The sequence below is a fragment of the Musca autumnalis genome, unplaced genomic scaffold (assembly GCF_047663935.1).
Source record: "Musca autumnalis isolate F117 unplaced genomic scaffold, ASM4766393v1 scaffold_1, whole genome shotgun sequence".
Lineage (NCBI taxonomy): Eukaryota > Metazoa > Arthropoda > Insecta > Diptera > Muscidae > Musca > Musca autumnalis.
Window position 1 is genome coordinate 78,883,760 of NW_027411644.1, and position 72,089 is coordinate 78,955,848.

General features: G+C 32.4%; 1 protein-coding gene across 1 annotated transcript; it reads left to right on the forward strand.

Annotated features, from left to right (window-relative positions):
* Positions 1-13,604: 13,604 nt before the first annotated feature.
* Delta (neurogenic locus protein delta) lies at positions 13,605-45,662 on the forward strand. The gene is made up of 6 exons (XM_073982466.1): positions 13,605-14,758; positions 25,290-25,601; positions 31,185-31,251; positions 35,206-35,454; positions 39,151-39,205; positions 43,449-45,662. The coding sequence occupies exons 1-6, from the start codon at positions 14,699-14,701 to the stop codon at positions 45,265-45,267; spliced, it is 2,562 nt and encodes an 853-aa protein (XP_073838567.1). The 5' UTR covers positions 13,605-14,698; the 3' UTR covers positions 45,268-45,662.
* The last annotated feature ends 26,427 nt before the right edge of the window (positions 45,663-72,089 follow it).

The window sequence follows — 72,089 nt, forward strand, 5'->3', positions numbered from 1 at the left end:
GTCTCAAGAGGTCTTCTTATGTCTATATAAGGCCTGAGGAGGTATTCTTCTGTCTATAGAAAATTTCAAGAGATCTTATTCTGTCTATAAAAGTCCTCAAGAGGTCTTCTTCTGTCTATAGAAGATTTCAAGAGGTCTTCTTCTGTCTATAGAAGACCTCAAGAAGTCTTCTTCTGCCTATGGAAAACCTCAAGAAGTCTTATTCTGTCTATAGAAGGCCTCAATAGGTCTTCTTCTGTCTATAGAAGGCCTCAAGAGGTCTTCTTATGTCTATATAAGGCCTCAAGAGGCCTTCTTCTCTCTGAAGAAGGCCTCAATAGGTCTTCTCTCTGTAGAAGGCCCCAAGAGGTATTCTTCTGTCTGCAGAAGGCCTCAAAAAGCCTTTTTCTGTCTATAGTAGACTTCAAAAGGTATGCTTCTGTCTCCAGAGCCTTTAGAAAAAATTCCTTCAACGGTACCTCACTCGCAAAAATTCAAAATGTTCCCTTGAAATCAGTTTAAGGGTTGTTATGTTCCCGTTGAAATTTTCATAGAAGACCTCAATAGGCCTTATTCTGTTCATAGAAGGCCTCAATAGGCCTTATTCTGTCTGTAGAAGACATGAAGAGTTCTTCTTCTCTCTTTAGAAGGCCTCAAGAGGTTTTCTTCTCTCTGTAGAAGGCCTCAAGAAGCATTATTCTGTCTGCAGAAGGCCTCAAGAAGTATTCTTCTGTCTGCAGAAGGCCTCAAAAGGCCTTTTCTGTCTATAGAAGACTTCAAATGTATGCTTCTGTCTCCAAAGCCTTCAGGAAAACTTCTTCAACGGTACCTCCCTCGCAAAAATTCAAAATGTTCCCTTGAAATCAGTTTAAGGGCTGTTTGATGTTTGTGTTGAAATTTTCATCGAAGTTAGTCATTGTGGTCCTGATTACAACGATATATTTTTTGGAAGCAAGCCTATGGGCTTGCTCACATTGACCAACTAAAATGGCTGATTGGCACGATAACTATCGAAACTGCGTCGGTCCATATCCTCAGGTACCTCCTTCACAAAAAAAATCACTTCTGCGCTTAAATCCTGTTTAAGATCTCTTCTTGTTGAAATTTTAATAATCGGTCCATAAAAAAAGTGATCGACATAAAAAAGTTCGTAGTTAATATGCTTTAGTCCAGATACCTTATTCGGAATATTCAAGGTTCCTGATTTATGTCATCAATGCGGTCTCTATACCAATGGTGGGCAAATTGCGAGAGACTCATGTATTTTTTACACTTTTGTGTATGAGGCCGAGCATTTCTGCCCAACAGTGCTCTATACGATAGAGGTTTGTGATCTCATCTCAGGCATCTTTGTAGTGACTGATTTCCATTTCAGCTCCCTCCCTGTTTTTCTTGATTTTTCTCCACGCTGTTATTGTTGCCTTCCTTTTCCACGCCAATTCTCGGTTTTCACTTTGCTTTGCCCTTGGTTTTTGACAGAATGGCCGTGGAAAGATTTGAGAATACCATCCTTTTGCTCCTCACTGTTGAAGACTTCCTTTCTTCTTGTTCACATTCAGAGTCTTGTTTCGGCGACCAAAGTCTTGTTTTGCCATGTCTTGTGACTCGAACACGGATATTTTTATACGTTCAGAAAACTGGTCTTTCCTCACCAGCTCAAGTTTGCCAAATTCATGGCAGTTACTGATTTTAATCTCGGCTTCGTAGTTTTTGTTGTTTGGATGTTATATTTCCTCGCCGTTTTTGTTGGCTTCCTCGTATATGCCGAACCACACCTTTCCCTATTTTAAGAGGACGGCATTTGAGACTTGTCCTCCAAAAATAAGGAAGAAGGCCTTAAAGTAAAAATCAAAAATAGTTGGCATGCGAGTACTACTATTAAATGTCGGATGCCTTATTAAAAGAAATACTGTGCCCGTCCACCAAAAGTTCGCATAGTAAAACTAATTCTGCTCACTAGGAGCCCTTTCGTTTTGGTTGTGATCAGTGAAAAACTCTTTAATCTGAGTCAAATGGAAATGCATGGCTACAATTCTGACTAGATAGCTAGGGATATATCACTCTATTTTAATGTCTGCATTATAACGTTTTTTGTTCTAACATGTAGATTTAAATTTAGAAGAGATGCTATCCCAAATCGGTATCAAAGTATAAAGTTCTATTTTTTAGGCATCTGCCAATAATTTTTCATTTATGGGTAACATTTTGGCGTTATCGGTCGTGGGTTGTTGATAATTCTTTTCTTCTTTGTGAATTCGCGAATCATTTATTGTATTTGGTAACCAGGAGGGATTTGCTTTTGGGACCTAGTCTGGTGATAGGTCTGCTATTTTGTAGATTTCTTTCTACTGGCCGTCGGACTCATTATTCAGCCGCTTGTTTTAAGACAGAAACTGTTTGCAGCCGTCACTGCAGTGACGTGGTTTGCTATATCACCATTGACTTATGCCTTTTTAAGAGATGCTCCTGCAGGGCATAAATAAATAAAATTCGGCGTTAGTGAAAAGCTCCACGTTTTCTATTGTCGCAGAAGGCAATTCCTTCTTCCTTCCTCTCAGTAATCTCAGGGAATAACATACGAACGATTTTTTGAGTCCATTCAGGATTTCTTTATTCCCGTAATGTCATTTCTGTTTCCAACGTTTTTCATTATACATATTTTTATTGCAGTGCACTGTTCGGCCCGGCCGAACTTAACGTTTTTACAGCGTTTTATTTAAGTTGCTTTTTCATTACATATTTTTTACAATGTTTTATTTAACTTGCTTTGTTGTCTGTTTAGTTCAAATCTAGTAACTCATTTTTCACACAGTTGCGGTTGACCAATTGGATGACAATACATGAATATGAAACCAAAACCAATATGGGTCCATTATTTCCTATAGCCCCCATTAGGGGCACCACCCGACTTCAGGTATTTTGGGGATTTTATCTTCATTTTTAGTCCGAATTGGCGGTACTTTGGCATTTGGAGTTTCCAATGGTACAGAAACTTCCCACCAAAAATTTTGGACATAGGTCAAGGTTTTGGTATATCCCCCATATAGCGGTACCACCCGATTTCAGGCATTTTAAATTTTGTATCTAAATTTTCGGCCTAAATTGGCTGTAATTTGGTCAAAAAAAATAATTTAAAAAAAATTAAGATACAATGTTTTATCTATTAATGCGCTAGAAACTAGAAAATAATTTTTCGCTTAGCCCCAATTATTATATTCTTCTTCATGATGGAATCTTTTAAATAAAACGCTTGCCGTTTTATTTTGCATTTAATGCATTTATTTAAAAGATTCCATCATGAAGAAGAACATAATTATTGAGGCTAAGCGAAAAATTATTTTCTAGTTTTAAGCGAATTTATAAATAAAACACTGAAACTCATTTTTTAATTATTTTTTATTTTTATGTTTTTTAGTAAATATTTTTTTGACCACTGAGATGTCCGTCCGTCTGTCCATTAGGCGTTGGGAATTTATAATCCGGTTATACATACATGTAAACGTACCATAAAACTCTAATTTATTCGGCTGTGTTGTTTCGAGTTTGAATATGTTTCTTGAATACCAAATTTGATGTTAGTTACATTCCAAGGTATTGCCATTTTTCATTTCGTGATAACTTTCCTCCTTTTAGGAGCACCATTATCTTAGACCTACCCAAATTAAGACTTATGTATGTCCATATGTAGTAATTACTAAACTTCAGCTGATACCATCAAATTCGGGTTTTATGTCCACGAAAAATACATATGTATGTACATACGAGTATATTTTAAAATATAATAATTCCTCCTGAAACCAGCCTAAAATTAGGGTAAAATTATTTAATTTTATCCTCATTGTATGATAAAAAAAAACTTATGCATATTTGTGAATTTTTTGACGTACATACATAGGTATTTTGTAATTCAAATTTTTGATTTTAATGGCAATTAAAAAATAAACGAGTTTTAATCCAATTCTCCATAGCTGCTAAAAATTTCCATAATTATGTTTATTTTTATTTCCGAGAATTAATATTTTTCAAAACAATCATTCGCATTAATTTTTTTCTGTATCACAAAAATCACCGAAAACACTATCCAATCATCATTCATCCATCCGTTTGGTCCTGTTGCAATGAACAGAAACTAGAAATGCATCATGAAAATTCCAACAATTGTCATGTTAAAATTAAAAACACTCCAACCTCTCCCTCAACATGCAACAAGACAACAAATCCCTTTTTGAGTGAATTTTCAAAATTTCCCCTTCTATGCAATGCACAATTGTTTTCCAAATGCTCAAATGCAATTGTTTGCATTGCATTGAAAACATCCTTTAAGGAGAAATGTGTTCAGTTTTCTTTTTTGAACAATAGAAAGGAGAAATTTCCCAAAAACCTAAAGTACTGTTGCTAAATAGGGAAAAATCCACTCAATATCATCAAACAACAACAATTTTGTAGGATAAAAAATTACTATTTAAAAAAAACTACCTGGCAAGTAGACAACAACAAGAAATACAAAGTAGTACCGGCTTTATTTCATTTCTTCCATCCACAAACAACAATTCATTTCCTCCTCTAGCAGGCAAAGGCAACAAACAAAATGAATAGCATCCACAAATACAATTGTTGCAGGAGAGGGGGAACAACTATTGAGAAAAATAGGTGGTGAAAGAGAAGGGGGGAGTAACAATGAAATTAGAAGAGAGGAAAGATGTTGCCACATGTTAGACTTTTGGGAATCCCATTTTTTTTGTAAAATTCGAGTTATGGGGAAATTTATGTACATAAGTATGTAAAAACGACCTGTTTTTATCCTCAGCATTTATGCTAACGAGTGTATATACACTTTCATACGTGCAAACTGTGCCTCATCGAAATAATGGTTTTAGATCCCAAGTACGTTTGGAGGAAATACGTTTCAGAAAATTTGGAGTCCAATTTGCAATGTCCGTCTGTCTGTTTGGCTGGCTGGAGCGCACGATAACTATCGAACGGAATAACCAATTACCAATTTAATAATATTTTGTCCAAACTTAGTTTAAGTTCGAAGGTGGGCCACATCGGTCCAACCCTCGAGTATCCCCCACAAATGTTCAAAATTTTCTGCAAAAATTATGCGCATGATAACTTTCGAAGGGACCAACCGATTTGATCCATACTTTGCACATCGTAATATTTCTACCAGACATGGTTCAAGTTCGAATATAGACTATATCGATCCACTCGGTCCAACCCTCGAGTATCCCCCACAAATGTTCAAAATTTTCTGCAAAAATTATGCGCATGATAACTTTCGAAGGGACCAACCGATTTGATACATACTTTGCACATCGTAATATTTCTACCAGACATGGTTCAAGTTCGAATATAGACTATATCGATCCACCTCCCACACAAAATTTCGGAAAAGTGCAATTTAAGAGCTCTTCTCGGAATCGTTTTTTGTTGTAACAACTTGAATTCACTGGAACCATAACTACGGTACAATTTTCGCATTTTTTTAATTTTTTCAGGGGCAAGCCCATATTTCCTGACAAAATAACCCGAAAGTTGTATTAAACCCGCAATGGCAGCAAGTGTAGTGGATGGAGCGCACGATAACTCTCGAAGGAATAAACTGATTCGACACAAAATTTGGCACTCGTAATATTTTGCCCAAAGTAAAATCAAGTCCTAAGATGGGCCTTATCGGTCCAATCCTTTGGGTACATCCCCCCCAAAAGTTCAAAACTTTTCGCTTAAATGGTGCACACGATAACTGTCGTAGGCAGTAATCGATTTGATCTATACTTTGGGCATCGTAATATTTCTACGAGACATATATCAGGTTACAATATGGACAATGGATTCGCAGGTAAGGTCCTCGAATCGTTTTGATTTTTCTTGCTACAGGTTGCACTTAAGGCCCCTATTACGATGGTACAAGTTTTATCAGTGGTAAGTCCATACTTCTTCAGAAAATGACCCGAAAACTGTAAAAAAAAACCCTACGGCTGGTGCGTACGACAACTTCCGAACCGAATATTGTGTTGGTGCACACTTTGATATAGTAATATTTTTTCAAATATTAGATGAAATTCAAAGATGGTGCTTATAGGTCCACTACTTCCGGTACCTCCCCCACAGAAATATCCCTTTGGATTATTGAGATAGGGAAAACATTTAACTACACTGTACAACACGAAAATTGATAAGAGACAAAAAATAAAAGACAAGTCTCGCCGTTTTCCCCTACTTCATAAACTTTTGTTATGTGCCGCCAAAAGTTTGGGGTCTTGACGTCCAAGGAAATCATTTTATGAGGCTCATATCTTGAAAACTGTTTAGAATTTTTATTTTTATCAAAACTCTCGTAAATCCAACACTTTCCTAATAACTGTTCAAAGCATTCTATTGCCTCCTAGCATATTTTTATACCCTAAGCCTTTAGGCTAAAGAGGGTATTTACACTTTGATACGGCCAAAAATGTGCCTCATCGAAATAATGGTTTTAGACCCCAAGTATGTTTGTACGATATCCGTTTCAGACAATTTTGAGTCGATCTAGCAATGTCCGTCCGTCTGTCTGTCTGTCCGTCTGTCTGGCTGGTGCGCACGATAACTCTCGAACGGATCAATCGATTCGGTTCAAATTTTGGGTATCGAAATATTTTGTCCAGATTTAAGTTCGAAGATGGACCATATCGGTCCACTCCTTCAGGTACCTCCCCCACAAAAGTTCAAAAATGTTCGGAAAAATTGTCCGCACGATAACTCTTGAAGGGAGTAACCGAATTAGTCCATAATTTGCACATCGTGACATTTCTACCAGACATAGATGAGGTTCCAATATGTACCCTATTGGTTCATTCTTTCGGATACCTCCCACACAAAATTTTGCTTAAGTGCAGTTTAAGGCCTGCCCTCGAATAGCTTTGATTTTTGTTGCAGCCACTTGTATTCACTACCCCCATTACGACGATATAATTTTTTTCAGGAGCAAGTCCATATATCCTCAGAAATCAGCACGAAAACTGCAAACAACCCATATAATACCTTGTGTCGTAGTTGGAGTGCACGATAACTCTCGAACGGATCAACATATTTGGTTAAAATTTTGGGTCTTTCAATATTTTGTCCAAACTTAGTTTAAATTCGAAGATAGACCATATCGGTCCACTCCTTCCGGTACCTCCCCCACAAAGGTTCAAAATTTTTCGCCAAGATTGTGGGCATGATAACTCTAGGAGGGAATAACCGAATTGAGCCAAACTTTGCTATTGGTAATATTACTTTCAGGCATAGATCGAGTTCTAATATGAACTATATCGGTCCACTCGTTTGAGTACCTCCCACACAAAATTTGGAAAAAGTATAGTTTAACAACTCCTCTCTGATCTTATTAATTTGTGACGCAGCAGGCTGCAATTGAGGCCCCTGTTACGACGTTGCAATTTTTTTTTCGTGGGAAAGTCCATACTTCCTGAGATAATGACCCAAAAAGGTCCAGAAAATGCTACCGGCACCACCTAAACTGGCTAATGGGTAAAATAACCCTTTAAGAGAGAAATCGATTTAGTTCAAACTTTATAAATTGAAAAGTAAAATTTTAATATATTTAAATTCAGAAAATTAAGTACAACATATTTAATTATATAGTCTGTAAGGAAAATATCCATAGACTAATAAAGAAAAAAATATTTCCTACAGATTTGTATTAGGTCCGAATATGTACTACATCGGATCACTCCTATGGGTACACCCTACCCAAAGTTTAGAAAAAATGCACTCGTCTTGGATCATTCTGAATTTTGTTGCAACATGTAGTTTTTTGCGGCCCTTTCCATCCTGGAAAATTTTCCCAACAGCTAAAAAACCTATTTGTATTGTGTCAACTTTTTTCTTCGGGTACGTGGCTGAGGGTATATCTCTGTCGGCTCAGCTGACTGATACTTTCTTACTTGTTCGACGACAGTTTGATAAATATTTCAACAATATAGTGAAATCCCAAATATGAGAATAAACTGACTGTGCGAACAGGGTTTGAAATATGTTGGATGGAGAAGGTATGATATGAAATGCCGTGAAATAAGTTCTATAGAGTTTCAGAATGTTGTGAAGAATTGCCGGACACACTGTTTGGAAAAATTTGCGAAAGGTTACATGGTTCAACTTCCATCAGATTCCAGATATTATGTAAACTTTTCTATATTTTAACGACTTTGATGCGCTAGATGCAGTTTTTCCTAGTTAATCTATTTGAGACGTAAGTTATACTACTTTATGGTTCCAATATTGCTGAATACTGCAAAGTTAAATTCTTATTGTGGACAAAAGGGTCGTTTTAGCCCGGCCTAAATGAGGCTACAAAATCCAAACCTGATCTAAGTTTCAATATGTAGACGGCCATTTCACACCAAACTATTGAATATTTTTCAACGAAACATTACTGAATTTCGACCAATATCAGTTCTGTGTTTTTCTCTCCAAGATCTTTAAAAAATCCTACATATGACATGCAATCTGGTTTCCGCGCTGACCATAGTTGTACTAATGTTATCTTTGAAGTATCTAAATCTATCAGGAGTGAGATCGATGAAAATAAAGTTTGTTTCCTCGTTTTACTCGACCACTGCAAAGCTTTTGATACTGTCGACCACCAAAACCTATGTTTCAAACTTCGCAGATTTTTCAACTTTTCAACAACCTCAAGGAAACTTTTATTTTCTTACCTCTCCATCCAACAGAACTCAGTCCGTGTACTGCGGGAGATCTACATCTATGCCACTGGCCGTAAGAAAGGGGTCCCACAATGGTCCATCACCGGTCCACTCTTTCTTTCTTTATACTCCAATGATATTCATGTTCAATTATACCACAGCCTAGTGCATATGTACTCGTATGCAGATGACGTACAGGTATTTCTAAACAGGCCTCTAAACAACATTAATCGTTGTGTTCAACAACTCAACAGTGACCTCTCACGCGTATGCGAATGGGCTAAGGCAAATGGCTTATTATTAAATACTTTAAAATCTAAATGTCTTGTCATACACAACAATAAGAAGTTTTCAGGCACAACATTAATATATTGGTTTATATTGGTCAACAGCCAAAAAATTGAGATTGTATCCAGTGTCAAAAATCTAGGTGTTACTTTTAATGATTCCCTTAGCTGGACAAACCACATTAACGCTGTTGTTGGGAAAACTTATTTCAAACTTCGTGCTTTATGGATTACTCAATTACATACCCCCTCTATATTCGCTGTCTGTTGACAAAAACTTATCTGGTGCCCTTTTTATTGTATGGTTGTGAACTTTTTGCTAACTGAGCCGTCGTAAATTGAATGTGAAATTTAATAGCATCACAAGTTATGTATATGGACTAAGAAAGAGGCAGTATGTTACTCAGTTCTCAAAATTCCTATATGGTGTCTGTTTTGATTCTCTATAAAAATGAAAGTCTTACGACTTATTCACAAAGTGATTATTACAGGGAAACCAAAATATCTTTTTGATAGAATTAAATTCACAAGATCCAATGGAGAAAGAAGGATAAATCCTTCTAGGGGGAGCCTGGTGTCAATGCAATTTTAAGAAGAGACTTATAAACTATTTTTCATAGTTCACTGTTCTTCTCATTTTAATGATGATAGTACACTGTCTTTCATGAAATTCCAAAAAGTTTATTCAGTTATGTGGGAAAGGCAGGTATAAAAATCAGTTACAAAAATCACATCTCAACCTTACAAAAAATGACAATTAGAACATAATCGTCAAAAAACAAAACGGAGTATAGTGGAATAATTAATTTCAGGCCTAAAACATATAAGTTATATTATATAATCAATAAGAAATTTAGTAATCAGTGAGCATAACACCATAACATAACACTGGACATCTTCATCACAATTTATGTAGTCATCGAAATAGATTGTCTCAGAAATACACCATTGCGGGTAATAAACCGAGAAATGTATTATTAAATGTTCTTTTTGGGGAAAATATTTGATGGACAAATACCCGAATTGGGTACTTATAGAAAAGTAGTTCACCGGGACAGTTTGAACTCATTTATATTGTAAAAGTTAGGGGATTTAGATTGTGAGACAATTAAACGAAAAGGTAGTTAAGCGGAGAGGTAGGTAACCGGGGAGCAGTGTATTCTTTTTTCTTGCCACTAATGATTTGTTATTATTTAATTTTTTCCCCTAATTTTTGATCTGTTTTTTTTTCCTAATATGATTTACAAGTATTCAATATTTATAATGTACTTTTATGTCAATCATAATTTTTTTACAATATATAAAGTAGGATATGTGTCTGTATTCATAATCCTGCACTGTCATTTATAAGACTTTTGTCTTGTTGCGCTGGAGAAACATAATAAATAAATAAATTACACTGTACAACAAAATTGAACTTTCCTTAAAATTACAAGAAACCCTGCATAGATTTTGAAAGAAGACCGAAAAAAAGAATGCACGTGTATCGGCGTTTTGAAAGTTTACGTTGGAAAGTAACCTAAATAGGCGTTGCAATTTCCGCCCATTTCTACAGGTTTTGAAATATTCGACATCAGATTCCTTGGAATCCTTGCATTTTAGGTATAAAGTGTCTTTGGCAATATTACTGACAACAATGTGGGGTATCTTTTTATGAAAAAATTAACCCTCATGCGAGTCACTAAACGGGTCTTTATTGGTCTCTTTTTTCAAAAACTTTTAAAAACTTTTTAAAATGTGATCGTATCAGATCAAAATATTCTACAAAATTATTTGTCGTATAATTTTACTATAGGCCCCCGAATACACCAAAACTCTAAATCGTACCTAAACGCCAGGAATCTGCAAAAAATAAAATCACGTTTTAGGGTTAATGTTGTAAATACTTTATCTGAGTTTACTAAGTTTTGTCCCACAAAACTTCATTCTAGATAGAAGACGTCAAAGACAAAAATGTTCTCCATTAAATTTCAATATAAGTCGCCGAATAAATGAAATATGTATTTACAATATATGTATATCAAGAAAATATATATCAAATTTGTCAAGAAAACACCCAAATATTTTTTGAATAAATTTGTTTTGTTCTTTTTCGAGTTGATGCATGAAAGTAACATGAAATTTAGTTTTAGACGAAAGATGTTAAAAAAAGAAATATTCTACACAATTTCACTGTAAGTCCCAGAACAAACCAGATATCTAAGTAAAATACTTCGTTAAGAGAATGACGTTACAAAATTAGATATTATAGGTAGAAATTATTTGTTAAACTTTTAGACTTTTAATTAAAATTTATTCCATACTGAGTCAAAATATCCTAAAATATTTCACTTTTTAGGGATTGTGTCAAAAGAAGAAATGTTCCAAATCAGATTTCATTATGAGTTTCTGAACAAAATAAATTTGTAGCTATAATGTTTAACATCTCCAGAAGCTTTCGCTTTTTATATATGATTTAGGACCATACTCTACCGTTTTTATTCACATTTTTATCGTTATCTGCGGTCACAATATATATTTTATTGATGTTTTTCATAATAAATTCTTTCAGAAGATTATGTGTGCTCGATCCAAACTGTTTTTGAAATATATAGAGAAAATATTGATAACCTAGATCGGACTTTGTAAAATTACGTATTTTAGTACTATAAAGTAAAATAACGTCATCAGGATAAGTCATAGGTTCCTGATATTGATATTGCATTGTCTTAATTTTAACTTCTATATCTCAAAAACGGTAAAACCTACGAATATATCATAAAGGTCAATTTGTTGAGAATTTTCACAGCTACAACATTTTCTTTAGGCCCATTTACATAGGACTCGCGATTTCCAAGCAAAATTATGAAAACCTAAAGAACCGCTAAAAATGTGAACATAAATCGCGATTTATTTCAAAATCCCTCCGGCGATTTTTTTGTTTCTTGATATTTCTCATCTATGAGCATTGTAGTTCCAGGTGTAAGCGCCTTTCATTAAAAATTAGTTAAGGCGCACCGTGACTAGACTCAACGATCTAACTACACAAAAACCAAATAGAGTTTTTAGCGATTGCGTCTGTACTTTCATAAAATCTCCAGTAGAAGTTGTTTGTACAAAATTAACTTGAAAATGTTGCACAGTGTTATCAAAAGGTCTTTGGAAATCACATTCAGTGCGGAACTTTTTTCATCGAATCAATATTAAAAAGGCGTTTTCGTTATCAGTACAATATTCCCCACATGGTACCGGTGTGGTACTTTTTGATTATAGCCCCAATGATATAATGCATTTTTTAAGAATTAATTTTTCTAAGAAGTAAACTTTTATTAATAGAGTTTAGAGATTATTTGAAGTAAATAAATCACAAATTAGTAACAGTGTTCATGCTTACTACGCAGTTTTCAGTGATAACTAAGTGTGAAAAATCTTTTACTAAATAAATCCAAATAAAATTTCCCACTACAACAGGTGCCTTGAGTAAGGTAATTCCACAGCATCTGTAGGTAGCAGGATATTAGTTACAGTTTTTTTTTCTATATTTTCGGTTCTTCATCATTATAAATCATTTTCTAAGACCTTATCTTTGGCTCCATAAAACCTAATATTAAATCTCAAGAGTACAGGTGCCTTGAGCTATCACAGAAGTATCAGAATTTGCATCCAGTATCATTTTGTTACTATTGTTAAAAATATCAAGTAAAAAGACAAAGCTACTACTTTCTTTAATTTAAGAAAACATAGTTTTCATCATACCTTATTAGGAAATTATTTTCTTAGGGTGTAATCCTTTAGTAAAGGAGGTTAGAGGGGTTTTTAAGTGAATAAATCACCATTTAGTTACAGTATTCATGCTTATAATTCTGTTTTCAGTGATATCTAGGTATGAAAAATCTTTAGCTAAATAAATCCTAATAAATTTTTTTCGACAGCAGGTGTCTTGAATAAAGTACACTGTAGGGGTGGTCGGTTTAGTAAGTAAACAAATCAGAAATTAGTTACAGGTTTTTTATATGTATGTATGTTTGGTTTTTCATAATTTTTCAAAGATCTTATATTTAACTTTGTATTAAATCTCAACATTACAGGTGCCTTCAGCTATTTTCTTCCATTCTAATACAACAGAATTTACTCAAACTCAGTGTCTTTCAATATCCTTTGTAAATTTTCGTACCTACAAAATTCCCTTTTGAAATAAAATTCCCCTTAAAATGGCAACGCCATTACCAGCATACAATTCAAATCTCATTGAGAAAGTCCGCGAGGCAAGAGATGAATAGAGAACAGAAATAACATTTGAGAACAGTACTTTACACTCAGTGGAGGGAAGATTACCTCAACAGAAAACAAAATAGGAAAACATCTGCTCCCAACACTAATGCACATTTGCTTAACTCAACGAAACACACGCACGCACACAGAGCACAGTTAACAGTGAGTGCTCTTGCTTTCTCTCCTGCTCTTTCTGTGGACGTCGTCGTCATTATGAGTAAGGGTGGGTGTGTGTGTTGTGCATAAGGCTGGATGGCTGGTTGGTTTGTTTGACGAAGAAGAATGAATGAATGAGCGCATCATTGTGTGTGGTGTTGTTGTTGTTAAATGCATTCATGAGCGGGTCGGGCAAGGGAGGAAGAAGAAGAACAAACCACCAAAAAAACATGTTTAACATTTTATTACGGCCGAGCAGCGTTCGCAGAACTTCAATAAGCGGCAGTTTCAAATTGTAGCTTGAGTGGTAAACGTCGTCGGGTCGTGAAGCCACCGTGAAGCAAACCAAGTACTACATTACTTGAAATTTTTAAAGTTAATATCAAACAAGAAATATAGCAAAGAGAAAGAATTGTTGTAATTTACACAATTTTCAAAATAAATTGATTGATTCAAAATAAAAAACATCAACACGAAGAATAAAGTGCAAGTTTTAAAAGAAGAGAAGAAAAATAATTTTTTAAAAAAGAAATGAATGAAAGTTTATAAAGAACTAAAGTTTGAAAAAAAAACGAACTGTTAAAAAATTATTTTAAAAATTAAAACACATTCCTTAATGAAAATAAAAAAGTATTGAAAACAAGTTTTAAGAAAATAAACATTTTCTTTTTTTAATTGAGAAAAAAAGAAGAAAACGTGCTTTGACAATTTTTTTGAAAAAAAATAGAAGTTTGGTGTTGTGTTGATTTTTTTGCAATACCGTTACTCTCCTCCCTCTTTCCACCACCAACAACAACTAGTAAAAAATAACAAAATAAATGTCAAAAAACATGTGCCGCCTGAAATAATAACGTGACAATTTTCCTTGCGTACGATTGTTTTACGTCGTCGTTAATTATTTTTACGCTACAATTTGTTTATAAAAACGCTGAGAGAGTTACACGAACGAAAAATGAGGAATTTTAAAGAAATTTTATAAAACAAAAAGAAATAATTATTTTATTAATTAAATAAATAAAATTCTTTTAACGACGGACGGAGTGCTAAAGCGAAACGAATTCTTGAATCAGAAAAAAGAATTAAAACGAAACGAAAAAAACCTACCTCCCCCTCAAAACACCTAACACCGAAAAATAGGTAAATCTTGGGCGTTTGTGTTTGCTTTGAGCGGTTCGGATCTAGTAGCAGCAGTCTTAGAAAAACAAGGATTACCAAAGTTTTTCTAAACATCATCACCAAGCAAAAGCAAACTTCATACGCTTACCACCACGATCATCATTATCGTCTTCAGTGATATATCATCATCCTAACCACCTCCAAACCAACAAAAACTTCACCATGCATTGGATTAAATTATTATTAGCAGCCTTTTTGGTGCTTTCCCTTATTATTGAAGAGGTATGTTGATTTCAAAACCCCCACAATTTTAGGAATTTTAACCTCTTTCTATGGCAAAATTTGATATTCAAAACTGCAATGAGTGGTGATACATCATTCATTCATTGTATTCACCAACTTCACCACCTTTTTGCATGGTGTTGTTATTTTGTAAAATTGCCCATTCTCTTGTTTTGCTGTAGAGAAGAGAGGGTGGGCCAAATTAACCGGAAACACATGTCTCAAATTAGACTTTGTATAGGGTTCTCGTTTGTAGGATAGTAGCAGGCAAAACTACCTGTCTTTTCGTGGTACTGAAAGCCAAAAACTGGGGATTTTTATAGAATTTCTACAAAATGTCACAAGGGCATCTTTTTTAGGGGAAATAAAAAATTAGGAAAAATATGGAAATTTTTTGAAAATTGAAAAGAATGGAAATTCGTTTTTAAATAAAAAATCACCGAATTAGAAGTCTTTAAAAAATTTAAAAATACCTGTTTTTAGTATATCTAGAAAGTTATTAAAAATCAACGAAAAATTGCGAAAATTTGAGAAATGAGAAATTCGTTCAAAAAAATAATAAAAAAAAATGAAAAATTAAAAAGAAAATTGGTCCAAAATAGAAAAATCAACAAAGCAAAAAATGGAAAAATCTTTAACAAAATTCTGGAATTGCTTCAAAATAAAAAGATTTGAAAATTAAAAAAAAAATTAGGGCCTGTTTATGTATGTCGATAAGAAAACGAATGCGGAAGAAAAACTACCAAATTTGAGTGTGTATTTCAAATTTGTTTTTTTGTTTTGAAGCAAAAGCAAATGAAATAATATTTCAAAAACTAAAGTTTGGGTGCCTTTCATGCGCACACATTTTCGTTTCGAAATACATAAACTGGGGGTAAAATATTTAAAAGATGGGAAATTGGCCCAAAATAAAAAATCATTAAAAAATTTGGGAAATGTTTCAAAACAAAATTAAAGAATTGAAATGTATTGTTGTGCAGAAATATAAGAGGGGGTCTAAATTCAAGGAAATTTGACTTCGTATTCCACCCAAGGTCTTTGGAAAACGTCTGAAATATTCAAAACAATTCCCAAATTTGGAAAATAATGTTCAGGGATTTTTTAGTATTGAAACGCCAGCCGTAGTCGGGTTAAATGTTGAAAAATTAACTAGGTTATCACCACAAAATTTGCTATTTGACTGTAAATCAGCAGCAAAACCTCATTAAAACATCCATTCCTTTGAAAATTTGGAAATTCAAACTCTAAAAGAGATTCGAAATAAACTAAATTTCTCCAAATCTCCCAAAAATTGATACAAATTTTACCTCAAGAACTTCAAAATCAAAAACCGATAGCCTGAAAATGTTGGAAACAAGCTAGAGACGCTTTGACAAAATTATATTATTAGGAGATTTTTGTTTCAATAATTTTGAAAGGATATCTTTGTATGTTGCAAGTACCAAAATTTTTTTGCGTTTTCTGAAATCAATCAATTTTTTAAACATCAAAACCAAATAATATCTCCCAGAAAAGCAGAGAAAACGTTGAGAAAATTTTTATATAAAATTTTTCTGAAGATTTCTTGAGAAACGATACATTGTTTTGAGTTTTGAAAGGGGATCTTTCTTAATTTTGAAAACATGCTAATCACACTTTGAGAAAACATTTAAAAGAATTTTTGTTAATTTAAAAAATTTTGAAATTTCCATTTTTTTAATGTTTTAGAGATTTTTTTATTTTGGTAATTTTGAAATTACCACAATTTTCAATTTTAAAAAATTTCCAAAAAGTTATAAAATTAATTTCACAGAAACTAAATAAAAAACGTCAACAAAGGCCTCAAAATCGAAAATCCAATATTTTTGAAATATATTTGGGAGCAAGTTGAGTTGAAGCATTAAGCTCGGATAAAATTATAATTTGTCCTATATAGCCGGCCTTCGGCCGGGGATTTAAGTATTTCTCTTATGGACAGGAGCCAATCTAGGGAACGGGAACAACATTTTCTTTTCAAATTAAAATTTTTCTCTTAATAGCCGACATTTAACAAGGGAATTTTCGGAACTTCGGAGGCCAATATCTCGGGAAGTATGGATTGCCGCAATAAATGTTATATATAATTGTGATCAGGGTAACGAGAACTACCTGTGGAAAAAATTTGGTCCCGATCCGAGCTTAATGCTTCAACTCATCTTAAGCCTATATTTGAGATTTGAAAATATTTTTCGCTATTTTCAAAATTTTTCTTTTGCCTTTTTAGTATTATTTTTTTTAATTTATTCGTTTTAAAAACCTGCCTGGCTTCCTTCTTGTCATGTTTTTTCTTATTAAAGCTGCCACACAAACGTTTTCTTAAAGGCATTTTTTCGTATAAATTTTTTTTGCTGTCATCCTCAAGAAAAACATCTGCTTTAGTTAATTTGTTAATGATATAAGGCTCTGTGGTGTGTTAAAGTAACTCTTTGCGTAGGTCATATTGGCTTAAAGTAAGTCAAAGTCTTTTAAAAAAAGCACACCGAAAACATTTGCATGTGTGTCCATCCATTACTTAACTCCAGCTTGTGTGTGCGCCTTGCCTTACACTTTGCTGGTGATATGATGATGAGGATGATACTAAAAAGCCTGATGGCCTCCTGTTGCAAAATATGTTTTGTTGTTGTGGTGCAGGTCTTTTAGGAGTCCTCTTAAGTTGTTGAATTTTTTCTTTTTTTTTCTGCTACGCACATTTTCATACTTCAAAAAATATCTCCTGCGGTCTTATATCACGTTTGTTGTTGTCGCTTTTTTTTGCCTTCCACTAAGTGCAGGCGGCAGCTGGAACCTTAACTTGTCACAAAACCCAACCATGACAGACATGATGATGCACCGAAAAAAAGTTTAATTTTAAATTAAATTTTTTTAACATAAGTGTAGAAAGAAAAGCAACAAATAAGGCAAAAAATACAAAATAATGAAAAAATGAAGAAAAAAATTAACAACAGCTGGTTTTCCTTGCTATGAAAATCAGCATTTTTTTGCTTTTATTGAAACGTTTTTTTTTTCGTTGGAATTTGTGTTACAATTCTTTAATCTAGTTTTTTTATTAGAATGAAAAATATTTTTGTTAATTAAGCCCATCACAAGTTTTTTTCTTTTTCTTCTTCTCTTCCCTGGTTTAATTTCACATAACTGTTTTTGTTACATTTTTTCATCTTTTGTTTTTTTTTGCCTTGCCATTCATTGTTATAAATTATTAATGTAAACTTCATGCGATGTGTGCTAGTCTTCCTCTTTGAATTTATTGTTTTTTCTTCTTTTTTTGTAATTTTTTGCTTAAGGTATTCAACCTGTCACAAGCCTTAGTTTTTCTTTTTTGCCATTACTTCAACTACTTCATTAATTGTTGCTTTTTTTCATTTTTTCTTGTTTCTTGTTGTTTCTGCTTCTTTCGTTTTCATGGTAATGGTAAAAAAACGCAAAAGAAAAACAAACTTCATAATAATAAAAAAGACGAAAAAATAGTATTGAAAGAACTGGTAATGCTAAGGTTGAGTGATTTTTTTCTTGCAAGTTTTTCATATTTTTCTTTAGACTAAAGTTTTTTCTTTATTTTTTCAATTTGAATATTTTTGTCTTTGAACGAAAAATAAATTAAAAAAAAATCAATTACAAAAAATCTGAAAAATCATATAGAAATGTTTTTTAGCAAATTCTTTCTAATTTTAATTAAATTTTGTTTGTTTTTATTTAAATCATTTCCTTTGGATGCAAAACGATTGTTTATCTTTTCCTATTTTTTTTCTTTTGAAAACCATTTTTGTGTTTTTGTAATTGTTAATTTTTTTAAATTTCATTATATACTATAATTTTAAATAACTTTAAATTAATTGCTTTTACATTTCAAATTTTATCTTTTTTGTTTTAACTAATTTTAATTAAAATTTATTTTTAATATTTAAAATTATTTCCTTTTGATGTTAAAAAAATGCTTGTTCCTATTTTTTTCTTTTGAAAACCAATTTTGTAATTGTTCATTTTTTAAAATTTCATTAAATATAGTTTTCAATAATTTTAAATTAATTGCTTTTAAATTTCAAATTTAATCTTTTTTGTTTTAATTAATTTTAATTAAAATTTATTTTTTAAATATTTAAAAATTATTTCCTTTAAATTAAAAAATAGCTAAAATTTTCTTATTTTCCTCTTGAATTTATTTTTATTTTTTTTATTTGAATATTTTATTGTTTTCTAGGTATTTATTTTTTATATTTTTTTCTATTTAATTTTTTTTTTATTTATATCTTTCATTTTTGTTTTTCTCTAATTTTTTAATTTTTTCCATAGTTTTTTTTTTTAAATTGTCATTAATTTTTAAATTATTCCAATTATCTTTTTAATTTTTTTCTTGAAAACAGAAATTCCTTTTGAAATAAAAATCTCCCATTAGAATTTTGCCCATTTTTATGTTAATTAAAATTACATTGCCAAAAATGCATCATCATTCATTCAACCAACAGCAGGCAGGCATTTCCTTCTCTGCATAACATAACAAACAACACACACAATTCATTATTCCCCACAGCTTCCCCTCCACCCCCTCTATTAAATATACGCTCTCTGTTATCTTATTAACAGAACACTGTTAAATATTTTCCATCCACAATTCATTGAAAGAAAACCATCAATAACAAGGGGGGGGGGGGGGCTCTATGGTTTTTGCAAATGCTGCACTCACACACTAATGGTGGTGACTCTCTTGCACTTGCCAATATTGTTGTTGTGTACGTAGTTGGCAACAACATACAGATGTCTGTTAGTTGAGCCACCACCACCTCCTTTATAACTGCTTTATTGCCCGAAGGCTTTTTATAACATGACAACAACAAAAAAGAATCAAATTCAAAATACACCGTTGATATTTTCACGATCACAACGAGATTGAGAGAGGGAGAATTTGCAACCCAGAGAACCATTAGAGAGGGAGATTAACTAAGAAACAAAAACTTTGTTAAGCCAGCTGTATATAAAATTTTCAACATATGAAATTGAAAACTTGTTTTTCCAACATAATAATGATGATGATGACTTGTTGTTGTGGTTGTAGTTGTTGCTGCTTCTAACAACATGATCATCATTTGTTTTGCAAAAGAAGGAATTAAAAAAAAATAGCAGTCATGCTGATTATGACTTTCCTCTCTCTCTCCTCATTGATTCTCAAAAACTTTGCAATTTATATCCGTTTGTTGTTGTGGTGTGTGCAGCAAGAGAGTGAGTAAATTTCATTATCTCATAATGTTGTTTAACTAAAACTTAATGATCATTTGGATGATGACAACGATCATTGTAGTCATCGTCGTCATCAATGTATATGTATGTTGACCGGCAAATCGTATGCCGTGGGAAACAATTCGGTTTTACTTGAAACATTTTTTTGTGTTGTGTATTAGTTGTTGGTGTTGTTGTTGTGTTATTTTAAAGCTTTGTGTGTGCTTAAGCCAGTCAGCAAGCCAACCAAGCAACCAAGCCAAGTCAGACAAACAGCCAGCCTGCCTGCCTGCCAGCAGCGCAATATGATGATATTGTGAGTTAGAGCAATGGATGGTGGCTTGTGTTGTTGCTGCTGCTTTGGATCACTTTTGTTGGATGGTTGGTTGGTATGTCTTATGGACTGTTTGTCTGTCTGTCCGTCCGTCTGCCAGCCTGCCTTTTTGTCGTCTCTTTGTTGTATCCCCGTGTACCTTGTCTGTGTCCATATGTCTACTTAGAGGAGTTGTATTTTTTGTTGCCTTCTTTTGCTGTCGTTCTTGTTTTTTTTTTTGTTTCTTCATTTCTGTTTTTAGCCTTAAATCGAGGAGTTTTACACATTTTTATAACCGTTTGTTGTTCTTGCTATTGTTGTTGCTTGGGTTTGTTGATGGTGTTCTAAAGTTAATGTTGTATTTTTTTGAGCTTGTCTTCGTTCATCACCATCATCTGGTTTTTGTTGTTTTTTTCTTTTTGTTTAAGGGAGCCTAGATAGCCATGATTTGGGCCTATTTTTTATTCGTTTGTTGGGGGCATGAAAAGGGAATTTGTGGTGGTACAGATTTCGTTTTTTTTTTTAAGATTTTGGGAAGTTGGGAAACTTTTGTTAATGATTCATGTTGATGGCTTAAATGCCTGTTTTGGTCTATTGTTGTTAATTTTTTAAGCCTATTTAGCAAATAAATGTTTGTGTTTTGTGTGAGGCGCCAGTAATTTAGAAAAAAAAAAAACACAAATAATGAAAAATAATATAAAAAATAAAAATTGGGGCAAATTCAAAATAATTAAAAGAATTTATTTTGGAAATGAAAATCTAAAGTCTACACAAATAAATAAAAATAAATAAAAAAATTAAAAAAAAAAAACATTTCAAGAGAAATTTTCATTAGGGAAATCTAAAAATTATTAAACTAAAAAAAATAAAAATACAAAAAAAAAGAAATCAAAGAAAATTACAGAAATAAATACACAAATAAAAATAAATGCAAAATTGAAAAAAAAAAATAAATTCAAGGGAAATTTTAATTTAGGAAAATCTAAAAATGATTAAACTAAAAAATAGAAATACAAAAAATATCAAAATATTACAGAAATAAATACGTGAATAAAAATAAAAAAATTGAAAAAAATCATTTCAAAAGAAATTTTCATTAGTAAAATCGAAAAATTATTAAATTAAAAAAAATAAATTTACAAAAGAAAAAAAGAAAAATATTAAAAAATTACAGAAATAAATACACGAATAAAAATTAATGCAAAATTGAAAAAAAATAAAATAAATTCAAGGGAAATTTTAATTTAGGAAAATCAAAAAAATTATTAAATTAAAAAATGAACAAAAATTAAAAAAAAAATCCAAAAATTTCAAAAATAAATAAAAAATTGAAAAAAAATCCTTTCAGGAGAAATTTTCATTTAGGAAAATTTAAAAATTATTAAAATGTAAAAAATATAAAAAATTGTTGAAAATAAAAATTTCCCTCGAAAGCAAATTTTTTAATAAATCTCCATAAATAATATTGATTTTAATTGCTAACAAAAATAATATATTGATTAAACTAAAAAAATAAAAATACAAAAAAATATATCAAAAAATTACAGAAATATATACATGAATAAAAATAAATAAATTGAAAAAATATCATTTCAAAGGAAATTTTCATTTAGGAAAATGTAAAAATTATTAAACTAAAAAATCAATGTACCAAAAAATAAAAAAAAAAAATACAGAAATAAATACTCGTATAAAAATAAATGCAAAATTTAAAAAAAATAAATTCAAGGGAAATTTTAATTTAGGAGAATCTAAAAATGATTAAATTAAAAAAAAAAATAAATGTAAAAAAAAAATTAAAATCCAAAAATTACAAATAATAAATAAACAATTGAAAAAAAAACATTCCAGGATTACAAAAAAAAAAAATAATAAAAAATTTAAAAAAATACTTTCAAAATTACAAAAATAAATAAAAAAAATCGGAAAAAGTCTTTTCAGGACAAAATTTTCATTTAGGAAATTTGAAAATTAGGATTTAAAAACTATTAAAATAAATAAAAATAGATGTAAAAAATATAAAAAATTGTGGAAAATAAAAATTTCTCTCGAAAGTAAATTTTTATTATGTTGCAAAATTTTTGCACTTTTCAATAAATCTCCATAAATAATATTATTTTAATTGCTAACAAAAATAATATATTGATTTCAATTGCTCATATCCCTTAAAATTTTGCAAAAAAGTTGTAAAATTGTTGTACGTTTCAATAAATCTCCTTAGCAATACTGATTTCAATTGCTAACAAAAATAACCCTAAACATTTTCAAAAGGGAATCTGTGATTGTCCACAGAAATTTATTCCTCCTTGTGGCTTTCTAAAAATACAAAAAGTTCCAAAATATAGTCAAAAACAAAAATTTCCCTCAAAGGGATATTTTTATTAATGGGCCAAATTTGAAATTTCCAGCCTATTTTAAAAGATCTTGATGAATAGTGATGAATTCCAATGCTAACAAAAATTTCCCCAAAAATTTCCCAAAAGGGAAATTTTTTGTTTTGCACAAAAAGTCAATGCTTGGATCATAGGCTTTCTAATAATGCAAAAATTTTTCAAACATTCCCAAAAACAAAAATTTCCCTCAAAGGGAAATTTTTAATTATTGGCCAAATTCAAAATTTCTTACACATTTCAACAGATCATGAAGAAAAATTATGATTTCCAACAAAAACAAAAATCAATCCTAAGGTCGTATGCTTCCTAAAAATTCAAACAATTTTTAAAAATTTTCAAAAACTAATTTTTCCCTCGAAGGGAAATTTTTATTTATAAGCTAAATTTAAAATTTCTTGCATATTTGAATACAACTTGATGAAAACAACAAAAATTTCCCAAAAGTGAAATTTTTTGTTTTTCACAAAAAATCAATCCTAGGGTCATAAGCTTTTTAAAAAAAATTGAAAAAATCATGGAAAACAAACATTTCCCAAACTTTCTAATACATTTTATTTGATCCCAAAAGAAAATTTTTTCAAAAATAAAATCATAAAATTTCCCCACAATAAAATTTTTAAGATTTTTTCTAAGGAATTTTTCTATTTCGCTCCCTCTCAATTCTAATAACAATTAAGTCATTATCTTGTTATTATATTAAATGTACCTGAGATTACACATTACAGCGTCCACATGTCTAAAAGTGTGTGGCCAATTTTCTACCTTTTGTTTTTTTTGCCTCTTAACGCTTTTTTTTATATGTCGACTTGAGTGGAGTGGTGCACTGCTTACAATTAAATTGTCATTTTCTTCTTTGCTGGTGTAGATTTTTTCTCGTAATATTTTTTTTATGACTATTTGAAACACAGTTATAAAACATCTTGCCTGCCTGCCAGCAGCGTACATACTCTCAAGTGTATTTAAGCTTTATTTTAAGGCCTATTTTTTGCTGCTGCTGCTTACACTTGTTGGGGTCCCCTTCTACATTTAACCATATACGGCTTAACTTAATTAACCATTTAAATGCCTTTGTTTTGTGTAAGCGTTTTTTTTCTTCTTTTTTTCCAACAAGTGTCATAATTACTCCACATTTTTATTTTTTGTTGTTTTCTTGTTGGTTTGTCATTTTAAATCATTTATAAAATTGAAATTCATTTTGTATTCTGAAACAGTTGTTGACAGCCATAAAAACACAGCGAGTGACAACCACAAAGAAAAAAACAAGTCCATCCCAAAATTAAATATTCAGAATTTCAATCTTGATTATTTAGACATCTTTATTGCACCATTTTTTGGTAACAATGTGGTTATCGATTGGGCCGCCTTCTTCTGCTTTTGTTAATCAGCAGCAGCTCTCATAACACAAAAATTACAATAATTTTCACATATTTAACCAGGCCATAAACAAAATAATTTTATTTGTATTTTTTTGCCTTAATTAACCAGCCATTTTGTTAATAATTTATAAGCCATAACATTTTGTTTGAATGGCGGTGGATTTAAATAATTTAAAATTTGGCTTCTATAAAATAATTTTTCAAAATTTCTTAACAGGAATTTGTGTCCTGTGTTTTTGGTTTAGGCTTCGTTTTTTCTTCTCTGCTTCTTGAAATTCCTTGCACCACCAACCACCACCAGTTTTATGTCTGTCATCATCATCATCTGGGCTTTTTGGTGTCTGTGACTAAGTCTGAAAATTTAAGCAAGCCACCAAGAATGACGACAATGGTCTCTCTGGGTTGCTTGCTTGCCTGGCTGGCTGGTTGGCTGGCTGACTGTTTTGCCGCCGCCTGGCTTTTTGTTGCAGTTTTGTAGCATTTTTGCTTAAATACCATACTGAAAGATTTATCGTCTTGTTACAGAGCCTGGAATGTTTTCCAAAACAACACCAAAGACAACATGCACAAACTTGAATTTTTTGGAAGTCTACAACAACAAATAAAGAAACCTTAAGAAGATCCTTTTGAGGAATTTTTGGCGAATTTTGTGGTTTGAAAGTCTATAAAATTGTGGGATTTTGGGTTTTATTTGAAAACAAAATTATTTGCGGTAAAACCCAAAATTTTTTGAAAAATAGAAAATTTCATTTTTTAAATCAAAATTTTAAATTTTGTTTTTAAAAATATTTTTTTTAAATTAAAATTTTATTTAAAAAATAATTTTTTTAATTATTATAATATTTTAAAAATATCTTTTTTATTTTTATTTGAATAACAAATGTTATTTAATTTTTTTTTTTTGAGATACAAAAGTTTTTAAAATAATTTTTTAACTAAAAATTTTATTTTTTTGTTAAAAATTTTTATTTTACATAAATTTAAATATTTTTAAATAAAAGTTTTTATTTTTAAACAAATATTTGACAAAAATAAAAAAATCAATTTGCTTTGAAGAATAAAAATTTCAATTTTTTTGAGGTTTCAATTATTCTATTTTTTGTTTTTTTAAGAACAACAATTCAAAATTTTTTAACAATAACAATTTTAAAATTTTTTAAATATTTAAATTTTCAACATTTTATTAAATCCAACATTTTCTTTTCTTCTTCTTTTTCTTCCAGGTTCAATCATCCGGCTTATTTGAATTACGTTTGAAATATTTTAAAAATGATTACGGTCGCGATAGTGAAGGTCATTGCTGTAGCGGGCAAACGGATGCGGCGACGGGTAAATGTATTGGCGGTTGTAAAACACGGTTTCGCGTTTGTTTAAAACATTATCAAGCGAAAATCGATACAAAATCGCCGTGTACCTATGGTGTGATTGAAACACCCATATTGGGTGAAAATTCCCTAAATTTAACGGATGCTCAGGCATTGGCAAATAAAGATTTTTCCAATCCCATACAATTTGCCTTCAATTTTGCATGGCCGGTAAGTATCTCAAAACAACAACAACAAAAATAAAAAGGAAATTATTTTTAGCAGAAGACAAAAATAACCCAAAATTCAAACACTCTACCTACCCATTCCCCAAAAAAATTCAACAAAATTGTGTGTTTTTGTCAATACAATTTTTGAAAGCATTTTCCTTGTAAAGAGAGGAGTCTAGCAGCAGCCAAAGATCATTAGATGATGTTGTGCCTCCCAAAAAAAGATTTGTGGCGTGCATTTTCTAAATTTAGAATCAGTCATTATGTTTTTGCCGGTCCCTCTCGTCTTGTGGTCACAAAATCCCCCTTTTTAATTTTAAAGTAAACAAAATTTCAATTTTGTTTTCTTTTTTTAGCAAACACTAACAATATCTTGCTTATCTTCCTCTTGGCGAGAGCTTATCTCTTCATTGATAAAAATTTATTTTTATTTTTTAGTGTCCTTGTATCTCTCTCGAAACATATGCCCCTCAAAGAACACTTCTTATTTGCTATGTAATATTTGCACCAGCATTTATCAATTTTTTTTTATAAAAAAACAAACCCTGATATACAGAGGACCTCTCTCTTTCACTCTCTGGCTTCTTTCCTGTGGCTTTTGCCATGTGTATCTTGGTCTTTAGAACAGGGTTGAACATATTTTTAAACATCTGTCAGCTATTAAAAGTAAAAACCTTTAACTGACTCTCTGGTGGCTGTCTGACACGACGACTCGAACGAAACACGATAACACCATTTGGAAATAAGCAAAGCGCGCATTAATATTTCACTCTGTGGTGGTAAGAATAGCGCGTGCGTCTCCTCATATATTTATAATGTAAATATTTGAAGTGACACATAAATGTGTTCAACGATTACTTCAACCCCATTTTCAATGCCCACCACCATCCATCCATCCACCACAACAAAAACTTTGGAAAAATACGTTACTTTTTCACTTTAATGGCACCACACACTTGGAGATATTTTTAGGGGGAAAGATGGGTTTTCGTTAGAAAAAAATGTTAACTATGGCAATATTTCATTTGTTTTAAGTCCCTTGGGTGATTTTAAAGGAAAAACGTATTTTTTTAACTTCCCCACTTTTGGGGATTTTTTCCCCATTAAGGGGATTCTTGGAATTTCATTGAAAATCAAGGTACTAAGCCTAGGGAACCCAAAACAAAATGAAATTTTAAAATCCTTTGGAAATTTAAAAATTCCCTCTATGCTAATTTGGGAGTTTGAGGAGATTTTTGGAAAATTCCTTTAGATTTCAATTCCCCATTGCTTGAAATATAAAAATCAGCCGATTTTAGACTTTGGGATTTTTTTCCCGTTTAGGGGAAATTTTCCCCACTCAGGGGATTTTTGGAAATATTCATGGCAAATGAAAGAAGGAACTCTCAGGTAACTAAAACAAAAGAAATTTTTTAATTTCCCCCAAAACTTAAAAATTCCCTCTGTGGGATTTTTAAAGTTTATTGGAATTTTTTAAAAATTCCCAAAGATTTTAATTTTTTACCCCTTGAAATATAAAAATCAGCTGTTTTTAGACTTTGGAATTTTTTCCCCATTTAGGGGAAATTTTCCCCACTCGGGGGATTTTTTGAAATATTGAGGGCGCATGAAATTGAGGACTCTCAGGAACCTAAAACAAAGAAAATTTTGAGAATTCTCCTAAAAAGCAATAAATTCCTCATGGGGAACTTGGGGGTTTTAGGGGATTTTTATTATTTTTTTGGATTTTGATTTGATTGAAAACAAAATCTTTTCCCTTAATATTTTTCTTTAGGAATTTCTTATTTTTTCTAAATTTAATTTCTTGTAATTTTTTATTGCCAAATATTAGAATTTTTATTCACCAATTCGTACTTCACGCCTAATTGCTATTTGGGAATTTTCCTTTTAACATTTTTTGAAAGGCCTTTTTGTTTGTTTGATTCTGCTGCTTCTTGAAGTTATTGAAGCTTAAAAGCATGCATTTGAAAGTTAAATGCCAAAGTAAATCAAAATTTGTTTTTTGGTTATTGATTTGGTTTTAGGGGCTTGACAGGAAATTCAACAGACAAACCACACACACAGAGACACTCAACAAAATGCAAATCCCTGGCAAAATAGGTTCATAATTTTTAGTTTCATAACACCTAATCAATGTTGCTGCATACGGTGACACTTCATACTCCTCTCCCAACTGTGTGAGAGCAGGAAAACCATAAAAATATATTTCCTTTGTAAACAAACAAACAAAAAAATTAATTTGCAATACCAGAAAAAAAAGAAATGATCGCGTGTTTCAAGATGCTATATCAATGCGTCAACATCTTTAAAATGACGGAGAAGAAGAAGAAGAACGTGAAACTGAAAAGTGAACTAAAAGACAGCAGGAGCTTTAAATTATCAATGACACTAAAATAACAGACAGCTAGCAGTGCTGGTTGACTTGGCTTGGCTGGCAGGCACACCATGCAAAAAAGGCGACGTTAATATGTCTGTGTGGCAGACGGTCGCTGGCTCATTCTACCGCCAGTAGTTAGTTGCTCCCTACTTTTAAATGAAATCGAATGGCAGGCAAGCAGACAGCCTCGGCTGCCTTGTAAATGTTGCAGTTGTTTAAAAATACTCTTGTGTTAAGTATAAAGTTCAATGGAAAGAAAGATTGTTGCCAGCTACTCCCTTTCCATAGAATTTTTGTACCTAAAGTAGGGAATCATCACCCCTGCTATTTTTGGGGCATCAGAAGAAGGAGTCCAGCAAGATTCTGAAAATAGCATGTTAGCAGCATTCCATAGAATGCATGATGCCAGTCACTTCGATGCATCCCTATTCCTTCTTGTTGTTGCTGTTCTTCTTCATTTACAAAGGAAAAGAAGATCTAAAAATACCCCACAAAAGTGGAAGTCAGGCTATGCTAAATCTATTTAGATTTTAGGTCAAGGAATTTAATTAGAATAGCACGCCAGCCGAGACAAGCATGGGTGAGAGGCACGTGTTGTTAAATTAAAAATTTCCATAAAAATTTTTATAACAAAAAATATGTTTTCTTTAGATGCATAAATTAATTTCAAACCCTTGGCCATAACATGAAATTTTCTTTTTCTAAAGACTAATGATGAGCAATGACTTGGCAAATGACCCTTTAGCTAAGGTAAAGGAAAAAAGACGTTACAAAAACCTAATCACCCCACCCCTGGCACCACCACCACCATGTGTAAGGCTTGAGTGAATTTGTTTGAGCTGCAACGGTTTTTGAAAAAAAAGAAGTTAATGGTCTCTTTTCAACTTCTTTTACTTGATAACTAAAACTACCTGTACTGAACTTCTAGCCCTGGAAAGTTGTTGGTAATATCATGCATGAAATGCTAATGCTTTTCCTCTTCCCTTCCCCTTCTGGTTTTTTTTTCACTGAAGCGTTAATATTTCATCAAAGTAAAGTTATTTTGCCATTACCTCAACAAAGAACATACGTCGCTGCCTCCTTCCCCTTTCTTCTTCCTCCCTCCTTTTCTTCTAGGAGAGTATCGTTTTTTTTAATTGTATGGAAAAACAAGAAAAAATACTAGAGATCATGAATGTTCGTTCCATTACGTACGAAAAACACGTGCTATTTTTTCGTTTGTAACGACGAGCAACGGCACCGAAAAAAGGGGGAGTTTTTTTCTTTTCTTCGTTCAGGTTCAAGTTCTTTTTTGAAAAGAAATTTAACTCATTCGTAACGCCAAAGGAAATAGTTTTCTGTTTTATTTCATTTTTTTATTGTCATTTAGAAGTTGTATTTTGCTCAGCTGTGACACATTATCTTACAATGTAAGGCTGCAGACATTGACGACAATTTATTTATAAATTATCTTCCATTTATTTTCCCTTAGAAAAATCCCCTGGAAGGATTTGGTTTGTAAGGGAAATTTAAGATTGTTTTTTTTTTTTTAAATCGCATTTGAAGGCATTCTAAATCAGTTTTCCTTGTAAATTTCCAAAAATTTCTCAATTTTTCAAAAATCCCCAAAAGGGGAACTGAAAATCCCAAAGTGGGGAAAAAATCCCAATTCCAGATTTTTGCATAAAATCATTTCTCTTGCCCGTAAGAACTCTAAAATGTAGAAAATTTTAAATTTCAATAAAAAATTAAAATTCCCATTTATGGAGATTTCTTTATTTTTATGGGGAAAAATAAAAATCTGGCGCCTTATGTACGCCTAAGGCTTTCTAAAATGATTTCCCATAAAAAATTAAAAATTTTTCGTAATTTTGTAAACATACCCAAAAGGGGAACTAAAAATCCCAGAGTGGGGAAAAATCCCAATTCCAGATTTTTGCATAAAATTGTTTTTCATTGTCTTGGGAAGCCAAGGAAATTAAAATTTTAAATTTTCAGCAACTTAAAAAAAATGGAAACATTTATGGGATTACAAATCCCAAAGTGGGGAAAAAATCACAATTTCAGTTTTTTCATAAAATCGCCTTTCAATGCCTGGGGAAAGCAAAAAATTATATTTTTTAAAATAGAAAAAAAAAAATAAAATTCCCCATTTATGGGATTTATTTATTTTTATGGGGAAAATAAAAATTTTGCATTTTTGGATTCTTAAGTCTTTGTAAATTGATTTCCTACAAAATTTAAAAAAAACCGCTTCATTTTTAAAATTCCCAATAGGGGAATGAAAATGCCAGAGTAGGGGAAAAATCCCTCAATTTTAATTTTTGCATAAAAACATTGGTAATTGGTAATTATTATTTTAGTTTTTTGTTTTGTGCTATTTTAAAATAAAACAAAAATAAATTGTTAAATTTTCAACAAAATTTTCACTTTTGCTAAAACATTATTTATTATAGGAATTTCGTAAAAAAACTTGTTTTTCCTCCTCCACCTGAATTGCAACCCACATCATTTGCGTTTTTTTTTTCGTAATGGAAAACGAAAGTTTTTCCTAAGCCAACGAGAGATATCTCCTCTTCGTTTATTTTCGATAAATTTGTCATTAGCCTAATGCAGCAGCTAATGCAGACAAAACTTTTACTTAGCATCCATCCATCTATCTGCCTACCACCTCTGCATTTTTTATTGCTATTTTTTCTGTTTTGTTTCTGTATTATTTATTATCAAGCTTGGCTTTGGGGTCTGGTTTTTTGCGCCATGCTCTATGGTGGTGGTGTCATCTTTGCTAGTAGTTTCACATGCATAACTTATACATTAAGGTGTGGTGGTGGAAGGGGGGGACATTAGACTCTACGTTTTCTATTACTCTCTGGTAATCAAGTGTGAATTGAGGGCGCGCTGTGCTGCTGCCAAGCTTGTTGTTCATTTCATTTGCATTTATAAACAAATGACAATAACGGCTGCGCCTGCGCATCACTATTACTACGACTTCGATTGCAAGTTTTATAACTTGCACTAAAAGAAAAACTAGCAAACAAACAAAAATAAAAAAATATGAGTGGGTGTTGTTGTTTGGGATTTTGTAATATTTGTTGTTTTGCTGGTCTTCTCTAGTTTTTTTTTTATTATTGAAGGCGTTAAAAAATTTACATAAATAAAGATTTGATTTTTTTTCTTTGAAATTTATAACAAACATTTTAATCTCATTTTTATGTCGTTTTTTTTCAGGGTACCTTTACCTTAATTGTGGAGGCTTTGCATGATACCAACAATGCAGCCAATGCTCGTTCAAACAGTAAGTATTTTTTAATCCTTTTTTGTTATGGTTATTATATCCTTTTTCCGGGTCAAGTCTTAACCCATATCCTGCTTCCTGTAATCCGGTTTTTGTTTCTTTGTAAAGGGTGCTTTGCTCCTTCCTCCTCCCTCTCTTGTTGTCGTCTTGCCATTATGGCTTGTAATGTGATCTGTTGACACTTGTGTCTTGTTTTGTTTTTATCTTTTAATACTTATCCTCCCCACTCCAGTTCTTGTTCTTCTTTTACCAGTTCTTTTGTTTTATAAATTTCCGGCCAAAGTATTGTGCAGTTTTTTTTTTTCATGTTAAAATGGTAGGGGTTTCAAATATCCCATTTCTCATACAACAGAAAAAATCAAACCATTTTTTAATTTTCTTTAATGGAATTTGAAAATTTGTAAAAAAAATAAAAAAAATATTTGATTTTTTTAAAATTTGAAAAAAATTAAAATTTTAAAATTTATTTTTACATGAAAAAATTTCAAAATGTAGAAATTTCAATCAATAAAATTTTATATATTTTTTGGGGAACCTAGAAATTTTTTTTTTTCGAATTTTTGGGATTTAAAAAAATGAAAGTTTCGAAAAAAATTTTTAAATTTTTTTCACTTTAAAAAACAAATTTTAAAAATTTTTATAATTTTTTATTTTACACTTTTGAAAAAAATATCAAAATGTTGAAATTTCCAGCAATAAAAAATTGTATTCGAATTAATTCAAATTTAAAAAAAATAAGTTTTAATTTTTTTTCATAAAAAAAATATATTTTTTTTTTATTTTTTTGGCTCATGTTTTATTTTTTTGAATTAGAAAAAAATCAAAATGTAGTAAAATTCATAATTTTTTTTTTTTAATAATTTTTTAATTTTTTGAATTAGAAAAATTCGAAATTTTTTTAATAATTTTTTTTTTTGTTAAAAATTCTAAAAAATGTTAATTATTTTCCGTAGCTGTCAAGTTGCCTCCTTTACGACGTTCCCCTGCTGTGCCCAAGCCAATAAATTTTCCATTCCCTTTTTTTTCCAACATCCTTTTTCAGCTTGGCATTCCTCTTCCAGATTGCTTATCTTTACATTTTTTGATGTAATGCAATTTGGTGGATGTTGTTGTAAAATCTCCCTTTTCATGCTGTTGTTTTTGTTGTTGTGGAGGTTCTACATGTTGTCAAGGAATAATTTCATTTATTTTAAACGTTTTTCGTGTTTCGTTGTTGCACTGATCTCCCGCATACTTTTATTTTTGAAAGAAGTAAGAAGAGGAGAGGAAAGGTACTCTTTAACACCAGCGGTATGTGTGGCTTATCTCGAGCCCATCACATTGCCTTAACAACAGCAACGAAGAAGAGGGTACTACCTTGATGATGATGATGGTTGCTTGCCTGGTGTTAGCCTAAGCATACAGGTTTGTTGCTTAAGTCTTTCGTTTTGTTGCCAATATCTGTTGGCTTTTTGAGTGTGTGTGTGTTATTTTTTCTCCTTTAAAGCTGCCTTGCAAGTTTAGCCATGCTCAAGAATTTTAGGGTTTATCTTTGGAGTTTTTTTGTATCAATAAAATTGGGGTCCATCCACCACCAGTTCGGGGCTCTCTTAATCTTAATGTTCAACTTGTCATTTCAAACAACTTTTTATAATTAGTTTTCTAACGCTTTTCCTTGTTGGACGACTATCAAAAAATCACACACTCACATAGTTGGCCAAAAGGAAAAAAGTGCGTGCGTGTGTTAATTTTTTTGTTGCATTCAAATCCGATAATAACAGCGAAAAAACTCAAGAGATTGTAAGTTTTCTAATAACCTGTCATACCACAAAGCCAGCCAGCCAACCAATTCAATTGAATTGAATTAAGCACAACACAGTAGAAGAGTGTTGGGTCGGTCGGCCGGCAGCAGTTCCACATACCCCAAAGCACCCAGAAAAATGCCACGCAAAAATTGTTGATTTTACAGCAAACAGCGCAACGCATAAATGTTAATGGTCGCCGTCATCGGCGGTGGTTGCAGGCAACATAAAATTGTCACTAGTCTAGCTGGCTGGCTCGGGTGGCTTGCCTGAGCGTATGACTGGTTGTGGCAACTTCAACAGGTGGTTTATAGAATTTAAGCCATTAGTTAATCTTTAACTTGGACATTTAAAGGAAAAAAAGACACACAAAAAATTGACAACAACAAATCTACCACAAAACTTGTTTTGGGAAAAACATTTTTATATGATTTCCAATAAGACAAGCCAACCAACATTGCTGGAATTCCTCCACAAGCATTTGAAAATGTGTGGTCAAACCACAATATAAAGTTCTTAAAAAGGGGGGTTTTTGAACAACAAAAATTAAGAAAATAAAATATTTAACAAGCTTAAGGTTCTCTTAAGCAAAAACCACCAAAAAGTTTCGATTTTTTGGTATTTTGAGAAAATTTCCCTATTGGGGAAATTTTTGTTTGTGGCCCAAAAATTAAAATCTTTGTATTTTCCTTCATTTTAAATCTTCAGGACTCAATTTCTGGGAAAAACTGAAAATTTCCCTTTTGGGAAATTTTTAGGGAAATTTTTTTAACTGCATTTTTTGAAAGCTCTATTAACCCAGAACTCAAAAATAACAAAGATAAATTTTTTTTGGACTTTGAGAAAATTTCCCTTAAAGTGAAATTTTTGTTTTTCAACCAAAAATCAAAATTTTCACGTACTTTGAACCATTAATGATCCAGGAATGGATTTCCAATCATAACATAAAATTTCCCTATCTTCAGAATTTTTCAAAATTTCCCTATGGTGGAATTTTGTGTAATTTTTTCACAATTTTTTTCTCTATTTCCTCTTTATAAACAAATCAGCAAGGCAGCGCATATGCAACATTATCAGTTATTGCCTTCTTTTTTTGGCCTTTTGTTTTATTATTATTTTTTCTATATATTTTTTGTTCCTATAGTTCGTTGAACATGCGAGTCTTTATTGGTATAAGTGGTGTTGTTGTTGTTAACATTGCGGGAGATTTATGTTGTGTTCTTTTTGTTGTTTTCATTTTCGCTTTTGGATCTTATACGCCATCGTCATCGGCCGTCGTCTACTCCATCCCATACTCCATACCACATGCAACCAACAACCATTCAAGCAGCCAGTCATGCACCTGCAATTTACTTTATAGACCATGGCAAGTTATATTGGCATCATGGTAGTTGTTATTGTTTTAGTTAAGTTTTGTTGTTTTTAAGGAGAGTTAAGCTAAGTTTTTGAGATGTTGCTTCTTCCAACCCTCCCCATCTCTGTCCCAGCAAAAAAGCATACAAAAAACAACACCTGAATATTGAATGTTATACAAGCAATGTAACGACGACGATGATCAGTTTTTTGCTGTTGTTGTTGTTGTTTGAAATTGTTGTCGATCGTTTGTTCAACCAAAAACAACAACAATAACAAAATATATGCATATATGTATGTTGCAAATTGTAAGCCATACAAAAGTTTTCCAGCAAATTTATAATTTTTTTTGCTTACCACCAGCATTATTTTTGAACGTCTGCTGCTGCTGGTGCTCGCTCGGCTATGGCTTGGTGGCGGCAGCGGCGGCAGTGTGTTTAAAGTACGTTCATGGAATTAAATGTAACAAAATAAATAAAAATAACAAACAACAACAATTCAACAATGACCAAAGCAATATTAATTGAAAAAAACCATGCCGATGGCCCTTCAATGGAAATCCAAAATTTTTTTGATAGTTTGACCTTCTGATGCAGCAGCCTCAAATTTATTTTGTTGCTGCAGTTTTTTTTTGTTCAATAAAGACCTGCCCTCCATCTCAAATTTTTGTTGACTTGCCTTTGGACCCTCATCACTGCTCCTTTGTCTTGTTCTTCTTCTTCTTCTTCTTCTTTACCCTTAATGTTTATAATTAATCTTTCATGGGAATATTCTTTCTTATCTCAACATAATCTAATTTTCTTTTCTCCCTCCATTTCAGATCTCTTGATACAGCGCGTATCAATGCAACAAGTCTTGGAAGTATCTCTCGATTGGAAAACCAATAAATCGGAATCCCTATATACCTCATTGGAATATGATTTTCGTGTTACCTGTGATCCTCATTATTATGGTAACGGTTGTGCTGATTTATGTCGTCCACGTAATGATCAATTCGGTCATTACACATGTTCGGAAACGGGACAAATTATTTGCTTGTCCGGCTGGAGTGGTGATTATTGTGTTACACGTAAGTATTTGAAACAAAATAACAACAATATTTTATTAATAATAAACAAAATAAAAAAAATTAAGATTAAAAAATTTGGGAAATTTTAAATTTTTTGTTCGAACTTTGAAAATTTTATAAAAACTTTTTTTAAATGAGAAAAATTATGTAAAACATTCAAAATTTCATATTTTAGGCAAATTTAAAATTTTGGTCGGATTTTCAAATTTTGGTCGGATTTTCAAATTTTGGTCAAATTTAAAAAAGTTGCGTTTTAACAGGTTTTAACGAAAAAATAAAAAAATTATATATTTTTGAAAAATCACTTTTGTAAATTTTTTATGTCAAAAGGAAAAAAATTGAAAATTATTTTTAATTTTTTGCTCTTAATTTAAAACATTTTTAAACAATTTTAATTTAATATCAATGGCTAATTTTATTGTTTTTGTTATATTTTTCCCTTTTTTTCCTATCAAAAAATCCCAGTATTAAAAAGTATTTATTTTTATGGGCATACTTTTTCAATTTCGTGCGTTTTCTGCTTGAATTACCAACATCCGTCATCCTTGAAGATAACAATTTTTTTTGGGGTTCCTGTCACATTTCCCCCCTCACATGCGTCTTCTTTTTCTTAGCCTCTTTTTTCTGGTATTTACCAAAGATAAACACACACTTCCTTTTCTTAAACAGGTATTTAAAGATCCCGCAACCAAAAAACCTTTTGTTTTAAAACCAAAAGAAATTTTTTAAAACACAAAAATCCATCCATCCATCTCAACCACCAGCAACCATCCTTTTTAACTTCATCTGGTTTTTTTTTTTGAGGAGTTTAAGAATTCATTACACCAACAAAGAAGTACTGCTGCGGCTGCCCCTGTACAGTAGTAGTGGTGGCCAGGAAACTACTGTAAAGCGTATTGCTTGCTGCCATATTTTACCTGATGTTCTTTTCTTGTGTGTTACCGCTCTCTCTGCCACCACAATACCCTTTAAATGCCCTAATATAGGCGTGGGAAGATTTTTGTACTTCAAAACTCCAAAGTATCTGTTTGGTGAGTGCGCCGGTGTGTGTGTGCAGACCAAAAAAAAGATCATCAACTCCAACAGTAAAACAGGCTCCTCAGCCACACAACACATTTTACTGCTTGCCTTCCTTCTTGGACACAAAAAAGGTTCTTCTTTTCCTTCTTGGTGTACTTCTTGCCTTTACCTTATTTGTGTGTACGATTGTGTGAGTGTTTGGATACTCTCCTCTGCTTAAACAAGCATTTAACAAATGTTTGAATGGTGGTAGCTGCTTAGAACGAACTACGGACGCAGATCTTTTGTTCTGCTATTTGGGGATCATTCAAATATTTTTCTTAAACGAACGGATGCTGCTGGATTGGATGGCTTTTGTTGTTTGCTGTTATGATTTTTCAAATTTCTAACCTCACAAAAAAGGGCCAGGGGGAAGGGGGGAATTTCAAAACTCCCCATAAAAATTTTCTCACACACCATAAATCTCGTTCATCGTTGGTCGTTGTCGGTAACTACTTTGTTTAATTTATGATAAATTTGGAAGATTTGTTGTTGTTGTTGTGGGACACCACCTTCAAAACAAAAGTTATCGATTGATTCCTCAAACCAGTTTTTCCTACTCAAAATTCATTAGAAACAAGAAAAAACTCATGGCTGCATGACAAATGATTTCCAATATTCATTGATCTGTATTTGAATATTTTTTTTTTTTTCATTTTTTCAATAATTATGATTTAATTTTGATTTTTCAAAAAATATTATTTCAATAGGAAATTTTTGTTGACTCATTTAATTTGATTTGATTTTCAATTGTTTTGGCTCTCACAACAAAAAAGAGGCTAACAAACAATAATTATAATTTTCAAGTACCCCCCAAACTTCCAGTATGGTACAGAAGTTATTTTTTGCCCTGCTCCCCCTCCTGGTTTGAAGTAGTGAAAGTTAGAAGCAGTAAGAAATTCCTGAGAATTAATTTTTCTTTACCATGTGATTATTCTTGGTATCATCTCCAGCACCACCACCATTATCCTTGAGGGCGTGTGAAACTTTTTGTGAAAACTTAACTAGTTTTCTTCTGTTTTTCCATCTTCTAAACCACCATAAAAAAACCCACCCAACCAGTCTACTGCGCTTGGTTGCCCGGCCTGGCTGGCTATTCACTTTCTATAATGCTGCAATAACTAGAGAAAAAATTAAAAGCATTTTACCATTATTGGCATTACAAAAGTTCACTACATATACTCACCCATACATGGCCAAATTATAACTTGCCTACAAAAACCTGAATTTTTCTTAAGAATCTTTTAACGTCTCACGCTTTACAACAGAGATTTGTTGGTTGCTGCTGCAAAGATTCCTCCTTGTTGGGTGTCTATTTTTACAAAACGCAAAAAATGGGCTATTGAATGAAAATCCCAACAACCAGTCAGTCCTTTAAAGAGGAGTCGCGTCTGCTCCTAAGACCCAACAAACGTCATTATGATCTTCATTATTGATGAAGGTGATGATGATGCTGCTGCAAACGTTTGGCACGTTTTAGTGGGTTCCCAACTTTAGAAAAAAAAGCTGGGGTTTTAAAACAGTTGAATAGGCATCTGTTTGATTTTCTTGTTGTTATAATTTGAAACATGTTTTTGTTATTGTTGTTGTTGCCATCATCATCGTGATTATTATTGCTTTGCTCGTTGCTCTTGCCATTTTGTGTGATGATATTGGCCAAGATCATGAGATGCTATCTCAGTTTTAAGGCTGAGAATTTTTTGACCATGAGATTTTTTTTTTGGACAAGACGAAGAAGAAGTTCTGGTTTTTGGGGAGATGGAAGAAAAATTTAAATTGATCAAATTAATAAAATATAAAAATTTTATATTTTAAATAATTTTAAATTATTTAAAAAAAAATTTAAAAACTCCCTAAAGAAAAATCTAAAAATTTCATTAAAAATTCACTGAATATTTTTATACAATTTTTTTATTTAATAAAAAATCAAAAAAAAAAAAATACAAAATTATTCTTTAAAATTAAAAAAAAAAAAATCAAAAATTTTTATTTTAAAATTATCAAAAATTGTGTTAAAAATTTTTGAAAAATGTTTCCAAATTTTATACAAAATTAAAAAAAAATATTTTATTTTAAAGAATTTTAAATTATTTTAAAATAAAAAAAAAAATTGAAAGAAATAAAAATTATTTACATAATTCAAAAAATTCTCCAAAGAAAAATCTAAAAATTTGATTAAAAATTTTAAATTAATAAAAAATCAAAAAAACAAATACAAAATTATTTCTTAAAAAATTATCAAAAATTTTTATTTTAAAATTATCAAAAATTGTTTAAAAATTTTTGAAAAATGTTTAAAAATTTTTATACAAATTTTAAAAAATAAAACTATTTTATTTTAAATAATTTTAAATTATTTTAAAATAAAATAATTTGAAAGAAATAAAAAAATTATTTACAAAATTCGAAAAATTCCCCAAAGAAAAATCTAAAAATATTGTTAAAAATTCACTCAATATTTTTATAAAAATATTATAATTTTAAAAATTGATAAGAAATTCAAAAATGTTGAAATATTTTTTAAATTAAAAAATCAATTTAAATTTTCCCAAAATTTAAATCTTCGTATTTCATTAAAATGTCACTTTTTAAAATTATTCCATAAATTAATTTCTATTATTTTTCTTTTCATTTTAGCCATCTGCGCCAAAGGTTGCCAATATGGTCATTGTGATAAGCCCAATCAGTGCAAGTAAGTATCAGTTTTTTTAATTATTTGTTTCCATTCCCTCTCTCCCCTTCTCCCCCTTTCAACCCCAATTTCTTTCCATTTTCCTTTTCAAAAATTCTTGGGAATATCAAGTTGGTTTATTTCACTTTGGTTGTCCGAATTGTCTAGGATTTCTTGGAATATTTTTTTTACAATGTTTATGATTACTGATTCGAACTTTTTGAAAGAGCCTTCACCTAATAATATTCTATACTTGGCCAATAGTAACAACAAAACGCACAAATTTGTATGCAAAATTCATAATTATGGCATATTCTTTCCACATAAAAAATAAAATTGAAATGGGGTATAGGCCCCCATTTTTGCGGTGGACTTGTTGGCCAAAGTGGCATTTTTTCAAAGGAAAATTTAAAAGAAATAAATTGAGGCGTAGTTGGTAACACACAGTGGTGGAAAAGTTTTAAATTAAAAATTTAAATTTATAACGAAATAAAAAAAATATTTTTTATAAATTAAAAAAAAAACGCATTAAAAAATTAATTAAAAAAATTAACGTAATTTTTAATTTAAAAAAATATTAAAAATACCTTTATAAAAATAAAATTAATATGAAGAATTTTCAATTAAATTTTTTAAAAATTTTTAAAAATATTTTTATAATATTAAAAAATTAATATTAATACAAATTTTATTAAAAACATTATTTTATATATGAAATAATTTTTGAAATAAAATAATTATTTTATATATGAAAATAGAAATTACTAAAAATTTTTGTTAGTTAAAAAAAATAATAATAAATGTTGAAATAGTCATATTTTTTAAAATAACAACATAAAGGATTATAATTTTTAAATTAAATTATTATTTTTTAATTTTCATATTATTTTTATTTTATTTTAATTTTTTTTTAATTTACTTTAATTAATTTTATTTCAAATATTTCCCACCACTGTGCATTATTTATTTATTGTTATTTTAGCTGATTTTGCATACTAAATCATAAAATGTTAATAGCTTACAACAACCTAGCCGCCTAAAGTAGGCTTAAATATAGCGATCATTTTGACTTCACTACCTCTTCTTCTTCTCCATTTACCAGTTGATTCATTTTGAATGCCGTATGCACTAGCCCAGCCAGCTAGCCTTTAAAGTGACATCAGATTTGTTGCTGGCTTGGCCATTTCATGTGACAATGTCTTGCCTTGTTGTCGAATTGTTTGTTGTTGTTGTTGATAGTATGTAAGTGAAGTTGTTTGATTTTATGACATGTGTTATGTGTGTAGAATTATTAAAACATTCCCACACTTTTTTCGATGGCTGGATTCTTTAACGTTTTAAAGAAGAAAAAGGCAAAAACAACAAAAACTAAACATAAAAACAAATAGACCACATTTTTGTGGTAAAAGGGAATTTTTGTGAAGAAAGAAGTTAAAGTTTTTTTAAGGCACCTGTTCTTTCTTTCTCTCTCTACTTTACCTTTAGATATGATTTCAAAGATTTCTCCTTTTAAAATTGGTAATTTTTCTTCAAATTATTTCATTGGCGTTTTAATGGTTAATTTCCGTTCAAAGCCAACAAAAGAAAGCCGCGTAAAAGATGAGATAGATGTGAGGCTAAACCACAACAATTTTTTGCAAATATCAGCAAAAACACCACACAAAGAAGAAATCAAAAACTTCTTCCAAACACACACACACACATGCATTCATTCACATAAATTGTGGGGAATTGAAACCTTGGAACCATCAGCAAAAGGTTTTGTTTTACACCTGGCAAATTTTTTTTTAAAAAATACTTACTATTCCTTTGTGTGATTTAATAACAAAAATATGATGGGATTTTTGTTGGTGTTGTTGTCGACTTTTATTATTTTTGCTTAAATGGCATAATTGTAAACCTCTGCATTCCAGAGTTTATTTTTGTTGTTGTCCATATCAATTTGCAAAGTTCCATTAGAGCTACTTGTCTTTACTGCATAATGCCCTTTTGAGCATTGAACAAAAAAGCAACAAAATTGAGAACTAAAACTAAATACTGCAGCACATAAGGTGTGTCAAAGTTTTGTTGTTGTTGTTGTTTTCTATTTTCTTTCGTTTTTGAGGAGTGCTAAACTAAACTTCAGATGCATTATAATAATATGCAAAAAACAACAACAACAGCAAACTTGGTTATCTAGAAATACAAATCCCCACAATATTGCATAGAAAAAAAAACGTTCATGCAAACACTATTAGTAACTGACTCCAAAGCCAATAACAGCAACACCACCGCCACCACCTCTACCAACTTCTCCATCCAACCAACCATTCAACACCAAACTCATCGCCAACATGAGTAGTTTTAATAGTTTTTTTTTCATTTTTTGCTTATATTCAAAATCGTGCATAAATCATTTTCTTCTTTAAAAAGGCGGCAGTATTTAATGTTTGTTATTTTCAAAATCTTCAATTTGATACATTTGACATAATTTGAAAGTATTGCAAATTGATTTCCCTCTTCATACATTTATTTTAACAAGATCACTTCATTAACGGCTGCCTTTAGTGTTAGCCTTCATTAAATCATATGAAAAAGAAGAAGAACAACAACAAACAATTTATTATTAAACTCAAAACTCAATACCGCAAATAACCTGGGGCCATATCAACCCAAATACCAACCCATTCAAAAGTGTGTGAAACAAATAAGTAACGCAATTTTTTTCCTCTCAAAGTTTTCAGTGGTGAGTGAATGTCCAATGGCCATGAAGAAAAATATTGGAAATAATTCACAATTGTTGCAGTGCTCTATTTTTCCATTTTAAAAGACAATTCGCCTCATTTTTCCAATTGGAAAAATTTCAAACCAACTTCCGCGCTCTCTCTTTGAACCTTCTCCATGGACCTTTCTTTCAAACAGATCGCTGTTTTCTTTATTCTTTAAGAAAAAGTGCATATTTTTCTGTTCCATTTTTTTTTCCTTTTTTAATTTTCTTCACATGAAAAAAGCTATCTCTCTGTTTTTTTTGTTGTTGTTGTTGTTATTTTTTATATTTTATTATTTCAATATGTGACCATTTTTGCAAATTATTTCTCACGATTAATTTAATGTCTCCTTCAGTCATACATACTTTATATGTATATGGGATGGTTTAAACCAGAAACCAGTCAGCAGCTATCTGTCTGTCCCATCCATCCATCGATTCGATCCATGCTTTGCGTTGCGTTGTTGTTCATCCAACAACAGTGTCATTTGTTCATTCATTCATTATTTATTGCACAAAAAAGTGCATTTGCAAAACGTTGTCGTCATACAAAACTCAAATGGCCTGCTGGCTGGCTGGCCGACCGGCCAAGCAGACAGACAGACCCATATTCGCATACTACTTGTTTTGTTTTGATAAATGTTCTTAAAAGAACTCACATTTCTGCACACTAATCATGTGTCTTAATTAAGATCCAAAAACAATAACAACAAATGGCTCTCAAATGTCTTTGAACGAAGAGGGGGTGGATGGAAGAACTAAATTTGAAACGGAAATTTCCGGTAACTTTGGGTTTTTCCTACAAATTTTATTTAATTTGTTGCTATTTTTCCATTTTCCCAGCTCTGGAAGTTGATAAAACAAAATTTCTTACAAAAAAACTTCTCAATTTTTCCCATAACTCCAAAACGTTCATACCTCGCAGGTCCATTTTTTGCCATTTTCCAATTTTTTTAAATATACCACACTTCCCAGCTCTGGAAGACAAAAAATTCCTATAACTACCAAATTTGTACTTCTCTCTGGTCTTGGTGGCTAACTCTCTCTGCAAAAAATTCGAAAAATTTTAGTCAGTTTTTCTTAAATACCACTTTTCCCATCTCTGGAAGTCCTGAAATTCCTATAACTCCCAAATGTGTACTTCTCTCTGCTCTTTGTGGCTCTCTCTCTGCAAAAATTCTAAAAATTTTACCTACTTTTGCTTAATTGTTTCTATTTTTCCCTCTTTATAACTGCCACTTTCCCATCTCTGGAAAACATAAAACTCCAATAACTCCCAAACTTAGACTTCTCTCCTCTTTTCTTAACTCTCTCTGGAAAAAATCCTACAAATTTTATTTAGATTTGCGTTATTTTCCCTCTCTTTATCTCTTTATAACTTCCAAAACCCCCCGTAACTCTGAAACTCTTAATTTCCGCCTCCCCCATCTCTACTCCATTTCCCTCTCCTCCTTTAAAACCAAAAAAATCCTCAACAATATTTATTAATTTATTTCTCTCTTCTCCCTCTCTTTTCAGTTGTCATCCGGGCTACAGAGGACCTCTGTGCAATGAATGTGAACCCTATCCAGGCTGCTTGCACGGAACCTGCACCAAAAAATGGGAATGCATTTGCAAGGAGGGATGGGGTGGTCCATTGTGCAACCAAGATTTGAACTACTGCACCAATCACAAACCCTGCCAGAACAATGGAACCTGTGAAAACACCGGCCAAGGCTCTTATACCTGTACCTGCCCTCTCGGTTTCAAGGGACAAGATTGCGAATTGGAAATCAACTCCTGTGCTGAAGTGAATCCTTGCCAAAACTCCGGCACCTGTATTGATGATGGCTCCAAGAAACGTGGTTACCGTTGCGAATGTAAAAAAGGTTGGTCGGGACGTTTTTGCGAGGAGAAGGTTATCACCTGTGCCGATAAGCCCTGCATTCGTGGTTCATGCCGTGACACTTCACGTGGTTTCCAATGTGATTGCCCAAATGGTTATAGCGGTACAACCTGTGAAATCCATGTCGATACCTGCACACCCAATCCCTGTCAAAATGGTGGCACCTGTTCCGTTGGTTCTAATGGTTCCCATAAATGTCATTGCCCCAGTGGTTTTACCGGTCCCTTGTGCGAAGAAAACATCGATGAATGCCAAGGCAATCCCTGTCACAATGGCGGTACCTGCATCGATATGGTCAATCAATTTAGATGCCAATGTGTTGCTGGTTACTTGGGTTCTTTGTGCACGGAGAAAGTTGATTTGTGCCTCACCAAACCCTGTGCCAATGGTGGTACCTGCACGAACTTGAACAATGACTACAAATGCACCTGTCGTCCTGGTTTCGAGGGCAAAGATTGTTCCGTGGATATTGATGAATGCAAGCCCGATCCTTGCCACAATGGTGGTATCTGCATGAATCGTGTCAACTATTTTGAGTGTGTCTGCCCCCAAGGTTTCAGCGGTCCCCAATGCGATGAAGAATCCTATGCCTCGGCCACCTATGATGCCCGTCAATATGAGGCCACCACCCAGGCCAAGCCAAGAAGTGATGGTCTCACCAGTGGCCAAGTGATATTGATTGCCATTCTCTCCGTTGCCATGCCTTTGGTTGCTGTCATTGCCGCCTGTGTTGTGTTCTGCATGAAACGTAAACGCAGACGTGATCAAGAAAAGGATGATGCCGAGGCACGCAAACAAAATGAACAAAATGCCGTGGCCACACTACACCACAATGCCGGCGGTTTGTCCAGTGTAGCAGTTGCAGCCTTGGGTGTTAAACGTGGCAGCAGTTCCGGTTTGACTTTTGACAATTCCAATCCCAACATCATCAAAAATACCTGGGACAAGTCTGTAAACAACATTGCCAGCTCTGGTTCAACAGATGATTGCCTCATGAACACCTCCCTGTACGGTGGAGCCCTATCCAACTATGCTGCCGACAACAATGCCAATTCCGAATTTTGTGGAGTGGGTCAAATCCAGCCATTGCAAAGGGCAAAATCCCAAAAGCAATTGAACACCGACCCCTCCCTAATGCACCGGGCTGCCTCCCAGCTAATGGGTGCTGTTGGTGGTAGCAGCAATGCTGCATCACAACATGCCCCAACCAAAGACTATGGAGCTGGTGGTAGTTCCTCAAACGGGGGTTGTGGTGGTGGTGCTGGCGCTACTGTTGAGGGCAAACGGATCTCAGTTTTGGGCGAAAGTGCCTATTGCTCTCAACGGTGGCCTTCATTGGCGGCCCAAGGTATGGCCGGTGGCTGTGGGGCTGCCTCAAGTTCAGCAGCTGGAAACAGCATGGCGGCGACGTCAGGCCAAAGATCCATAGTATGTGGTACTCCTCATATATAAGACACCACCATGTCACCACACACCCCACTCACACACACACTCTTAGGAAAAACAAAATGTAGGCAAAACAAACAAATTTTTTAGGTGTAAAGTTAAAACGAAAGAAAGACGACGACGAAGAAGAAGAAGTTTTAAGGAAACCAAGCGCTGTTGAATATTTTTATAAAAATATGTGTTTAATTTTTTTTTAAATAATTTACCACAAAACACAACAAATGACATCTCATGATAAAGTTTCAAAACCAATATCCTTTACTCCTCTATGGCCTCAACTCTTTCAAACCCATTTTTCTGTTCTAGTTTCCCTCTCCTCCCCCCTTTCTCTCTACTCTTTTTTATATAAGTTTAAAAAGCAAAGAAAACAAGGACTGATTTATATAAAAAAAAAAACAAAACTATAAAAATTATAATCTTAAAAAAATTGTGCATAAAACTAATAACTCTTACAACAACAACAAAAAGAAATGAAATGTTTATTAAGTATAGCAACAAAATTATTCTCAAGAATTTCCTTAACTCTCAAATGACATTCCTATCACATAACTTTTGTTCTCTCTCTCTCTGATTTTATTTAGATTTTTCGTTAAATTTTAATTTTCTTCTTTTCTCTTCTCTCGGAAGATTTAAAAGCTGATTTTTTATGTAAATTTATTGACTCTCTTTGAAATACCAAAAAACAAAAAGACAAGGCTTTTAAAATCTCCCCCTCAATCATGTGAAACAAAAATTCCTCTTCTCCCACTTGACGCATGTTCGAAATTTATAAAAATATTAATTTTTTGTATATAACAAGTATTCCTTAAACCTCATCCCCACCCACTTCCCCTCCACCATCCTTTCCCTTTCCCCCTCCCCAAAAATATTTTCCTACCAATTTTTTTTTTAATTTTTTCTTTTAAGTTTTCCTCCCCCCAGCTCTTTTTTATGCAAAGAGCTTTTAAATGTAAATATTAGTTTTATATAATTATAAATATATATAAAGATAATATTAATTATTTTAAGTTTAGTAACTAATGAAAAAAACAAAACAAACAAACGAATTGGATAAAACAACAAACAAAAAACCCAAAAAATAACTATTTGACACCACGAACTCTATTTGTAAACAATTTTTTATAGTATTTTATGTTAATTTTTATAAGATATTTTTTCTTTATAGTTTAATTTAAAACAAACGAATTATATTTTATAGTAAACAAAACAAACTTTGCAAAACAAACCTCCCCTCAAAAAAAAAAAAAAAAGAAGAAGTAGAAGACATTTTGGAAAAGTAAACTGTAAAAAATTTATTATTTTTCTTTCATACCCATCCATCCATAATTTGTTCTATTTCTTTTTTCTCTCTATAAAAATAGTGATCAATTGTCATATTATTTTTATAATTTTTTATTTACTATTTTGTTTGAAATTTCTACTATACAACAAAAACAAAAAACCGACATAAAAATATTTAAAAAAAAAAAAACACAAAAATAAATTTTATATTGAAAAAATTTGTAAAAAAAAAAACACAAAATTCTTTTTATTTCAACAATTAAACAAAACACGCTGAATGTGTCTGGGTGATATGATGGGTTTTTTGGGAAATTTTTGGGTATTTTAAGATGGGTTGTTGGGGTAGAGATGGCTCGTCAAAATATGTGACGTAGGCAAAGTCGAATTAAAATTGGGGGACATACCAGTGGGCATTGACCGACAATGCACCTAATCGGATTACTGTTTGTAACTCCACGCTTTTGCACTTAGTACTTCCCTACTGGCGTGAGGTCGTTCATTCTTTAACTTATTATCGGAAAACTATAACATCAGGGGCCTAATTACGGTATCCGATTCGATCGAGTCGAACTATGAAAGAAAATCTATTCGCGCCACCAACCGTACATTTACTAAGGTAGATGCATTAGCAATCTGTTACAACAATGTCAAAAGGTTTTACATTTTTCGTACATTTTTTAAGCGCAACTTCATTCCGAAATTATTACCCGAAGTATTGTTCAACGAATTCAACACTTATTTATATTTTTTTTTTCATTAATATTTTTTAAAGTTTTTACTTTAAAATAAACACAATTGTTACCATCTACCTTCTTAATGTTCTTTGAAGAACACAGCTGAATTCTAAGAGACATGTTCTTTATTTGAGAGGTCGGTTCCACACTTCTGTAATAGGCAGTTGCCGGTGAAAACACGTTCCCATTACGAATGCACATGAAAAGGGCATCCGTACGCCTGTTTATAGTCGATACTGTGTTTTGAAAGGCCCGGCTGTACCTATTGCATAGAGAGACAAGGAAAGGAATTAATCCATCTTATGAAAAATTTTAAATGTTTATAACGTTGGCTGGCTTCCGTACTGTCAGTTGCTTTGTATTCGTGTATGAAATTAGGGGTTCTTAAATCGAGTTCCATACAAGAGTAAGAACGATTTAAGAACCCCTAGTTTCATGCACGAATACAAAGCAACTAACAGTACGGAAGTCGGCCGTTTACTACTTTTTATACAAGTATATGACATTTTCGACCATAGTTTCACAAACGTAAAAGTCGAGGGACTCAATAACTCAAAGTTGCATATTGTAATTGGGGACCACTCGTGTATAGAATGGGAAATCATGGGTCTGGTTGTTGTTAATGCATATCTTCAGTTAACTGGTTTTTGATCCAGTTGAACAGATACAGCTGGACATGTGATATCGACCTTTGCCCTCATTCCAGTATTCGATCGAAAAGAATTTGGGCAACATCTTAATCTGAGGTGCGTCGTGGTAGCAGGGTGTTGCCTTTCTGCACATATGCGTATTAGGATTATGGTGAGAGCAACCGTGGTGCAATGGTTAGCATGTCCGCCTTGCACTCGGAAGGTCTGCGGTTCAATCCCTGACCAGAATATCAAAATTTTCGGCGGTGGTAAATCCCCTGAGTTTAATGGGGACTTACATTTTCCCCAATGGAAAACTTCTTTACAAGTGGTGTGGTAAAAGACGGCGTTCGGACTCAGCGATAAAAAGTAGGTATATGAGTGCGTTTCCTTAGTAGTAGGTAATAGTATTGAGTTAATATAAATCGGTGTGCACTCATTCATATGGGAGAAGTATCCCTTGGTCCTTCCGGGATGTTGTGGGAACATATCGCGCATTTACTCAAGGAGTGGCATAACTCAAACAATGCGTTTTCTGAGTTAGTAATTTCTATTTTTTCTACGACTTGTGTCTTGTCAGTAAAGCTGGGGTTGTTTCTACGAAGTAATGGCGTAGTACACGCTGAGATCGGAACACTGGAGGGTTAAGAGCGAATGGCCTTGGCCACTCGAGGGTTAAACGGGGAGTACCTGAGTGTTACGGACACAACTTAGGGCTAAACGAGATGTTCCTATGGTCACCCGAGGGTTAATCGAGGGCAACCTAAGATTTAAAGTGACGGTCACTTGAGGATTAAACAAGGTCAACCTTGGAGGTGACGGTACTGGGACCATGCGATGGTTAATGAAGGACAACCTGAGTGTTGCCGACACTAATAAGGGTTAAATGAGGCAGTCCTCTGATGTTCCGATGGTTAAACAAAATCACCTGGTCACGCGATGGTTAATTAAAGAAAACCTGAGAGTTACAGACACCACTAATGGTTAAATGAAAAGATCCCGTGGTTTCCCAAGGGTTAGTGAATGGGAACCTAAGAGTTTCCGCTAATGAAGATGAACCTAAGAGTCACCGACATTACTAATGAACGCTCCTATGGTCTCCTGGGGGTTAAACAGAGGCAACATAAGAGTTATGGATACTACTGAGGTTCTAGGAAGGATGAGACTTCGGGGAAATCAGAGTATTGCGGGCACCTAAGGTTCTAGAAAAGATAAGTGCGGGATGCACCAAAGGATTACGGACAGCTCTAAGGTTCTGGGGGAGGGGAAGGAGAATGCTTTAAACACAAATCTTATGGTTTTTGTATATTCCACTTTCACCAATTTTATTCACCTGCAAGGTACATGTTACTCGAGTTCTATTGCAGCGACTAATTATCTTAGCGCGTTTACAGTTTATTTCTAGAATTCAGTTATTTCTTGAATTATGGTAAATAGCAGTTAAACTATTTTAGATATATCATGCATTTTGAGGCAATATATGCAGTTTTTCGAGTTGATTATTTCTCTAAATATTTTCTTCATGCTCTTATGTACAAGTTTGCTTTAGAGGTTTAAACAAGATTCAAATTGGTTTCAGAGATTTGCCTCGATTTGCTCAAAAAGGTCAATATTTATCCATGTATAGATGAGGCCATAAAATCTAAACCCGATCTAACAACAAAAACCCAGAAAGGACTTTTGTCGAAGTTGTTTGCACAAAATTACCTTGAAAATGTTGCACAGTGTTATTATATTTTTCAAATATTTTTGCAATCATTTTTGTTAAGACTTTTTTAAAGTCTTCACAAAAAAATATATTCAAAATCTTCTGAAAAATTAAAGAATTGAAACAAATCTTTTAAAGACAAATGTTTTTTCTTAAAAAATTGTTTAAAATAAGAAAATATTTTTTTTATATATTTGAAAAAAGAGAATATTTATATATTACTTTTTGTAAAATATTTTTAGACTTTTTTTTTAATATGACTAAAATATTTTCAAAGACTTGAAAATATATTTTTAACGATTAAAATATTCTTTTAGAATTATATTTTTACAATTATTTGATTGTTTTAAGTCTGAAGTATTACCCCAATGGTTTAACTTCATCATTACACTCTATTATAGAGTGTAATGTTTTCAAAACGAACTGACAGTGTTGCAAAATTTTGCTGATCGCTACCAATATTATGATTTCATTCAGTGAATTTTCAATTGGCTTTTCATCATTTTTGAAATGATACCTTTTCTAGCGAAAACCCGACGAACTTTTTAAGTGTCTAGAATTCTCATATAAATGAGAATCGTTTCATTTTTGATGATCTCAGAAAAAAAAACAAAAACGAAGTGAAAAAGTTTTTTTAATTGTAAATATGAATAATAATGTTCCTCGTTAGCCTAAAACAAATGGAAAAACATACGTGTTAATAAATAATACATTTAACGAAAATGAGATGTCGAAATTTAATCCTATATTCAAACGAATAATTCGTATTTTCTCAATTACGTTATAGCTATTCGTTCAATATTTTCTTTTTCTTACACCCTGTTTATGTATTTAGAAACGAAAATGTGTGCGCATGAAACACACCCAAACTTTAGTTTTGGAAATATTATTTCCTTTGCTCTTGCTTCAAAGCAAAAAACAAATTTGAAAAACACACTCAAATTTGGTAGTGTTTCTTACGCATTCATTTTCTCATCGACATACATAAACAGGCCCTAAATTTTCAAAATCCATAATATTTTGTATCATGTAAAAAAAAAACTTCTTATATGTATGTATGTAGCAAAGTCTCATAACATAAGCAACAAAACATATCTTGTAAAATTACAAAATGTATGTATGTATCATCTTTAGTTTTGATATAAGTCTACATAATATATAATAAATCGATATATACATATACGATACGATATAATAAATATTTTTTTAGTCTTTAATTTTAAATGTAACAACAAAAATAGTTGTATTCGAAATAAGAACAAAACGGATTAAAATATAAAAAACACTACTAGTGAAGAAAATAATGTAAATGAAAAATAAATGAACTAATTTTTATGAAATGAATTTGAAATTGTTATTGTTTATTTGTATATATTGACGATGAAGTGAGTAATATTTGAAAACATGTCTGATCTTCTCATGTTATTGTTATCTGAGGTTTATAAGTAATGGTGACATCTGTCAAACAAAGTATGCCACAGTCAACAAACAATCATACAAAGGTTAGAATTGGCAATCCAAGACATTAAAGAACACGACATCAACTGACAATTAGATAAAGAACACTATATAACGAATAAATTGTGGGTGATAAGTTTTGGAAGTTTCTAGCATACATTTTTAGATGTTCGTGGGTAGGTATCATAAGCAGTGGACAAAATTATTCAACTAATTCAAAATTACTCAACTATTCAAATCAAAATAGTCTACACAAAAAAAAAAACATAAATTGCAAGAATACCATTTTGTTGGGTTTTTTGGAACATTCAGGTCATTATCGAAAAAAGTTGTAATTCGAGAATTCCATTTGTAATTCGAATTATTCTATTTGTAATTCGAATTACTCTATTTGAAATTCAAATTATTCTATTTGTAATTCAAATTATTTTATTTGTAATTCGAATTATTCCATTAGTAATTCGAATTATTCATTTTGTATAATCCGAATGACTTCATTAATAATTTCAAAAAAAAACCAGTAAGGAAAGGATCAAAGTCGGGCGGGGCCGACTACATGATACCCTACACCACTGTGAATATGTAAAATATAAATCGGAGCTATATCCAGATCTAAACCGATTTTGATATAATTTGGCACATTTATTTCCAGACCGAATTCAGTCACACATTCCAAATATCATTGAAATCCGACTTATATAGCGTGTTTGGAGCAGCAAACACGCGAAATCGGCCGAAAATATATATGGGTGCTATATCCAAATCTGAACCGATTTCGATATAATTTGGCACATTTATTTCTAGACTGAATTCAGTCACACATTCCAAATTTCATCGAAATCGGAAATATATAGCGTGTTTGGTACAGAAAATACGTGAAATCGGCCGAAAATATATATGGGAGCTATATCCAAATCTGAACCGATTTCTATATAATTTGGCACACTTATTTCTATACCAAATTCAGTCAAACATTCCAAATTTCATTAAAATCGGACGTATATAGCGTAATTGGTACATCGCATACGTGAAATCGGGCGAACATATATATGGGAGCTATATCCAAATCTGAACCGATTTCGATATAATTTGGCACATTTATTTTTAGACCAAATTCAGTCACACATTCCAAATTTCATCGAAATCGGACATATATAGCGTGTGTGTTACAGAAAATACGTGAAATCGGCCGAAAATATATATGGGGGCTATACCAAAACTTGGACCGATATAGCCCATCTTCGAACTTGATCTTCCGACGGCTAAAAAAATGGTATTCCCCAATTTTCAGCGAAATCGGTCAACAAATGCGACCTGTATGTTGCGAACGGACGGACGGACGGACGGACGGACATGCATAAATCGACTCAGAAAGTGATTCTATGTATATCCCTAGAAGGAACTATGGGTCTATCTCGCTTCCTTTTGTATGTTACATACAAATGCACTAACACATAATACCCCTTACCACATAGTGGTGTAGGGTATAAAAAAAAAAATAATTCGTATTACTAATTGAATAATTACAAATTAAATAATTCGAATTACAAATGGAATAATTCGAATTTCAAATAGAATAATTCGAATTCATAATAATTCGAATTACTAATGGAATATTTCGAATTCCAAATGGAATAATTAGAATTATAAATGGAATATTTCGAATTACAATTGGAATTCTCGAATTACAAATAATATGTTACGAATTACAAATAGAATAATCGAATTACAAATGAAATGTTACGAACTACATGTGAAAAAGGTGTAGTGCGTGTTGGAATTTGAAGGAGTGGCCCTAAATATTGGGAAATTTCCGAGCCGATGTCTCTGGAAGTATTGGATTCCCATAGCAAAATAAAGCATTTGGACCAGTATCTCAAGAAGCATGAACATAACATTTTACTAGAAGATGTTGTCCGATATAGATCTTCTTGAAACTTGATGTACGTTTTGAAGCAACTATATGATGTCCCCAGTTTCAGCCAAATCGGATGGTCCATTTGTAAGATGTGGTGCTCACCAGTGATGAGTTCTTGTCGATAGGGTTTTTTCGAACACATTATTTAGTAAAGTGCTCCCGAAAAATGTTATGCCGTCGTAATGGAGAATGCCACCGGGGTGCAATGTGGGATGCACAACCGGGATTCCCGGGTTCGATTCCCAGGTCAGGCAACATCAAATGTTCAACGATGGCTAAATACCCTCAGTGTAAAGTTAGCTACATTTCCTGAGTATTTCAGCCTCGCGGACTCGGCGATAAACAATGGATCCCATATAGTCCGGTCAAAATAGACATTGAAATAGCAAAAATTCCCACAGAGCTGAATTTTGGTGGAAAGCTAGGGTTTGCCATTAGAAGCAACGTCCTAAAAGTCCCCATCGATCCTATGTGTGCAAAAAAAATTATTCGGGGTCAAAGGTCAACATTTAAGGGTTTTTAGGTTTTAGGATCTATTTTTTGAAAACGGGTGATCTAATCAAAAAGTGACTAAAGTAAATATTGTAGACAGAAAACTTATCTACAAGTTTGACCCTTATAATTTTTTTCTTAGAAGGAACCATTCTTGAGATATAGCTGTTCTAAAAAACACATGATTTTTATGCACTTATAAGGGAAATATGCACATATTCAGACGAACCGGCTAAAATAAGCGAAGTAATCGGGTCTGTCCCCCAAAAAAAATATATTTTCTTGACGAGTGAAATTATAGCTATCTTCTAAAAAAATTCCAACAAAATCGGAGTGTGTTTAGTAGAGTTATTCAATGTTAGAGTCATTTTATGCAAAAATAGCCCTTTTAACCCACATGTGTAATCGAAAGCCCAACGGGAACGACCTCAACGAAAACTCTCCTATTTTTTTCAAGTTTTGTCCGAAGAGCTTTGTGGGAATTTTTGCTATTTCCGCCTTATACGCATGTCTATTTTGACCGGACTAATATCATTGAACTAATATGAATATGTAGAACAAAAATATAGTGGCGGCAAGGACAACCTGCTGCAAAAAAATTCGAAACGATCTGAGACTTGGGAAAATTTGTAAAAATGTTTGTGGAAGAACTGGACAGATATATTCCATATTCGAACTTAATCTATGTATGAATGAAATATCACTGCCTTTGAGCACTTTTGTGGGGAATGTATCCGAAGGAGTGTATCGATATGACTCATCTCCGAACCTGACTCCAAATGCTAAATCGACTCCAAATGGCCTGAAACGGATTTTGTCGAAACATATGTACTTCAGATCCACATTGTTTTTTATCGTATAAAATACGATAATAATATTGGCTGAAGGTATGAAAGATCCAATCGGATTTTGAACTTTTGTATCGAAAGTTCCAGAAGTTGTTGGTCAAAAAATAATATAAATTCGACAACGATAAAGTAAAAGGACTTGTACAAACTTAGGTTAAGTTCGAAGATAGTCCACTCCTTCCGGTACCTCCCCAAACAAAGTTCGAAATTGTTCGGAAAATTTGTGAAGGGAGTAATCGATCCATACATCGTGAAATTTCTACCAGACTCAGATGAGGTTCCAATATGGACTCAATCGGTCCACTCCTTCGGGTACCTCCCACACAAAATTTCGGAAAGGTGCAGTCTAGGACCTGCTCTCGAATCGCTTTGATTTTTGTTGTAGCAACTTGTATTCACTTTTTTTATTATTGCCTTTTTAAGTTCGGTGATAAGATATATCGGTCCAGACCTTCAGGTATTTCCCCCACAAAAGTTCAAAAATGTTCGGACATATTGTGCGCACGATGGAGTGACCGATTTGGTCCAGATATAGATCAGGTTTGAATATGAACTATATTTGCCTACTCCATCGGGGACCCCCCACATAAAATTTCGGATAAATTCACCTTAAGGCCCGCTCTCGAATCACTTTGAATGCAGCGTATGCAGCTTCCTTTACGTTTCAGAGGCAAGTACATACTTTTTGAGAAAATAGCCTGAAAGGTGCAAAAAACCCCTATGACACCGTGTGTAGTGGTTGGAGCGCAAGACAACTCTCGAACGGACCAACCGATTTGCTCGAAAAGTTGGTCTTCGTCATATTTTGTCCAAACTTAGTTTCAGTTCGAAGTTGGGCAATATCGGCATTTCCCCCAATATTTAAATGGTATTCACGACATATCTTGAACGGAGCAACCAATTTGGTCCAAACTTTTGATCTCCTATTATTTTGTCCACATTTAGTTTAGGGTCAGTTCGAAGATCCTTGGGAAATGTATACCGATGTTGTTCGTTGTGGTCCGGTTTACAGCGAGATTATGTTTTCCGTGGACAAGTCCATGCTTCCTGGCATACTAATCCAAAAGTTATACTATGGCTCACTAAAGTGACTAGTGGGCGCTATGTCAATCGAAAAGATATGACCCCCTAAAATAAGAGCAACTTCCATAATGGACTATGTCTGTCCATTCCTTCAAGTACCACCTCCGCAACATTTTGAACTTTAATCTTAATCCACATTTTTGTCGGCAAGTTCAAATGTCCAAAAAGAGCCACAAACTTCTGTATGTAGATGAACGTTTCGTTTCATATATGCTGATGGTATATCTCTGTCGGCAAAGCCAACTGAGAAGATTTGTGGTTCAGCAGATAAAATCCTGCAGGTTGGTTCTTGCAGAGTCTACCGTATACTATAGATGTAGGTAGATTAGGGTAAGGACTTTTTTACAACCTCGTACCCATGTATGATATTTTGATGAGTTTTTTCCTAAGATTGCATAACATCATGATTATAAAGTGATTCGATAAAAAAGCTGCCGCACAAAAAGCTTTTAAAGTTTTTATTTTTCAGAACTTTTGACAATTTTTTGAAGTCACTGTAAGCAGATATTTCAATGAAAACCATGCATGTGGGCACACGACATAACCAAAATGACATAACCGTTTGTTTCTCACTAATTTTATCATCGTATTATACCATATATATCATTTTTTATTATATAACTTTATTTCATATATCATAAAAATTAAAAGTGGTTTGTGCGGGACCTTTTTTAAAATTTAAATGGAATAAAAATTATTTTAGTCATTAATAGGCAAAAGGCCATTCATTCTTGCAACAGGAAATAATTTTTTGAGAATTTTTTTTTTCATTTCATAGAATTTAAAAAAAATTCAAAGTGATTTTTGCGGAACCTTTTCTTATCGTAAAATGGAATGAATGTTATCTTAGGCATTAGTAGGACAAAGGTCATTCATTCTCACTACAGGAAATAATTTTTGAGAAAAAATGTCAAAAAGTCATAACCCTAAGGTAGATCTTTATCTTGGTGTGATTAAACTTAGGCAAGGTGTCATTTCCCAGAAATTGAGTTCTGATGTTTCAAAAGTTGGTCTGTAAAAGATAATGTGCTCCAAGTGGCATTTTCTTCAAACGAAAGGGTGATAATGTCGGATTGTTATTCGGGAGAACAATTTTCATATTATGAAACATTGCACTTTTGTTTTAACGCACTTTCTCCGCATTTGTCATCATAGCTGATATCTTTACAAGGATGGGTGTTTCATCCGATATATGAACTCAAATTCTTATTCTTATAATGGATGAAGGTACTTGCTTTCGTTAGCTAATGTTAGAACTTGTTAAAATCCTATAAGATATCCTCATAGTCTTAAAAAAAATCATACACATTCCTTATTAGAATTCAAATAAGAATTTATCTAACCCAATATATCAAATCCAACTATTCCGTTTCCATTTCATTGAAAATGCATTTTATTCCAATTGGAATCCTAAATGTAAAAGTAATCCAACTTAATTCACCAGTCTACAAATATTGCAAATTAATTAGATTTGAATACTAAACAAATTTATCGATATTTTTCGCCTTAAACCCAACTAAATCCTCGACTTCTACCGCATCATTGTTTCTAACTCGATTGCCAACGCCAAAGGTATCTCCGTATGCCGCAACATCGGCAATAAATTGCATTGTATCGGCAATGATTTTTATGTGATTTTAATGTTGTTGTTTTTGCTGTCGAAGAATTAACTGAAGACAAGTTCTGTTTTCGAGCGGCTTTCTAGAAAAGAAAAAAATTTATGACACGGGAGTGACTGTTTATGATTTTCATAGCAGTTGTTGTTTTTTGCTATATAGTTTTGCTTCTATGAGTTTCTTTCCTTTTCCATTATTTCTTTCTACTAGAACAGCTAAGCATAAGTGAATATTCATTCTATGATGGGCATGTCGTGGCTTATTCGCTTGTCAAGTACGTTGTAACATTGTAGTTCCCTGGTTGTTGTTGTTGCAGTAACATTTTTGCTGAAAATCATCATCAAAGTTTGTCATAAAACTATGTAATTTATTGTGAAATTGAAGTTTTTACAAAGAATTTTCGGTTTTTACAAGAATCTGTGAAAATGAAGGGTGAATTTGTTTGTCTGGGCGACTGTAAGGTTGAAGGGAATATTTATTTGCTATTTTATGTAAATATTTAGAAAGCTGCAATATTTATGATTAATTTTTTAGGAACATTCGTTGAAGATGAGATATTTGTGTATTTTGCCATTTCTTGGATGTGTAAGATGCATATACACGATATACATACCTATTGTATAGAAAACAGACAAGTGAATGTCAAAATTTAAACCTCAGAGATTAGTCTATATCCCTCCAGCCAATAAGCTTACCCTTACAATGTAGGTGGCTGGAAACAAGCTGAGCAACATCATCAGCAAATACTGTCGCAGTTGAACCCAAAACAAATAGAATCAATCCACGAAAATGCTCAACACTCCTTTCTCAAAGGAATGTCTCTTTTAACAAGTAAAAAAGTATCAGTCGGCTTGGCCGACAGAGATATACCCTCAGCCTGTGTATATTGAAACAATTTTTCCCAAAAAAACGCATATATTTAGGGAATTTTGGGCGTTTGAACTGACAAAAATGTTGACTAGGATTAGAGATCAAAAGTTTTGCGGAGGAGATACTAAAAAGAATGGATCTCCAGCCACTACATATGGTACCATAGGGGTTTTTTACAACTTCAGGGATGTTTGCTCAAGAAGTATGGACTTGCCCCTGAAACAACTTTTACCATCGCAATTGAGGCAGCGAATGCAAGTTGCTTCAACAAAAATCAAAGTGATTCGAAAGCAGGTCTTAAAGTGAACATGTATCCGAAATTTTGTGTGGGAGGTATCGGATGGAGTGGACAAATATAGTCCATATTTGAACCTAATCTATATCTGGTAGATATATTAAGATGTGTAAAGTATGGTCCAATTCGGCAACTCTCTTCAAGAGTTATCGTACGCACAATTTTACCGAACATTTTTGAACTTTTGTGGGGGAGGTACCTGAAGGAGTGGACCGATATGGCTTATCTTCGAACTTAAACTATGTTTGGACAAAATATTACTAAGACCAAACTTTGGACCGAATCGGCAAACCTGTTCGAGAGTTATTTTGCCCTCCAACCTCCTCACACGGTGTCATAGGGTTTTTTTGCAACTTTCAGGCTATTTTCTCAGGAAGTATGGACTTGCCCCTGATGAAACTTATACCGTCGTATGGAGGGCAGTGAATACAAGTTGCTAAAGCAAAAATCAAAGCGATCCGAGAGATGGTCCTAAACTGAACTTTTCCAGATTTTTGTGTGGGAGGTACCCGACGGAGTGGACCAATTGAGTCCATATTAAAACCTGATCTAAGTCTGGTACACGCTCCACGATGGGCAAAGTATGGACCATATCGGTTACTCCCTTCAAGAGTTATCGTGCGCACAAATTTTCCGAACATTTTCGAACTTTTGTGGGGGAGGTACCGGAAGGAGTGGACCGATATAGCTCATCTTCGAACTTAAACTAAGTTTGGGCAAAATATTACGAAAGCCAAAACTTGAACCGAATCGGTTCATCCGTTCGAGAGTTATCGTGCGCTCCAGCCAGCCAGACAGACAGACAGACAGACAGACAGACGGACGGACATTGCTCAATCGACTCCAAATTGCCTGAAACACATTTCGTCCAAACATACTTGGGGTCTAAAACCATTATTTCGATGAGGCACATTTTGCCCGTATGAAAGTGTATATACCCTTCATAGCCTAAAGGCTGAGGGTATAAAAATGCTTAAGGAGGCAGTACAGAGCTTGGAGTGTCCGAATGGAAATCCCGAACTCGACGAACGTTGAAATGTTTGCGGAGCCATTGAAGTGCCAACAAGACATGCTAAAGATGCCGGAAAACAAATATTTGATATGAATTAATTAACTAAACTGTATGAATTAACTAAAGCAGCGCACCTGCAGGGAGAGCGCTTGAAGTCGACTAGGCAACTCTTCGATCTTTTGTCTACAGATGATCTAAGCAAGACTTTTTGCATATATAAAAGGTCTTCTATCTGAAGAAGATCTGTAAAGTTCTTCTGTCTATAAAAAGGTCTTCCCTATGTAGAAGAACTATAAAGGTCTTTTGTCTAGAGCAAACATATTGAAGGTCTAAAGAAAACCTATAAAAGGCCTTCTGTCTACCGGAGATAATAGGTTGTCTGTCCATAGAGGACCTGCAAAAGTTCTTCTCTCAACAGAAGACCTATAAAAGGTCTTCTGTCCGTGGAAGACCTATCAAAAGCATTTTGCCTACAGAAGTTCTGTAAATTTCCTGTCCTACCCATAAAAGGTAGTTTTTAAAAAACTTCAAGAATATTGAAAAAATATTCTTAAAAAAAATCACAAATATTGAAAAATGAAACCATACTGAAAAATATTTTTTAAAAAATGCACGAATATGTAAAATATTGTTCAAAAAATGCACGAATATTGAAAAATATTGTTTAAAAAATGCACGAATATGTAAAATATTATTCAAAAAATGCACGTATATTGAACAATATTGTTTAAAAAATGCACGAATGATGAATAATATTTTTTTTTTAAAAATTCACGAATACTGAAAATTATTGTTTAAAAACAAACACGAAGTATTTTTTAAAAAATGCACGAATATTAAAGAATATTTTTTTAAAAATTCAAAAATATTAAAACATATTTTTTTTAAAAATCCACGATAATTAAAATTTTTTAAAAAGCCCACGAATATTGAAAAATAAAAAAAATCTGGGATTATTGAAAATTTTTTTTTAAAAAATCCACTAATATTGAAAAGTAAAAAACCGTTTTCAACATACGTGAATGTTTAAAAAAATATTTTTAAAATTATCCACGTCTATTAAAAGTATTTTTTAACAAATCCAAGTATATTGAAAATATTTTTGAAAAAATCCACGTTTAATGAAAAATATTTAAAAAAAAACCTACGAATATTGAAAAATATTTAAAAAAAACCTACGAATATTGAAAAATATTTTTTAGAAACCCACGAATATTTAAAAATATTGTTCAAAAAATCCACGATTATTGATACAAGTAAGAACGGTGTTAAGTTCGGCCGTGCCGAACTTCATATACCCTCCGCCACGAGTTGTATTGAAGTAAAATAAAATGAATAGTTTCCTCTAGTGTATGACTTAATACCAAATTTCAGCAATTTCGGTAAAACAATGTGAGGCACGTCGATCTATACCGACAAATTTCTGACGGAAAGTTTTTAGACTCAAAGATGACTAAATACCAAATTTCCTATATTTCGGTAAGAGAATGTGGCTAAAACTTAAAAAATACCCCAAATCAAGAAGTAAGACATGGACCTATACTGATAATACTGTTCTGGAATATTTTATAAACTCTTGGAAGACTAAATAACGAATTTCAGTCATTTCGGTGGGATATTGATCGAAACGTGGACCTATACCGACATATACCTGGGGAACAGTTTTATATCACCATTTCCGACAAATGTAAAGGGGAAGATTGGGTACCCCAAACGAAGTTTCAATACCAAATTTCAGCTATTTTGGTGTAATATTTAGGCCACAAGTAAAAAACAGCAAATGTGGAGGTACAGTTCTATGGGGGCTACATGAAGGCGTGGACTTATACCGACAAATTTAGAAGGGGAAGTGTTATGCTTCCAAAAAAAGGTTATATACCCTTTTTGGTGGAATATTGAGGCCACAACTTTCAAAATACCGAAAATCGGGAGGTACCGTTCTATGGGGGCTGCAAGTAGGCGTGGACCGATACCGACAAAATTCTGGGAGAAAATTGTATACCCCTCACAAAGACCAAGTACAAAATTTCAGCTATTTCGGTGTGATAACGAAGCTAAAACCATCAAAATATCGAAAATCGGGAGGTACAGTTCTATGGGGGCTATATGAAGGCGTGGACCGATACCGACAACATTTTGTGGGAAAGTTTTATACCCCCAGCGAAGAATATGTACCAAATTTCTGCCATTTCGGTGTGATAATGAAGCTAAAACCTTCAAAATACCGAATATCGGGAGGTACCGTTCTATGGGGGCTATATGAATGCGTGGACTTATACCAACAAATTTCAGGTGGAAAGCTTTATACACCCAACGATAACTAAATACCAAATCTCAGCCATTTTGGTAGGATAATGAAGCTAAAACCTTAAAAATACCGAAAATCGGGAGGTACCGTTCTATGGGGGCTATATCAAAACGTGGGCCGATATATCCCATTTTCAATACCAACCATAAGTAATAATAACTTCTGTACCAAATATTGACTCTCTATCTTTAAAATTGCGAGCTGTATCTTGATTTCAATAGATCGATATAGAATTTTATGCTGATCAATAATATATATACTTTATAGGGTCTCCGACGAATATTTCGATGTGTTACAAACGGAATGACAAATTTAATTATACCCTCCATAATATTGGAAAAATGCACGGAAATTAAAAAATATTTTTTAAAAAATGCAATAATATTGAAAAATACTTTTAAAAAATGCACGAATATTGAAAAATATTTTTTAAGAAACCCACGAATATGGAAAAATATATTTTTTTTAAAATTCAAGAATATTAAAGCATATTTTTTTAAAAAACTCAAGAATATTGAAGCATATTTTTTAAAAATCAACGAATAGTGCAGCATTTTTGTTTTTTTTTAAATCCACGAATATGGAAAAATAAAAAATCTACGAATATTGAAAAATATTTTTTTAAAAAATCCACTTATATTGAAAAATAAAAAATCTACGAATATTGAAGATTTTTTTTACATCCACGAATATTGAAGAATATTTTTAAAGAACACACGAATATTGAAAAATAAAAAAAATACGAATATTAAAAAATATTTTTTTTTTAAAATACACGAATATTGAAAAATATTTTTAAAAAATTCACGTATGTTGAAAGGTATTTTTAAAATTATCCACGACTATTAAAAAAATTTTTTAAATAATCCAAGAAAAAAATCACGGATAATGAAAAATATTTTTAAAGAAACCCATGAATATTAACAAATATTAAACAAATCCACGAATATTAAAAATATTTAAAAAACACAGTTGCATTTGAAAAACCAAAAGTTCGAGGACAGAGAAGCCATTCCACAGTCGATATGTCTGAAGAGCTGCCCAACTAACAGCGAAACTAGTCACATAATTTGGTGGCTGTGTGGGTTGGAGTCCTTGGAGTCCTTTCCTTTTTCACTTTCAAAAAAATGTCGATCATCAAGCTTAACTCTAAACGAGACAATTAATAAAAATTATTAAAAATGATTCTCGCCCTAACAGGCAAAAATTCAAAAAAAAAAAAAAATATTGTTTAAAAAATCCACGATTATTGAAAAAATATTATTTAAAGTAGCAAGAACGGTGGTAAGTTCGGCCGAGCCGAACTTTTTATAACCTCCACCACGAAGTGTTTAAAGTAAATAGGAACAATTAGTTTCCTTTCGTTTATCAATGCAAAGAAGCAGAATATCTTAACTGATAAATACTACCTTAAAAGAGTCATCATGTGACGTAATTGTTGTTCTTTCCAAAACATGGACAAATATTACAGCAATCTCGGTTTAAAAATTTGACAATAAAAAACCCCGAAATACATGCAATTGGGCAATACCGGCTAAACTTAAACCTGGATATATATGGACAATTTATTGGCGACTAAGTTTTCTATCTTCTGGGAACACAACCAATTCGGTACAAAAATGTGATTAAAATCTTCAAAAACCTTAACCATGGCTATGTTTATAAACGTGGACCTATACTGTGTGATTTTTTGCAAGGCATGTTTTGTATCTGCATAAATGTATTGTACCTTTAGCGAAGACTAAATAGCAAATTTCGATTATTCCGGCTGAATAATGTGGCTACAACTTTCTAAACACCGAAAATCGGAAGATACTCTTCTATGGGGTCTACATGTAGAGGTGGGCCTGTATCGATACATTTTTGGTGGAAAGTTTTATGCCCACATCGAAGACTAAATACAAAATTTAAACTATTTCGTTGTGATATTGGAGCCAAGCCCACGCGGCGGTATGCGATTATTGAAAAAAACATTTTTAAAAAATCCACGGTTATCGAAAAATATGGTTTAAAAAAATCACGATTATTTAAAAATTTGCTTTACAAAATCTACTATTGCTGGAAAAATATTCTTTACAAAATCGACTATAATATTTAAAAAAATGTTCCTTACAAAATCCACGATTATTTAAAAAAAAATATTCTTTACAACATCGACTATTATATTTAAAAAATGTTCTTCTTAAAAGTCCACGATTATTGAAAAAATATTTTTAAAAAATCCACGTTTTCAATTCCGAAATATTCATTCATAATATTCATAATTTCAATTGCATTTCTGTTACTAATTTTCACACGAATTTTCTTGAGAATAATTTAAGCTTTGCAATAATCTAGTTTTATTAAACAAATTAACATTGTTTTCTGTGTATTTAAACAATTTCGACAAGTTTCGATCTTAATATCCATAACAAGAAATATATTTGTTGATTTAAAAATTTTTGTTAGCTTATTTTGTACGTCAATATCAAGAGATTTAGAAACGGTTAAGGCTCTGGCAAGGTTAAGCAAACTGATTAAATATCAAAGTTATTTAATGACTTTAACATTCTTTGACAATTAAAAAATTATATTCTCACAGCTAAATTCAATTCAATTTTTTAATAAATATTAAAAATCTCAACAAAAATATTTTATAGTCATCATAAAATTCCTATAAATATTTTTGGAAGAACGATCACAGAAAACTCAAACACATTCAAATGTGAGTGCGTTGTGATTCCACCCAGTTTTATTTTGTTTTGGAATTTATAGTAATCAATGAAAATTTTATACACATGGCTCGGAACTAGAAAAAATAAGTGAAAAAAAGCTATACACGCATGCGCAAAGCCTAATCACATTGTAACAATGTGAGAATGCCATATAAAAAATTTATTTATGTAATAAATGATGATGAAGAAGAAAACAAAAACAATACAAACCTAAAACTAACATAAAAACTTGGAAAAAATCAATCTTTATAACCCACATTTTATTATTATTTATGCTGAGATGTGAGAGAAAAAATACCTGCAATTTCCTATTATAAGAAATAAGAACGGTATTATGGTAGGTTGAGACGAATTTTATGTGCCCTTTATAGAGGTGATCTGTTACAGAAAACAAGCCTTCATATTGTAATATCTGCAGAGGAAAACCACAGTACTTGTACCAAACCAATACTTATCTCATTTGTATTTAACCCTAATCTTGCACCGCGTTGATACAAACAATATAAAGAACTTATTATACCCTCTATTTCAAAGTGGAGTATATTAAAAGCTCAGCAGCAGTGGATGTTTTTTTACCTCTTTAGTTGGGCAAATGAAAAATTAATGCACTGAGGTTGAAAAATGCTTGTGAAAAGCTGATGCCTATTTTATTTTACAACACTTACACACAACACCAGCCAGCAGCACCACACCTCGTCATACCACGAAAAAAGAAGCTCATGTAAGAGTCTCTCAGCTATGCAATTAGACATTTATGAAGTTGATCGCTGTTATTTGAGGGGTAAGTTAATGCGGGGCGGTCTGCATATTATGACTGGTAATAATGCTTCTTGCTGTGTTTAGGAAAATATCTGCTGCTGCAGCAGCAGCATAAAAAGTACTGTTAATGTAATCGTAACTTCTTATAACTGTGAGAATTCAACGATTATATGCTAATGAGAACCTTTTAGGAGATAAGAAGCTAAAGGAAATATGCAACGAATTTTTTGTGTTCGCTATAAATTTCTATGCTATTTTCTGAAGAACATCTCGTCGACATTTTCTGTCATGGAATTGTTTTTATAAAACATTTATAAAAATTTTAAGAATATTTTTTCAGTAATCTTTGATTTTTTAAGAATACTGTTTCATTAATCGTGGATATTTTTAATTTTTTTTTCAATAATCGTGGATTTTTTTAAATATTTTTTTAATAATCGTGTGTTTTTTATTTTTTTTTTCAATACTCGTAGATTTTTTAAATATTTTTTTAATAAATGTGTTTTTTTTTTTTAATATATTTTTAATAATCGTGGATTTTTTAAATATTTTTTTTCAATATTCGTGTTTTTTTTTAAATATGTTTTAATAATCGTGGATTGTTTAAAGTATATTTTTTCAATAATCGTGGATTTTTTTTTTTGAATATTTATTCAATTATCGTGGAATTATTTTTAAGAATATTTTTTTTTTAAATTGTGGATTTTTCAAAGAATATTTTTTTAAATCGTGGATTTTTCAAAGAATATTTTTTAAATCGTGGATTTTTTAAAGAATATTTTTTTCCAACAACGTGGATTTTTTAAAGAATACTTTTTCCAGCAACATGGATTTTTTAAAGAATATTTTGTCCAACAACGTGGATTTTTTAAAGAATATTTTTTCAACCAACGTGGATTTTTTAAAGAATATTTTTTCAACCAACGTGAATTTTTTAAAGAATATTTTTTCAACCAACGTGGATTTTTTAAAGAATATTTGTTCAACCAACGTGGATTTTTTAAAGAATATTTTTTCAACCAACTTGGATTTTTTATAGAATATTTTTTCAAAAATCTTGGATTTTTAAAGAATATTTGTTCAAAAATCTTGGATTTTTTAAAGAATATTTGTTCAAAACTCTTGGATTTTTTAAAGAATATTTGTTCAAAAATCGTTGATTTTTTAAAGAATATTTGTTCAAAAATCTTTGATTTTTTAAAGAATATTTGTTCAAAAATCGTTGATTTTTTAAAGAATATTTGTTCAAAAATCGTTGATTTTTTAAAGAATATTTTTTCAAAAATTGTGGATTTTTGTAAGAGTATTTGTTCAAAAATCGTGGATTTTTTAAAGAATGTTTTTTCAAAAATCGAGGATTTTTTAAAGAATGTTTTTTCAAAAATCGAGGATTTTTTAAACAATATTTTTTCAAAAATCGAGGAGTTTTTAAAGAATTTTTTTTTTCAAAAATCGAGGATTTTTTGAAGAATATACCTTTAAATATCTTGGATTTTAAAGAATATTTTTTCAAAAATTTTGGATTTTTTAAAGAATATTTTTTAAAAATCTTGGAGCTTTTAAAGAATATTTTTTAACAATAGTGGAATTTTTAATGAGTATTTTTTTAAAAATCGTGGAATTTTTAAAGAATATTTTTTATATATCGTGGATTATTTTAAGATATTTTTTCAAAAATCGTGGATTTTTAAAGAATATTTTTTATATATCGTGGATTATTTTAAGATATTTTTTCAAAAATCGTGGATTATTTTAAGATATTTTTTCAAAAATCGTGGATTTTTAAAGAATATTTTTTATATATCGTGGATTATTTTAAGATATTTTTTCAAAAATCGTGGATTTTTTAAAGGATTTTTTTTTTTCAAAAATCGTGGAATTTTTAAAGATTATTTTTCAAATATCGTGGATTATTTAAATAAAATTTTTTCAAAAATCATGGATTTTTTAAGGATTATCTTTTAAAAAATATTCTTAATCGTGGATTTTGTAAGAATATTTTTCAAAAAATCGTCGATTTTTTAAAGTATATTTTTGCAAAAATCGTGGATTTTTTAAAAAATGTATTTTGAACTATCGTGGTTTTTTTAAAGAATATTTTTTCAAAAATCGTGGATTTTTTAAAGAATATTTTTTTTAAAAATCGTGGATTTTTTAAAGAACATTTTCTCAAAAATCGTATATTTTTTAATAAATATTTTTTCAAAAATCGTGGGTTTTTAAAGAATATTTTTTCAAAAATCGTGGATTTTTTAAAGAACATTTTCTCAAAAATCGTGGATTTTTTAATGAACATTTTCTCAAAAATCGTGGATTTTTTAAAGAATATTTTTTCAAAAATCTTGGATTTTTTAAAGAACATTTTCTCAAAAATCTTATATTTTTTCAAAAATCTTGGATTTTTTAAAGAACATTTTCTCAAAAATCGTATATTTTTTAATATATATTTTTTAATTTTTTCAAAAATCGTGGATTTTTTAAAGAAAATATTCTCAAAAATCGTGGATTTTTTAAAGAAAATATTCTCAAAAATCGTGGATTTTTTAAAGAATATTTTTTCAAAAATCGTGGATTTTTTAAAGAAAATATTCTCAAAAATCGTGGATTTTTTAAAGAATATTTTTTCAAAAATCGTGGATTTTTTAAAGAATATTTTTTTTTAATTCCTGGATTTTTTAAAGAATATTTTTTCAAAAATCTTGGATGTTTTAAAGAATATTATTTCAAAAATCCTGGAATTTTTAATTAACATTTTTTCAATAATCCTAGATTTTTTAAACAATAGTTTTTCAATAATAGTGCATTTTATATTATATTTTTTTTATAATCGTGATTTTTTAAAAATATTTGTTCAATAACCGTGGATTTTTTAAGAATATTTTTTCAATACATTTTTTTTTTCGAATAAATTTTTTTAAAAAATCGTGTATTTAAAGTTATTTTTTATAATCCTGAAATATAACGTTTAATCCCTGAGTCCCTACACTGGACCTTCGATGTAACTCTTCTGGGTTCAGCTTGCAGGCTCTCTCTGTAGACCGATACTTTTTTACTGTTTTTCTATAAACTTAGGAACACCTTAAAAGGGTTATCAAAATTACCTAACCTGATAGTAGAGTACTCGATCTAAGATATTTGCAAAATTTCCAACATTATTATCACATATCAAACGTCAGATGATAGCACTTGTTTTATAATTTACCTTTGATCTTAAATCTACATAAGTATGTGTGTACTTATATGCACACATATCTGCATACATAAATGTATTAGTATGTGTAACTTAAAATATGTATATAATCATCTTTTAGCATAGTAATATTCATAAAATATCAGCAAATACCAACCAACTCAGGGTGTCTAAAACAACAACAACTACAACTTCAATTAAATTATGCATAAGCGCATGCGCAACTTATGTCGGTCTGTAGGCTGTATGCAGTTAGTTATCGGCATTACTTCTACGAACGCCCAAAGGCAAAAGTGCCTCTATGAAACGACAGACAGTACAGTACAGGCATATGTGTGTATACGGGCCACATTCATCATCCATCATCATTCTTTCTTTCGTAACAACGTAAGAAGTTGGGAACTTTTAACAAACAACCTTAGCTGATTTTGTAAACAAAAATGTATTTTTACACCAGCAATGGTTTAGAAAAAAAAATAAAACGAAATAATAATGTTATAATTAATTTTCATGTCATAGTATGTTCGGTTAGTTGAGCTGTAAGATAGGCTTATTTGGGTTATGAGTATCTTGTAATGTTATAAATTACTTAGTGTTGAAGAATTGTCTTAGGAATAGTAAAAGAGACATAGAAGAACTGATGCTTACCTACATAAAGATCTAATTGTCTTTCAAAAGAAGACTTAGTTGTAACTTTGAAGGTTGTCGAACAATTATTTGGTTAAAAAACTTTGCAGTACCAGACCTGAAGTGCGCCTCAGAAGTTGCCTTTTTTATATTTTTGTTAGTTCGGTTCTCCGGCAAGATAACATCCTGCATTTCGTTTCCTGAGTATATCTGTCATATATGACATATCTACAAGTGGTATCAACTCATATACAATAGAGCTTCAGAATATGATAGACAGCACTCTTTGATATGAAGTAGTATTCCTATTATTACTGCTTATTACTTCAGGGTTATTAATGGGAGGTAGTGAGTCCTTGGAAAAAAATATTCGTCTGAAAATCTGCTTTGATCTTTCCGTTGTTAGTTTTTTTATGAAACTGGTAAGGCATCCATCCTTCTATCTTAACGATATACCAAACTGGTGTTCCGGAAGCCACCTCAGTGTACACATGTTTGTATTTGTACCCTTTTTCAGTGTTGGGAGCAGCATATCCCGGAATGCCTGCTCCGGATTCTTTAGGTCAGTTCCTGAACGGAGGAAAACCCAGGACCAAAATGGATGTGTTCAGTTTGTCAGTTCCGAATCCACCACCACAATACATTACGATGCAACAGATGACGGGAGTGGGTGCATCTGAGGGGTTTTTCTGAGCTCGTTCATGCGTGGGACTACTAATGGAACTATGTTGCTGGATGCTGCGTGAACACCGCTCCACTAAGTCGTCGTTGTCTCCAGAATACGCGACTCCCCCGCAGTCACCCCAACAGCAGGCACATACACAGCACTTAACATCAGCCGTTGCTGTTCCAAATTCATCCTTTTGGTGGATTTTATGTGTCCGAAGAACATCATGGTCGCCATGATGCAGGAAACCAAGCTGAACTCCAACTGCAGCTTACAGCGTTGTGATGGTTACAACGTGCTGAGAAAGGATCGCACCGGAAGTGGAGGTGGCGTATTAACTTTCCTATTGCACCAATTTGATTTGAAACTGACCCTAATGGCCCGTACATGGAATGTATGGGGGTAGCAGTAAGATGTGGAACTGCTAAGATAGTGTTGTATAACGTATACAACCCGAACCCTGGATAGAAGAAAGATAGGACCTCAGTCATTTTCGGCGATGTTACGCTGACTGATTCGACGAGTTTCGCAAGTTAATTTAATCGACAGTTTTTCAAACAGCCCGAGAATTACAGGGCGAAGAGAAGAGTAGGTCGCAGTAGAACTCTTCCTGCCTAGAAGGAATCACCGTATTTTACAATGGACGATGTTGCGAATGTCATCCGGAAAGCTAAATCATCCAAAGCGTTGGGCCCTGATGGAATCTCCATGGTAATACTGAAACAACAGGATGAGCCGGGAGTCAAGTATCTCACTGAAGTTCTCAACCTGTCGCTAGCCACCTACATCGTTCTCGAAGTCGTGAAATTGGCTGGATAGTCCCGCTACTGAAGCCAGGCAAAGGTGAATCGTATGGACCGATTTGTCACCCATTGCAAAGACCCTTGAGGCTTAATCCTCCCCAGCGTCAGAAATTGCTATTCAGAAACAAGAAGTCCAAGCCCCGTAGAGTAAAACTGTATTCCAACCCCTCCAGACGGTTTGGAGATAGTAACTTATGCGGATGATTGTACGATCATGGCGTCAGGTACCTTCCCTGATGTCATTTGTGAAAGGCTAAACTCCTATTTGACTGATCTTACCACCTTTTTGACGCGAGGAACATGCAAATATCCGCCACCAAATCTACGGCCTCTCTGTTCACCACATAGACTGCAGATGTGAGCACTGAGTTGAATGTCATTGTCGATGGTAGCAGAATTCCTACCATTAACTACCCCAAGGTTCTAGGGGTCACATTTGACAGCATGTTTAAGTCGTAGGCGCATGTCACAATTATCTGCGACAAACTGAGATTAGGAATAGGGTCCTCAAGTCCCTAGCCGGCGACACTTGTTTTTTTTTTGTACAGTAATTAGTTGAGATTAGTTAGCCGACTAATCCTTTTTAATACCCGCAATTAAAATTTAACAGGATCCGAGTAGGAGTTTTTAGTGCCTCAATATCAGGAAGCTTTAATTTTTTTAAGGTATCGTATTCATCAGCCAGGTTATCGCCAGTGTTTTTTGAGCTTTGGGCCATTACCTCGACTTGTTCACGAAAAATTATATCATTATAATCAGAACCTCAAAAATCATCTGCGGTAAGAATTCCAAAATGCTCATCGAACAGAAACTCAAATTGCAATTAATAAAAAATGTTTGAACTTTAGATGCTGCTATCGGTGTGGTCGCATAGCCAGCCTCCCGATGATGATAGTGTTGTAGTCCCCAACCACAAATGTATCACCTGTGGAAGGTTGAGCCAACATCGATGTAGTCTTTAGGGTATATTGGGGTTGATGTTGAAATCAATTTGCCTTCTGTGCACATCGGGATCAGAGAGAGTTTATAGAAATCTGGATTTCACTTGGGTACTCCTTTCAAATTTCCCTGCCGATGAAAATTCTGAAATAGAGTATCGACCTGCGATATGCCCCTGGCTAATTACGGAATTAGATAGTTAGGCTATATTTACGAAATTAGTTTTCGCGGTTCTTTCCTTAATGATATAGTGACTCGCAAGTCTAGTTACATTGGCTTTGGCCGATGGACAAATCTCCTTGATTGGTGATGGACGTAGCTTCATAGCTTTTATTGAGGTCGAGGTAAGTTTATCGGCGACAAATGTAGTTTCATGTTCGTTCTTAGATTGCCTGTACTCGGCTTCAATACAACCAATATCATGGCTGAGTTTCAAGGCCACCGTATGTTCTAGGAAAACTATAGATTGCCTGCTTTGTTCCGTCAAACTATCTTTCAACAATTCTAGATTGGGTCCATCTAGTCCGGGCCCGCTTTGATTCAATGGTGTCCTGTCGACCATAGTCTTGATCTCTTCGGTCATATTGTTTGCCGAGGGCACGTGCTCGCCTGTCATAAGGGCATTTCTGATTCAGAGGTGATCACTACGGGCATAACCTTTGGTCGGTCACAATTTCCTCCGCTCAACATACTCGGGATATTTAGTGAAGTTATCCCTAGCGAGGGTTTGCATAGTCATCTAATCTATTGATAGGACAACTCTTCGGTCAATTGGTTTTCTTGTTATTAAATATAATACGGTGTTCACATATGATGAAGCCGAGGTTTGAGTTCCTCTTAGAGAGCCGGTACGATTAATTAGACTGCATTTGTATAG

Excerpts from the sequence above, each read along its gene's own strand:
- Delta (XM_073982466.1), top strand. The coding sequence starts at position 14,699 with ATGCATTGGATTAAATTATTATTAGCAGCCTTTTTGGTGCTTTCCCTT. Across the intron at positions 31,252-35,205 it reads AGCCAATGCTCGTTCAAACA|ATCTCTTGATACAGCGCGTA; the intron begins GTAAGTATTTTT and ends CCTCCATTTCAG. Across the intron at positions 35,455-39,150 it reads TGGTGATTATTGTGTTACAC|CCATCTGCGCCAAAGGTTGC; the intron begins GTAAGTATTTGA and ends TTTTCATTTTAG.